The 72,089-nt window shown below is 38.1% G+C and overlaps 1 pseudogene; it reads left to right on the top strand.

Moving 5' to 3' along the window:
- The first annotated feature begins 33,267 nt into the window (after positions 1-33,267).
- On the top strand, positions 33,268-34,156 carry LOC116592506 (annotated as a pseudogene).
- The last annotated feature ends 37,933 nt before the right edge of the window (positions 34,157-72,089 follow it).

Raw genomic sequence — 72,089 nt, forward strand, 5'->3', positions numbered from 1 at the left:
TTTCAGAACAAATTATTATTATAAGACTCAAACAGTCCATACTTGCTCCAGCCTTCCCTACCAAGATGACTGAGATTTTGGGGGACCTGCATCATAACTCAACTTCTTCCTTTAGTTCATCTTGTTTTTCACACCCCTGACTCTTGGCTTCCTCTCAGAGACATTAATCCTTAAAAAATATTTTGCATCCTCAATTCTGTCTCAATGTCTGCTTCTGGAAAAGCCAATCAATAATGCTCCTTTTCAGATTCTGGGAGCCCAAGAGACAAGCCAGATAGTAGAGTTTTTCTTCATCCATGGGGTCACAGTTACTGGAAAGCCAAGCATTCTATAGAAAACATTATACTTAATCCTTACCCTGGAACTCTCTGAAAAAACTCTCTCATGGAGAAGTGACAGGCTTCCATCAATTTCCTTTATGGGGATTACTACAGAGCCTGATCTGTTCTGTGAAGACCTGCTGGGTTGTCAGGAGAAGGGAATGTGCTGAAATTAAAAGTGGAGGGAGACTCTGGGAAACAAACTGAGGGTTACAGAAGGGAGAGAGATGAGGTAACTGGGTAATGGGTATTAAAGAGGTCATGTGTTGTGATGAGCACTGGGTGTCATACACAATTAATGAACTGTTGAACACTACATCAAAACTAATGGTGTACTATATATTGGCTAACTAAACATAATAATAACAACAACAACTACAACAGCAAAAGTGGAGAGGAGATGGGATGCATTCAGACTGAAATATTCCCAGCACCGCCTCCTAACTTCTTAGGTTACTTTAAATTATTTTTCTCATTTCTTGGGTAGATTTTTAGTACACTTTGAATTAATTTTTAAAGCATAATGTATACAAAAAGCACACACCATTATCAAATGGTAGATAGAACTTTCAATGTAATGTTAACATCAAATACACAAGTACACAAGTCCCATTGTTCAATTCTATGAATTTCACAGAATGAATACACTCAAATAATTATCATTCAGATCAAGAAGAGACCAGCACAAACATCCCAGAAGCCCCATTTGTACATTCATTCAGGTACCATTCTCCATTGGGAACCAACATCTGAATATCTAACAATATATTTTGCTTCCTTTAGAAATGCATCTAAATGAATCATGAAGTATGTAATCTTTGATATCTGGATTTTTTTGTTTTATATATTGTTTTGTGAGATCCAACTATAGTATTGTTGATTGTAGTTGTGGTTCTTTCCTTCTCTTTGCTGTAGAGTGTTCTTCTATCTGAATATGTCATGTTTTATTGATTTATTTTAGTGTTGGTGATTTTCAAGTTGGGGCTTTTATAAGTGGTGCCATTATGATAATTTTGTACATGTATTTTGATATATTAGTTATACTCCCCCAACAGAGATCTGTTTCCTTTGTATATGCCCCAACACTTGGCAGTGTCAGGTGTTTTTCATTTTAGCTGCTCTGGTTAGGTCCGTAGTTGTATTGCATATGGATTTAATTTGCATTTCCCTCAATGATGCTCATTGGCTATTTGAGTAGTCTTTTGTGAAGTGCTTGTCTGAGTCTTTTGTCCATTGTTCTCTCATAAGTTATGTGTCTTTTCTTTCTTGAATTAGAGGAATCCTTTTTGTGTTCTGGATATGAGTCCTTTATAGATATGTGAATTATAAGTATCTTTTCCCATTCTGAGGGATGCCTTTCCATTCTCTTAATAGAATCAGTCAATGGACAGATTGTGGAAATTTATGTTTATTTCTTTTCAAGTTAGTGGTGTGCATGTCCTATTTAAGAAACAACTTACTACAATATCATGAAAATGCTCTCTTTTTTTTAACTGAAAACTTTATTGTTTTACTTTTTAAAAAAAAAAAAACCTGTACTAAGGCAAAATACAGTAAAATTCTTCCCTTTCTAGTGGATAGTTCTGCAAGTGTTTACAAAAGCATATAGTTGTATAACCCTCACTAAAATCAAGATACAGAACTGTTTCACCACAACAAAAATGGCCCTTGGTAATTAACTTCTCTTTTGCCATGCCTTCTGTTTTCTGTCTCTATGGTTTTATCTTTCCCAGAACGTCATGGAAGTAGATTCATACAAAATACAACTTTGTGAGTCTTACTTCTTTTCATGTGGCATGATACATTTGTGATTCACCCATATATATTAGCATGTGTAATTAGTTGTTCCTTTTTGTTGCTGCATAATATTTCATTGTATGGTAGTACTATGGCTTGTTTATTCATTAGTCATTTGAAGGGTATTTGGATTCTTTCCATTGGGGATAGTTACATGTGAAGCCACTATAAACAGTCATGCACAGGCTTTTGTGTGAATAGTAAATTTTCTTTTCATTTGAGAAATATCTAGAAGTGAGATCTTTAGGTCCTGTGGTTTGTTTATGTTTATAAGAAACTCAAATGTGGTGCCATTTTGCCTTTGATTTCTAGTTATTTTTCATTCTTGTCAACATGTGTCATTGTCAAGTTTTTTTTTTTAATTTTAGCCACTCTTATCAGTGTGTATTAATACCTCATCATGGTTTGCATTTCTCTGACTAATGATGTCAAATCTGTCTTCATGTACTCATTTTCCATCTGTAAATTTGTATCTTCTTTGGGGAAATGGCTATCCAAATCTTTTTGTCCCTTTTTAATTTTTTTAATTGAGTTACCAGATTTCTTTATGTATCTTGGATACAAGTTTATTATTGGATATATGATGTGCAATTATTTTCTAGAAATCATTGTTTTTCAATCTTTAACAGTGTCTTCTGAAGAACTAAAGTTTTTAATTTTTATGAGATCCAACTTAGCACTTTGTACTATTTTTTTTTAAAGACTTTATTTATTTGAGAAAGGGAGAGAGAGAGGGCATGAACAGGTGGAGGGGCAGAGGGAGAGAGACAAGCAGACTCCCTGATGAGGAGGGAGCCCAATGAGGGACTCCAGCAGGACCCCAAGATTATGACCTGATCCAAAGGCAGATGCTTAACTGACAGAGCCACCCAGGCATCCCAGCAGACTGTTTTGTTATTTTTTTTTAATTTAATTTTTTAAATTTAATTTTCAGCATAACAGTATTCCTTGTTTTTGCACCACACCCAGTGCTCCATGCAATCTGTGCCCTCTCTAATACCCACCACCTGGATCCCCCAACCTCCCACCCACCCCCCTTCCCTTCAAAACCCTCAGATTGTTTTTCAGAGTCCATAGTCTCTCATGGTTCACCTCCCCTTCCAATTTCCCCCAACTCCCGTCTCCTCTCTAATTCCCCTTGTCCTCCATATTATTTGTTATCCTCCACAAATAAGTGTTTTGTTATTTGTTGTACTTTTGGTGTCATGTATAAGAACTCCTTGTATGGTTAAGATAACGAAGATTTTTGTCTAATTTCCTTCTTGCCAATGTTAGTGGTGAAATGTCTGCTGTCAATATGATTCTATTTCCTTTGAGTGTCATCTATTTTCCTGCTATGACGGCTAAGTGAGGATTTATGTTTTTGCTAAATTCTGGACATTTCTCATCTGTTGACATTATGACTTTACTGCTTATCTTCTGTTCTCTCATTTAATATTTCTACAAATTCTATTAGAGGGATATCTCTTATGTTTATTTTTATATTCTTCATCTTTGTTATCTCCCTATCTACTGTACTTGGGGAGAATTATCTATTTGTCTCCCAGGTCAAGAATATTTTTTCTAAGGTGTTCATTTTGCCCTTCAAGTACTATTTTGAGGGGTTTTCCATTTCAACAAGGAAAATTTTTATATGGTCTATGGTTTTTTATTTTTTTATTTTTATTTTTTTTAAGATTTTATTTATTTATTTGTCAGAGAGAGAGGAAAAGCAGGCAAAGTGGCAGGTAGAAGCAGAGAGAGAAGCAGGCTCCCCCTGAGCAAGGACCCCGATGCAGGACTCGATCCCAGGACTCTGGGATCATGAGAGTCCTGGGACTCTCAGCGGCTTAACCGACTGAGCCACCCAGGTGTTCCTGGTCTATGGTTTTTCAAATTAATTAAATATCCTTTAATGTCTCTTTGAATATCCTACTTTTAGTTATTTTAGTTATATCTTGTATATCTTCTTGAAGTGTTTCCTTGGTATAAAGTGTTTAATTTGCTGTGTTTATTGTTTCTCTCTCATTTATTTTCTTCAGAAGTTTTGTCTTTCATGATGCTGCAATAATTTTTCATGTTAAAGTCTTTTAGATACCCTAGAGTTACTATCTGTGAACCTGACTTTAGGATATGAATGTGATTATCCTGCCATTTGCCCTTGGATTTCTCTTTGTGCTAAATTTGAAGCATTCTTGGAACTACCACTCATATGTTTCAGTAGTAATATATATGGTATTAAGTATACATTTTGGGTATTGATTTCCTTATTTAATTTTATTCTTTAGGTTATCTCTCCCCAAGAATGAAACTAGGTCTATTGAGTTTCCACTTAATTTGAGCGCCATTATAGATTTTTAAAAAATAATTTCCTTATCATTCTGAAAGTCTTGATGCCAAAGGGAAGATTCTATAGTGTCTATTTAGTTCCCCATCTTCAAATAAAGGTCAGCAACATTTTTCTGCTATTGAAAATAATACAGAAACTTCCCAGTGAAAAACAAGGAGATAATTCTTGCATTTTGGCATGAATATTTTATTTTATTTTTATTTATTTATTTTTAATTTGGCATGAATATTTTATATCCTAATTCCCTCATGGTCAATCACTGCCTTATTCTGGGGATTTGTGTCAATAACAATAATGGTAAGCTATTGTTTCTTTGTGTTCTTAGCTCAAACCACTTTTCCCCTTTATCCTACCATATATTTTAAGATAGTCTCTGGTATATTTATTTCTTTACAATCGTAAGTTTCAAAGACCTTGAAGACTGTTTCAATTATAGATGTTTGGTGAAGTTCCTCAATAGACTAAGAAGAAGAAACAAGAACCCTGTTTATGGCTTTTTTTTTTTCATTTTTCTCAGGAGATAGAGAAAATTTATAGAAAACTATTAAATATAGGGCTAAGTGACAAACTTACTAGATCTCTTTCTACAGTAGGCTGACTCCAGGAAATATTCTTTCGATGTTATGTCAATGGGATTGTTATCTTAATTTTGTTATTAGACTTTTTCAATATTGATGTATAGAAACTCAACAGATTTTTAAAAACATTTTTATTTAAATTCTAACTAGTTAACAGTGTAATATTAGTTTTGGGTGTACAATATAGAGACTCAACTCATCTGACACCACCTGGTGTCCATTCACAGCAAGTGCCCTCCTTAATTCCCATCACCTATTTCCCCCATCCTCCCCTCCCCTCTGGTAACCATCAGTTTTTTCTCTATAGTTAAGAATCTGTTTCTTGGTTTGCCTCTCTCTCTTTTTCTCCCCTTTTCTCATTTGTTTTGTTTCTTAAATTCCACATGTCGCTAAAATCATATGGTATTTGTCTCTCTCTGACTGACTTAACTATCTCAGCATAATATTCTCTAGCTCCACCCATGTTAACTGCAAATGGCAGGGTTTTATTTTTTTATGGCTGAGTAATATTCTATTCTATATATACGACAAGTTCTTTATCCATTCATCAGTCAGTGGACATTTAGGCTTTTAGTGTAGATAATGCTGCTATAAACATCGGGATGCATGTGTCCCTTCAAATCAATATTTTTATATCCTTTGGGTAAATACCTAGTAGTGCAATTGCTGGATCATAGCGTAGCTCTATTTTCAACTTTTTTGTGGAACCTCCATACTGTTTTCCAAAGTGACTGCACCAGTTTGCATTCTTACCAACACTGCAAGAGGGTTCCCCTTTCTCCCCGTCCTTGTCAACACCTGTTGTTTCTTGTGTTCCTTATTTTAGCCATTCTGACAAGTGTGAGGTATCTCATTGTAATTTTGATTTGTGTTTCCCTGATAATCAGTAATGTTAAGTATCTGTTCAGATGTGGGTTGGCCATCTGTATGTCTAATTTTAGTGTGCTGATTTTGTATCCAGCAACATTGTAAATTTGTTTCTTAGCTCAAATTGAGGTGTTCCCCCCACCCCGTGTATTATGATTTTCTACATATAAAATCATGTTATCTAGAAATAGAGATAGTTTTACTTTTTCATTTCTGAATTATATGCCTTTATTTCTTTTTTTATCGAATAATTGCTCTGGCTAGAAATTCCAGCAAAATGTTGACTAGAAGTTGTGAATGCAGACATCTTTGGCTTGTTTCTGATTTTACGGGGAAATCTTTCATTCTTTCACCACTGAGTATAATGTTAGCTCTGGCATTTTTATAAATACACACTGTCAGGTGAGGACATTATCTTCTATTCATATTTGATTGTTTTTATCATGAAAGTGTGGCAAATCTTATCAAATTCTTTTTCTGCATTTGTTGACACAATCATAGATGTAATCTATCAATGGAATACATCATATAGTGTTGTGATGTATTACATTAATTTACTTTCTTGTTTTGAACCACACTTACATTCCTGGAATAAATACCACTTGGCCATAATGTATAATACTTTTAATATGCTATTAGATTCAATCTGCTAGTATTTTACAAAAGTTTTTTACATTTATATTCATAAAAGTCTTACATGTTAGTCTGCAGATCGTGTTAATTCTTCTTTAAGTGTTTGATGGGCTTCACCAGTGATGTCATCTGGTCTTGGCTGTTTATTTATTGAGAAGTTTTGGTTATTGATTAAATCTCTTATTTTTTATAAATCTATTCAGATTTTCTATTTTTTTTAGTCAGTTTTGTTAGTTTGTGTGTTTCTAGGATTTTGTCTATTTCATCTGGGCTATATAATTTGGTCCAGTACAGTTGTTCATAACATTCTATTTTAATTAGTTTTATTCCTATCAGATCTTAGTGATAATATTTTTACTTTCATTTCTAATTTTAGTAATTTGAGTCTTCTTTCTTTTCTTTAGTCTAGTTAAAACTTTGTTAATTTTGTTGATATTCTCAAGGAACCAAATTTTTGTTCTATTAACTTTATCTATTGCTTTTCTTTTTAAAAGCAATTTTATTGAAGTATAACTGACATACAAAAAGTTGTACATATTTACTGTATACAACTTAATGAGTTTGGAAATAAGTCCTTATCCATAAAAGCACTGCACCATATGTCCATAAAATTACTACAATTTATGCTGTAAATATATCCATTCCCTCCAAAAGTTTTACTTGGCCTTCTTTATTTATTATTATTCTTATTTTCTTGTGATAAGAACACTTAACATTTACCCTCAGCAAACTTTTAAGTATATAACATAATATCATTTACTATAGAATTTCCTTTATTTAGACTGAATAATATTCCACTCTATGAATATACCACATTTTCTTTATCCGTTCATCTGTCAATGGATATTTAGGTTGCTTCATTTCTTTTGGGTGGATTTCCAGAAGTGAGAATAATGGATCATATGGTAATTCTATTCTCAATTTTTTGAGAAAACTTTATATTGTTTTCCACGGTGGCTGCACCAATTTATATTCCCACCAACAGTGCACAACTGTTTCCCTTCCTCCATATCAACACTTTTTATCTTTTGTTTTTTGGTAATAGCCACTCTAACAGGTATGAATTGATCATTGTGGTTTTCTCATTTGCATTTTTCTGATGATAAGTAATGTTGAGAAACTTTTCATTTATCTCTCAGCCACTTTTATGTCCTCTTTGGAAAAATGTCTATTCAGTTCTTTTGTCTATTTTAAATCTCTTGAGTTGTAGGACTTCCTTATATATTTTGGATATAACTTTTTATCAGATATATGCCTTGCAAATGTTTTCTCCCACTCGGTAGGTTCCTTTTTCATTTTGTGCAGAAGCTTTTTAGTTTGATATAATTCCACTTGTCCATTTTTGCTTTTGTTGTCTATTTTTGGTCATATTGCCAAGGCCAAAGTCAGGAAGATTTTTTCCTCTACTTTTTCCAGGAGTTTTTATGGTTTGGCCTTATGTTTAAAATCTTTAATTCATTTTGAGTTAAATTTTTAAAAAAGATTTTATTTATTTATTTATTTGGCAGAGCTTGGGCAGGAGAGGAGGGGCAGAGGGAGATGGAGAGGTAGGTTCCCCACTGAGCAGGGAGCCCAATATGGGGCTCCATCCCAGGAGCTCGAACTCATGACCTGAGCCAAGGCAGACACTTAACTGACTGAGCCACTCATGTGCCCCATTTTGAGTAAGTTTTTGAAAGTGGTGTAATATAAGGGTCCAATCTCATTCTTTTGCATGTGGCTGTCTAGTTTTCCTAACACCATTAGTTGAAGAGGCTATCCTTTTTCCATATGTATTCTTGGCATCCTTGTCAAAGATCTGTTCACTGTAAATCTGTTGATTTATTATTGTGCTCTTTATTCTGTTCTATTGCTGTATTTTTATGCCAGTGTCATACCATTTTGATTATTGTATATTTAACATATTTTGAAACCAGGAAGAATGATGCCTTCAGCTTTGTTCTTCTTTTTCAATATTGGTTGGCTATTTGGAGTATTTTTGGTTCTAAATGAGCTTTAGGATTTTGTTAACATTTTTATAAAAATTCCATTGGAATTTTGATAGTGGTTACACTGACTCTGTAGATAACTTTAGGTAGTATGGACGTTTTAATGGTGCTAGTTCTAATTCATGAACACAGGATATCTTTCCATATATTTGTACCTTTTTTTTACATGAAACATTGTTTCTGCCTATTTTCATTTTTTACATTAAGATGTAAACATCCCATTATCCAAAATAGTGGTGAAGAAAAACAAAACAAAGCAAAAAACAAATTAAGCCTTTAAAGACAGCTGGTGAGTTTTAAAGTGTCCTTCCTGCATGCTCCAAACACCAAACACTGTAATTCAATAATTTGATAGTAAGAAGAACCATACTGAACCAAACTGGTTAAGAGAGCCATAAAGTATCAATATATAACAAACTCACAGAATGCTCCATTTTCTTGGTTAACTATCTATTTATAAGAGAACTTTTCTTGTTTTAACCACCAGTTCAGAAAAATCTTTCTAAACCAAACCACTTCAATTTCTTGGCTCAGTAAAAAAGTACAAAATGCCAAACATAAATCAACTTTATTTTGCTGATTTAGGATCATGTGGTATATTTTGGGGTAGCTCTCAGAATACACATAATTTCTGTGCAGTTTTGTTAGAGGCAGAAAACTGAAGTGGAATATTCTGTTTTAAATAAGTCTCTGATATTACAAGCTTATTGTCTTCCTTTTGCCTCTTTATCCTAAAAGAGTGCAGCAAAAAGTTTCTAGTTAACGAAGATTTTTAAAAAAAAACAGAATAGAGAGCCCAGAAATAGATCCTCAACTCTACAGTCAACTAATCTTCGACAAAGCAGGAAAAAATGTCCAATGGAAAAAAGACAGCCTCTTCAATAAATGGTGCTGGGAAAATTGGACAGCCACATGCAGAAAAATGAAATTGGACCATTTCCTTACACCACACACAAAAATAGACTCAAAATGGATAAAGGACCTCAATGTGCGAAAGGAATCCATCAAAATCCTTGAAGAGAACACAGGCAGCAACCTCTTCGACCTCAGCCGCAGCAATATCTTCCTAGGAACAACGCCAAAGGCAAGGGAAGCAAGGGCAAAAATGAACTATTGGGATTTCATCAAGATCAAAAGCTTTTGCACAGCAAAGGAAACAGTTAACAAAACCAAAAGACAACTGACAGAATGGGAGAAGATATTTGCAAACGACATATCAGATAAAGGACTAGTGTCCAGAATCTATAAAGAACTTAGCAAACTCAACACCCAAAGAACAAATAATCCAATCAAGAAATGGGCAGAAGACATGAACAGACATTTCTGCAAAGAAGACATCCAGATGGCCAACAGACACATGAAAAAGTGCTCCATATCACTCGGCATCAGGGAAATACAAATCAAAACCACAATGAGATATCACCTCACACCAGTCAGAATGGCTAAAATAAACAAGTCAGGAAATGACAGATGCTGGCGAGGATGCGGAGAAAGGGGAACTCTCCTACACTGTTGGTGGGAATGCAAGCTGGTGCAGCCACTCTGGAAAACAGCATGGAGGTTCCTCAAAATGTTGAAAATAGAACTGCCCTATGACCCAGCAATTGCACTATTGGGTATTTACCCTAAAGATACAAATGTAGTGATCCAAAGGGGCACGTGCACCCGAATGTTTATAGCAACAATGTCCACAATAGCCAAACTATGGAAAGAACCTAGATGTCCATCAACAGATGAATGGATCAAGAAGATGTGGTATATATACACAATGGAATACTATGCAGCCATCAAAAGAAATGAAATCTTGCCATTTGCGACAACATGGATGGAACTAGAGCGTATCATGCTTAGCGAAATAAGTCAAGCAGAGAAAGACAACTATGATATGATCTCCCTGATGAGGAAGTGGTGATGCAACATGGGGGCTTAAGTGGGCAGGAGAAGAATCAATGAAACAAGATGGGATTGGGAGGGAGACAAACCATAAGTGACTCTTAATCTCACAAAACAAACTGAGGGTTGGTGGGGGGAGGGGGTTTGGGAGAAGGGGGTGGGATTATGGACACTGGGGAGGGTATGTGCTTTGGTGAGTGCTGTGAAGTGTGTAAACCTGGTGATTCACAGACCTGTACCCCTGGGGATAAAAACATATGTTTATAAAAAATAAAAAATTAAAAAAAAATAAGTAATATATTTTTTTATTTTTTAGAGTTTGTTTATTTTTTAAATTAACACATAATGCATTATTAGCCCCAGAGGTATAGGTCTGTGAATCATCAGGCTTACACACTTCATGGCACTCACCATAGCACATACCCTCCCCAATGTCCATAACCCAACCTCCCTCTCCATTACCCTCCACCCCCCCAACCCTCAGTTTGTTTTGTGAGATTAAGAGACTCTTATTGTTTGTCTCCCTCCTGATCCCAACTTGTTTCATTTTTTCCTTCCCTACCCCCAAACCCCCCACTTTGCCTCTCAAATTCCTCATATCAGGGAGATCATATGATAATTGTCTTTCTCTGATTGACTTATTTCACTCAGCTTAACCCTCTAGTTCCATCCAGGACATTGCAAATGACAAGACTTCATTTCTTTTGATGGCTGCATACTATTCCAATGTATACATATACCACCTCATCTTTATCCATTCATCTGTTGATGGCCATCTGAGTTCTTTCCATAGTTTGGCTATTGTGGGCATTGCTGCTATACACATTCGGATGCACGTGCCCCTTTGGATTACTACATTTGTAACTTTAGGGTAGATACCCAATAGTGTGATTGCTGGGTCATAGGGTAGCTCTATTTTCAACTTTTGAGGAACCTCCATGCTGTTTTCCAGAGTGGCTGTACCAGTTTGCATTCCCACCAACAGTGTAGGAGGGTTCCCCTTTCTCCATATCCTCGCCAGCATCTGTCATTTCCTGACTTGTTAACTTTAGCCATTCTGACTGGTGTGAGGTGGTATCTCATTGTGGTTTGGACTTGCATTTCCCTGATGCCAGTGATGTGGAGCACTTTTTCATGTGTCTGTTGGCCATCTGGATATCTTCTTTGCAGAAATGTCTGTTCATGTCCTCTGCCCATTTCTTGATTGGATTATTTGTTCTTCAGGTGTTGAGTTTGATAAGTTCTTTATAGATTTTGGATACTAGCTCTTTATCTGATATGTTGTTTGCAAATATCTTCTCCCATTCTGTCAGTTGTCTTTCGGTTTTGTGGACTGTTTCCTTTGCTGTGCAAAAGTTTTTGATCATGATGAAGTCCCAATAGCTCATTTTTGCCCTTGTTTCCTTTGACTTTGGTGATGTTTCTAGGAAGAAGTTTCTGTGGCTGAGGTCAAAGTAGTTGTTGCCTGTGTTCTCCTCAAGGATTTTCCTGTCTCACATTGAGGTCTTTCATCCATTTTGGGTCTATTTTTGTGTGTGGTATAAGGATATGATACAGTTTCATTTTTCTGCATGTGGCTGTCCAATTTTCCCAACACCATTTGTTGAATAGGCTGTCTTTTTTCCATTGGACATTCTTTCCTGCTTTCAAAGATTAGTTGATCATAGAGTTGAGGGTCTATTTCTGGGCTCTCTATTCTGTTCCATTGATCTATGTGTCTGTGTTTTTTTTTTTATTAATTTCTTTTCAGCATAACAAAATTCATTGTTTATGCACCACACCTAGTGCTCCCTGCCCTCCATAATACCTACCACCCAGCTTCCCCAACCTCCCACCCCCCAACCCCTTCAAAACCCTCAGATTGTTTTTCAGAGTCCATAGTCTCTCATGGTTCACCTCCCCTTCCAATTTCCCCCAACTCCCTTCTCTCCATCTCCCCTTGTCCTCCATGTAATTTGTTATGCTCCACAAATAAGTGAAACCATATGATAATTGACTCTCTCTGCTTGACTGATTTCACTCAGCATAATCTCTTCCAGTCCCATCCATGTTGCTACAAAAGTTGGGTATTCATCCTTTCTGATGGAAGCATAATACTCTATAGTGTATATGGACCACATCTTCCTTATCCATTCGTCCGTTGAAGGGCATCTTGGTTCTTTCCATAGTTTGGCGACCGTGGCCATTGCTGCTATAAACACTGGGGTACAGATGGCCCTTCTTTTCACTTTTCATCTGTATCTTTGGGGTAAATGCCCAGTAGTGCAATTTCAGGGTCCTAGAGAAGCTCTATTTTTAATTTCTTAAGGAATCTCTACACTGTTCTCCAAAATGGCTGCACCAACTTGCATTCCCAACAACAGTGGAAGAGAGTTCCCCTTTCTCCACATCTTCTCCAACACATGTTGTTTCCTGTCTTGCTAATTTTGGCCATTCTAACTGGTGTAAGGTGATATCTCAATGTGGTTTTGATTTGAATCTCCCTGATGGCTAGTGATGATGAACATTTTTTCATGTGTCTGATTGCCATTTGTATGTCTTTACTGGGGAAGTGTCTGTTCATGTCTTCTGCCCATTTTTTGACATGATTATCTGTTTTGTGTGTGTTGAGTTTGAGAAGTTCTTTATAGGTCCTGGATATCAACCTTTTGTCTGTACTGTCATTTGCACATATCTTCTCCCATTCCGTGGGCTGCCTCTTTGTTTTGTTGACTGTTTCCTTTGCTGTGCAGAAGCTTTTGATCTTGATGAAGTCCCAAAAGTTCATCTTCGCTTTTGTTTCCTTTGCCTTTGGAGACATATCTTGAAAGAAGTTGCTGTGGCTGATATTGAAAAGGTTACTGCCTATGTTCTCCTCTAGGATTCTGATGGATTCCTGTCTCATGTTGAGATCTTTTATCCATTTCGAGTTTATCTTTGTGAATGGTGTAAGATGGTGTAAGAGAATGGTCGAGTTTCATTCTTCTACATATAGCTGTCCAATTTTCCCAGCACCATTTATGGAAGAGACTGTCTTTTTTCGAGCCAGTACCAAACTGTCTTGAAGATGACAGGTTTGTAATAGAGCTTGAAGTCTGGTATTGTGATACAACCAACTTTGGCTTTCTTTTTAAACATTCCTCTGGCTATTCTAGGTCTTTTCTTGTTCCATATAAATTTTAGGATTATTTGTTCCATTTCTTTGAAAAAAGTGGATGGTAATTTGCTAGGGATTGCATTAAATGTTTAGATTGCTTTAGGTAGCATAGACATTTTCACAATATTTGTTCTTCCAATCCATGAGCATGGAACGTTTTTCCATTTCATTTTGTCTTCTTCAATTTCTTCCATGAGTACTTTATAGTTTTCTGAGTACAGATTCTTTGCCTCTTTGGTTAGGTTTATTCCTAGCTATATTATGGTTTTGAGTGCAGTTGTACATGGGATTGACTCCTTTATTTTTCTTTCTTTTCTCTTGTTGTTGCTGTATAAAAATGCAAATGATTTTTGTGCATTGATTTTATATCCTGACACTTTCATGAATTCCTTTATAAGTTCTGGCAGATTTGGAGTAGAGTCTTCTGGGTTTTCCACATAAAGTATCATATCATCTGCAAAGAGTGATAGTTTAACTTCTTCATTGCTGATTGGAATGCCTTTAATTTCTTTCTGTTGTCTGATTGCTGAGGCTAGGACTTCTAGTATCATGCTGAATAGCAGTGGTGATAGTGGATAGCCCTGTTGTGCTCCTGACCTTAGCAGAAGAGCTCTCAGTCTCTATCCATTGAGAATGATATTCACTGTGGGTTTTTCATAAATGGCTTTAATGTATCCCTACACTTTGAAGAATTTTGATCAAGAAAGGATGCTGTACTATGCCAAATGCTTTTTCAGCATCTATTGAGAGTATCATTTGGTTCTTATCCTTTCTTTTATTAATGTATTGTATCACATTGATTGATTTGCGGATGTTGAACCAACCTTAGAGCCCAGGAATAAATCTCACTTGGTCGTGGTGGGTAATTCTTTTAATGTATCATTGGGTCCTATTGGCTAGTATTTTGGTAAGAATTTTTGCACCTGTGTTCATCAAGGATATTGGTCTGTAATTCTCCTTTTGATGGGGTCTTTGTCTGGATTTGGGATTAAGGTAATGCTGGCCTCATAAAATGAGTTTGGAAGTTTTCCTTCCATTTCTATTTTTTGGAACAGTTTCAGGAGAATATGTATTAATTCTTCTTTAAATGTTTGGTAGAATTCCCCTGGGAAGCCGTCTGGCCCTGGGCTCTTGTTTGTTGGGAGAGTTTTTGATGACTGCTTCAATCTCCTTACTGGTTATGGGTCTGTTCAGGTTTTCTCTTTCTTCCTGGTTCAGTTTTGGTAGTTTATACATCTCTAGGAATGCATCCATTTCTTCCAGGTTGTCAAATTTGCTGATGTATAGTTGCTCATAATATGTTCTTATAATTGTTTGTATTTCTTTGGTGTTGGTTGTGATCTCTCCTCTTTCATTCATAATTTTATTTATTTGGGTCCTTTCTCTTTTCTTTTTGATAAGTCTGGCCAGGGGCTTATCAATCTTACTAATCCCTTCCAAGGACCAGCTCCTAGTTTCATTGATTTGTCTTACTGTTTTTTTGGTTTCTATTTCATTGATTTCTGCTCTGATCTTTATTATTTCTCTTCTCCTGCCGGGTTTAGGCTTTCTTTGCTGTTCTTTCTCCAGTTCCTTTAGGTTTAGGGTACGGTCGTGTACTTAAGACCTTTCTTGTTTCTTTTTTTTTTTTTTTTAATCCATAAGGTAAAAATATTTATTAAAGTGATTAATTAATTTATATTAAAATTAAATATTTCCTTGCAATTAAGTACAGTGTGGAGAAAAAGTTAGTAGACAACTGACATAGGAATGAACAATACTTAAAATATTTAAAACTGACAAGGAATTATTAGATTTAGACTCCATGATGATCTCTATGTATGCGCATATAAAACACCTTAAAATACTTTGTAGGAATGTGCTACAGGAAATTAAAGAGACAGGGAGATAAAGGGGGAAAGAATAGCTCAACTTGAAATGACTAGTTAGTTGCCACTGTGGTTTTTTTTTTTTTTTTTATTTCCAGCATAACAGTATTCATTATTTTTGCACCACACCCCGTGCTCCATGCAATCCGTGCCCTCTATAATACCCACCACCTGGTACCCCAACCTCCCACCCCCCGTCCCTTCAAAACCCTCAGATTGTTTTTCAGAGTCCATAGTCTCTCATGGTTCACCTCCCCTTCCAATTTCCCCCAACTCCCTTCTCCACTCTAAGTCCCCATGTCCTCCATGCTATTTGTTATGCTCCACAAATAAGTGAAACCATATGATAATTGACTCTCTCTGCTTGACTTATTTCACTCAGCATAATCTCTTCCAGTCCCGTCCATGTTGCTACAAAAGTTGGGTATTCATCCTTTCTGATGGAGGCATAATACTCTATCCCCAGGGGTACAGGTCTGTGAATCACCAGGTTTACACACTTCACTGCACTCACCAAAGCACATACCCTCCCCAATGTCCATAATCCCACCCCCTTCTCCCAAACCCCCTCCCCCCAGCAACCCTCAGTTTGTTTTGTGAGATTAAAAGTCACTTATGGTTTGTCTCCCTCCCAATCCCATCTTGTTTCATTGATTCTTCTCCTACCCACTTAAGCCCCCATGTTGCATCACCACTTCCTCATATCAGGGAGATCATATGATAGTTGTCTTTCTCTGCTTGACTTATTTCGCTAAGCATGATACGCTCTAGTTCCATCCATGTTGTCGCAAATGGCAAGATTTCATTTCTTTTGATGGCTGCATAGTATTCCATTGTGTATATATACCACATCTTCTTGATCCATTCATCTGTTGATGGACATCTAGGTTCTTTCCATAGTTTGGCTATTGTGGACATTGCTGCTATAAACATTCGGGTGCATGTGCCCCTTTGGATCACTACGTTTGTATCCTTAGGGTAAATACCCAATAGTGCAATTGCTGGGTCATAGGGCAGTTCTATTTTCAACATTTTGAGGAACCTCCATGCTGTTTTCCAGAGTGGCTGCACCAGCTTGCATTCCCACCAACAGTGTAGGAGAGTTCCCCTTTCTCCGCATCCTCGCCAGCATCTGTCATTTCCTGACTTGTTTATTTTAGCCATTCTGACTGGTGTGAGGTGATATCTCATTGTGGTTTTGATTTGTATTTCCCTGATGCCGAGTGATATGGAGCACTTTTTCATGTGTCTGTTGGCCATCTGGATGTCTTCTTTGCAGAAATGTCTGTTCATGTCCTCTGCCCATTTCTTGATTGGATTATTTGTTCTTTGGGTGTTGAGTTTGCTAAGTTCTTTATAGATTCTGGACACTAGTCCTTTATCTGATATGTCGTTTGCAAATATCTTCTCCCATTCTGTCAGTTGTCTTTTGGTTTTGTTAACTGTTTCCTTTGCTGTGCAAAAGCTTTTGATCTTGATGAAATCCCAATAGTTCATTTTTGCCCTTGCTTCCCTTGCCTTTTGCGTTGTTCCTAGGAAGATGTTGCTGCGGTTGAGGTCAAAGAGGTTGCTGCCTGTGTTCTCCTCAAGGATTTTGATGGATTCCTTTCGCACATTGAGGTCCTTCATCCATTTTGAGTCTATTTTTGTGTGTGGTGTAAGGAAATGGTCCAATTTCATTTTTCTGCATGTGGCTGTCCAATTTTCCCAGCACCATTTATTGAAGAGGCTGTCTTTTTGCCATTGGACATTCTTTCCTGCTTTGTCGAAGATTAGTTGACCATAGAGTTGAGGGTCTATTTCTGGGCTCTCTATTCTGTTCCATTGATCTATGTGTCTGTTTTTGTGCCAGTACCATGCTGTCTTGATGACGACAGCTTTGTAATAGAGCTTGAAATCCGGAATTGTGATGCCACCAACGTTGGCTTTCTTTTTCAATATCCCTTTGGCTATTCGAGGTCTTTTCTGGTTCCATATAAATTTTAGCATTATTTGTTCCATTTCTTTGAAAAAGATGGATGGTACTTTGATAGGAATTGCATTAAATGTGTAGATTGCTTTAGGTAGCATAGACATTTTCACAATATTTATTCTTCCAATCCAGGAGCATGGAACATTTTTCCATTTCTTTGTGTCTTCCTCAATTTCTTTCATGAGTACTTTATAGTTTTCTGAGTATAGATTCTGTGTCTCTTTGGTTAGGTTTATTCCTAGGTATCTTATGGTTTGGGGTGCAATTGTAAATGGGATTGACTCCTTAATTTCTCTTTCTTCTCTCTTGCTGTTGGTGTAGAGAAATGCAACTGATTTCTGTGCATTGATTTTATATCCTGACACTTTACTGAATTCCTGTATAAGTTCTAGCAGTTTTGGAGTGGAGTCTTTTGGGTTTTCCACATATAGTATCATATCATCTGCGAAGAGTGATAATTTGACTTCTTCTTTGCCGATTTGGATGCCTTTAATTTCCTTTTGTTGTCTGATTGCTGAGGCTAGGACCTCTAGTACTATGTTGAATAGCAGTGGTGATAATGGACATCCCTGCCGTGTTCCTGACCTTAGCGGAAAAGCTTTCAGTTTTTCTCCATTGAGAATGATATTTGCGGTGGGTTTTTCATAGATGGCTTTGATGATATTGAGGTATGTGCCCTCTATCCCTACACTTTGAAGAGTTTTGATCAGGAAGGGATGCTGTACTTTGTCAAATGCTTTTTCAGCATCTATTGAGAGTATCATATGGTTCTTGTTCTTTCTTTTATTGATGTGTTGTATCACATTGACTGATTTGCGGATGTTGAACCAACCTTGCAGCCCTGGAATAAATCCCACTTGGTCGTGGTGAATAATCTTTTTAATGTACTGTTGAATCCTATTGGCTAGTATTTTGTTGAGTATTTTCGCATCTGTGTTCATCAAGGATATCGGTCTATAGCTCTCTTTTTTGGTGGGATCCTTGTCTGGTTTTAGGATCAAGGTGATGCTGGCCTCATAAAATGAGTTTGGAAGTTTTCCTTCCATTTCTATTTTTTGGACCAGTTTCAGGAGAATAGGAATTAGTTCTTCTTTAAATGTTTGGTAGAATTCCCCCGGGAAGCCGTCTGGCCCTGGGCTTTTGTTTGTTTGGAGATTTTTAATGACTGTTTCAATCTCCTTACTGGTTATGGGTCTGTTCAGGCTTTCTATTTCTTCCTGGTTCAGTTGTGGTAGTTTATATGTTTCTAGGAATGCATCCATTTCTTCCAGATTGTCAAATTTATTGGCGTAGAGTTGCTCATAGTATGTTCTTATAATAGTTTGTATTTCTTTGGTGTTAGTTGTGATCTCTCCTCTTTCATTCATGATTTTATTTATTTGGGTCCTTTCTCTTTTCTTTTTGATAAGTCGGGCCAGGGGTTTATCAATTTTATTAATTCTTTCAAAGAACCAGCTCCTAGCTTCGTTGATTTGTTCTATTGTTTTTTTGGTTTCTATTTCATTGATTTCTGCTCTGATCTTTATGATTTCTCTTCTCCTGCTGGGCTTAGGGTTTCTTTCTTGTTCTTTCTCCAGCTCCTTTAGGTGTAGGGTTAGGTTGTGTACCTGAGACCTTTCTTGTTTCTTGAGAAAGGCTTGTACCGCTATATATTTTTCTCTCAGGACTGCCTTTGTTGTGTCCCACAGATTTTGAACCGTTGTATTTTCATTATCATTTGTTTCCATGATTTTTTTCAATTCTTCTTTAATTTCCCGGTTGACCCATTCATTCTTTAGAAGGATGCTGTTTAGTCTCCATGTATTTGGGTTCTTTCCAAACTTCCTTTTGTGGTTGAGTTCTAGCTTTAGAGCATTGTGGTCTGAAAATATGCAGGGAATGATCCCAATCTTTTGATACCGGTTGAGTCCTGATTTAGGACCGAGGATGTGATCTATTCTGGAGAATGTTCCATGTGCACTAGAGAAGAATGTGTATTCTGTTGCTTTGGGATGAAATATTCTGAATATATCTGTGATGTCCATCTGGTCCAGTGTGTCGTTTAAGGCCTTTATTTCCTTGCTGATCTTTTGCTTGGATGATCTGTCCATTTCAGTGAGGGGAGTGTTAAAGTCCCCTACTATTATTGTATTATTGTTGATGTGTTTCTTTGATTTTGTTATTAATTGGTTTATATAGTTGGCTGCTCCCACGTTGGGGGCATAGATATTTAAAATTGTTAAATATTCTTGTTGGACAGACCCTTTGAGTATGATATAGTGTCCTTCCTCATCTCTTATTATAGTCTTTGGCTTAAAATCTAATTGATCTGATATAAGGATTGCCACTCCTGCTTTCTTCTGATGTCCATTAGCATGGTAAATTCTTTTCCACCCCCTCACTTTAAATCTGGAGGTGTCTTCGGGCTTAAAATGAGTTTCTTGGAGGCAACATATAGATGGGTTTTGTTTTTTGATCCATTCTGATACCCTGTGTCTTTTGACAGGGGCATTTAGCCCATTAACATTCAGGGTAACTATTGAGAGATATGAATTTAGTGCCATTGTATTGCCTGTTAGTTGACTGTTACTGTATATGGTCTCTGTTCCTTTCTGATCTACCTACCACTTGTAGGCTCTCTCTTTGCTTAGAGGACCCCTTTCAAGATTTCCTGTAGAGCTGGTTTGGTATTTGCAAATTCTTTCAGTTTTTGTTTGTCCTGGAAGCTTTTAATCTCTCCTTCTATTTTCAATGATAGCCTAGCTGGATATAGTATTCTTGGCTGCATGTTTTTCTCGTTTAGTGCTCTGAAAATATCATGCCAGCTCTTTCTGGCCTGCCAGGTCTCTGTGGATAAGTCAGCTGCCAATCTAATATTTTTACCATTGTATGTTACAGACTTCTTTTCCCGGGCTGCTTTCAGGATTTTCTCTTTGTCACTGAGACTTGTAAATTTTACTATTAGGTGACGGGGTGTGGGCCTATTCCTATTGATTTTGAGGGGCGTTCTCTGAACCTCCTGAATTTTGATGCTCGTTCCCTTTGCCATATTGGGGAAATTCTCCCCAATAATTCTCTCCAGTATACCTTCTGCTCCCCTCTCTCTTTCTTCTTCTTCTGGAATCCCAATTATTCTAATGTTGTTTCGTCTTATGGTGTCACTTATCTCTCGAATTCTCCCCTCATGGTCCAGTAGCTGTTTGTCCCTCTTTTGCTCAGCTTCTTTATTCTCTGTCATTTCGTCTTCTATATCACTAATTCTTTCTTCTGCCTCATTTATCCTAGCAGTGAGAGCCTCCATTTTTGATTGCACTTCATTAATAGCTTTTTTTATTTCATCTTGGTTAGATTTTAGTTCTTTTATTTCTCCAGAAAGGGCTTTTATATCTCTCGAGAGGGTTTCTCTAAGATCTTCCATGCCTTTTTCGAGCCCGGCTAGAACCTTGAGAATTGTCATTCAGAACTCTAGATCTGACATATTACCAATGTCTGTATTGATTAGGTCCCTAGCCTTCGGTACTGCCTCTTGTTCTTTTTTTTGTGTTGAATTTTTCCGTCTTGTCATTTTGTCGAGATAAGAGTATATGAAGGGGCAAGTAAAATACTAAAAGGGTGGCAACAACCCCAGGAAAAAATACTTTAACCAAATTAGAAGAGATCCAAAATCGTGAGCGGGGAGAAAGGGGATAAAAAGAGGTTCAAAAAGGAAGAAAGAAAAAAAAAAGAAAAAAGAAAAAAAAAAAGAAAAAAGAAAAAAGAAAATAAAAGAATTAAAAAAAAAGGAAAACACCTAAGAAAAATGTAAAAAAGAAAAAATATATATATTAAACTAGTAAAAAATCGTTAAAAAAGAAAAAGGTAACAGTTAAAAAAAAAAAATTTTACCCGAAGGCGAGAAAAAAAAAAAAAAAAAACAACAAAAAATGAAAAAGAAAAAAAATTAAATTAACTGCAAGACTAAAAAAAAATCACAGGGAAAAAGCCATGAGTTCCGTGCTTGGCTTTCTCCTCCTCTGGAATTCTGCTGCTCTCCTTGGTATTGAAACCGCACTCCTTGGCAGGTGAACTTGGTCTCGGCTGGATTTCTTGTTGATCTTCTGGGGGAGGGGCCTGTTGTAGTGATTCTCAAGTGTCTTTGCCCCAGGCGGAATTGCACCGCCCTTATCAGGGGCCGGGGTGAGTAATCCGCTAGGGTTTGCTTTCAGGAGCTTTTGTTCCCTGAGCGCTTTCCATAGAGTTCCGGAGGACAGGAATACAAATGGCGGCCTCCTGGTCTCCGGCCCGGAGGAGCCGAGAGCCCAGGGCCGCACTCCTCAGTGCGCCCTCAGAGAACAGCGCCCCGTTACTCCTGTCTGCCTGACCTCCGGCCGAGCTCCGAGCTCACCGAGCCTGCGACCAGTTCAAGGTAACACCAAGCTGTGAGCTTACTGTCGGCTCTGTCTCTGTAGCCGGCTTTCCCGTTCCAATACCCGCAAGCTCTGCCACACTCAGACACCCCTGATCCTTCTGTGACCCTGCGGGACCTGAGGCCACGCTGAACCCGCGTGGGCTTCGCCCCGGTTTAGCCTCTGGAGCGATGTCCCTCAGCGGAACAGACTTTTAAAAGTCCTGATTTTGTGCGCGGTTGCTCCGCCGCTTGCCGGGAGCCGGCCCCTCCCCCCGGGGTCTATCTTCCCGTCGCTTTGGATTCACTTCTCCGCCGGTCCTACCTTTCAGAAAGTGGTTGTTTTTCTGTTTCCAGAATTGCTGTTCTTCTTCTCTTCGATCTGCCGATGGATTTTCAGGTGTTTGCAATCTTTAGATAAGCTATCTAGCTGATCTCCGGCTAGCTGAAGCAGTCTCAGCCTGCTACTTCTCCGCCATCTTGACTCCTCCCCTTTCTTGTTTCTTGAGAAAGGCTTGTATCATTATATACTTTCCTCTCAGGACTGCCTTTGCTGTGTCCCACAGATTTTGAACATTTGTGTTTTCATTATCATTTGTTTCCATAATTTTTTTCACTTCTCCTTTAATTTCCTGGTTGACCCATTCATTCTTTAGAAGGATGCTGTTTAGTCTCCAAGTATTTGGGTTCTTTCCAACTTTCCTCTTGTGATTGAGTTCTAGCTTCAGAGCATTGTGGTCTGACAATATGCAAGGAATGATCCCAATTTTTTGATACTGGTTGAGACCTAATTTGTGACCCAGAGTGTAATCTATTCTGGAGAATGTTCCATGTGCACTAGAGAAGAATGTGTATTTTTTTGCTTTGGGATGGAATGTTCTGAAAATATCTGTGATGACCATCTGGTCCAGTGTGTCATTTAAGGCCTTTATTTCCTTGTTGATCTTTTGCTTGAATGACCTGTCCATTTAAGTGAGGGGAGTGTTAAAGTCCCCTACTATTATTGTATTATTGTTGATGTGTTTCTTTGATTTTGTTATTAATTGGTTTATATAGTTAGCTGCTCCCATGTTAGGGGCACATATTTAAAATTGTTAGATCTTCTTGTTGGACAGACCCTTCAAGTATGATATAGTGTTTTTCCTCATCTCTTATTATAGTCTTTGTCTTAAAATCTAGTTTATCTGATATAAGGGTTGCCACCTCAGCTTTCTTTTGCTGTCCATTAGCATGGTAAATTGTTTTCCACTCCTTCACTTTAAATCTGGAGGTACAGATGGCCCTTCTTTTCACTACATCTGTATTTTTGGGGTAAATACCCAGTAGTGCAATTGCAGGGTCTTTATCCCCCAAACTAGAGTCTGATAGACAGTTACAGAGAATCACAACTTACCAGAAGCAGTAGTCCAGAATCAAAAGCCAACAGTTGAAGCCAATATTAGCAGAAACACTTTAAACTGTTATTGATGAAATGCTCAAAGCTCAGTATGAACTAGTTTAAGAGTTAAAAAAAAGTCTGAGAATAGGGGGGACAAGATGGCGGGGAAGTAGGAGGAGGCACCTTTTCAACCTGTACCCTAAAGTGACCTGATTACCTACTAAAGAACTCCAATCACCCAGAAATCAGCCTGAGATCAGAATTATACATGTCTGGATCTCTACGGGGGCAGAAGACGCCAGTGGGCAGGTAAAGCAGAGTGGGAATGGTGGACTGATATCGGAAGATGAACAAAAGGGGGAGGGAGCCACCAGAGGTGACCGGTTGGAAAGTAATACCCCCAATACGAGCAAGAGTGCTCTGCGTCTGGGGATGAGCATTAACTTGGAGTATGATTGAAAGCACTCAAAAAGAGCAAAGGATCGCAGGGGGGGAAATTGTGGGAATCGGGATGGATAGGGACAGGGGCTTAAGTCCCTGGTCCCAGGACAGCCTCCCCTGGTGCTGAGCCAGAGAGAGCACGGCGGAGAAACCAGGTCTTGGTCCCTAAGTCGCCAGCGCGCCCAAGAATGCGTAGGGTCCAGCTCCTCTGAGGGGCTGGGAGCCTCGCCAGATGACAGAACGCACAAGCCCTGCTATAGAGCCTGAGATGCGCGCGCCCCTCATCCTCCCCTGAGAGAGGTACACAAAGGCCCAGCCGGCTCTTTGACCCGCGACATTGTTTCAGAGCCTAAGAGGCGTGCCCCAAACTCTCCCCTGAGGTGCTCAAAGGCCCAGCCTGGTGCTTTTGGACCTGCGCCCCATTCTCAGAGCCTGAAATGCATGCACGACCCACAGCCTCCCCTGAAAGAGGTGCACGCAAGGCGGGCGCTCTTTGACCCAGAAAGACCAGGCACTCCCAGCCCGGGCCAGAGGGAAAATCTCAGTGTGCAATGGCTGCTTGGAACCTCTCTGGGAGTCTGGAGCTGCCCAGACAGCTGCCGTTGCCGTGGCTTTGGGTACAAGCAAAAGATCCTGTGTCCCCAGGGACCGCGACTCGGAACCTGCTCTGCCAGCAGCCAAGGGGAACTTATTTGGGCTCTGTAGCCAGACTGAGGCTTCTCTCTGAGAGGGAGGTCAGGGTGCAGTTTGTTTTCCTCTAAAACTACAAAAACCATCAAAAGCGGTCAAGGTGAGAGAAAAAAAAGTGAACAAACATAAAAACCGCCAGAGAACAAAAGCCTGAAAAAAACCAGTTTCCCCAGAGCCCACTCCCTTGAGGTGGGTGGAAGGGCTTAACTCAGAAAACACCATTGACTGAAAACCCACGTGGCAGGCCCCTCCCCCAGAAAACAAACCAAGAAAGGAAAAAAAAAGACTACAAGAGAACAACCACCACTACTTCATAGGACAACTTTTATTTTTAACTTGCTCCCACCATTCTATATTTTTTAAAAATATAGATAATTTTTTAACCTATTTACCATCACAGTGAGCTGTCCAGTACATCAAATTCCATAATAACCTTCTAACCTGAACTTTTTGATACATACACCTGTGTTTTTCCTTTGCATTTCTATTTTTTGAATTTCTTTTTTTTAAATTTTAGTTTAGTCTAGTTTATTCCTTTTTATTTTTATTTTCTAATACTCATATAGAGTTAAACTTCAGAGTAATCCCCTTTCCCCAATCAATACTACCCCTCTAGGTAAACCAATTTTTAATCCCCCTTTATCTTAGGAAAGTTGAGTCCTTTAACAAAGATATCAAGATACATCCAGGAAGAATCAAAACAACCTTCCTCGCCCACACTGAGAATTTATAACCACTCTCCCATCTTTTTCTTCCACCAGTGTTTCTGTGTTTTTGTGTTTGTCCTGATAGCATATAAATCTTACACTTGGGGTTCTTTTTGACGAGGTTCTTCCTTTATTTGCATATTTATGTATTTTTTTTCTCTTGTGATATACTTTTATCAGTCTTTTTGTTTGTCTGTTTTTGTTTGTATACTTCATAAATCTTACCTTGGGGCCCATTTGGGCTGAACCTTCTCTTTCATCTTCCCTTTCTTTCCTGTCTCTCTCTCTTTCTCTCTCTTTTTTTCCTTTTTTCTTTTCTTTTGTCTCTCATTTGGGTGGGGAATCCTGATTACTCAGAAGTGTTCCACGGTGCACCTTGACTGCACCACGGTCAATACATCCAGCTACATCTGTTCAGTCATCTCTCACCGAAATGACTAGGAGGAGGAATGCCCAACAGAAGAAAAATACAGAGGATGGACCTTCTGCAACAGAGCTAATGGCTATCAACATAGACAATATGTCGGAAAGAGAATTCAGGGTAACAATTATCCAGGAAATAGCTAGGTTGGAGAAAGCCATGGGTGGCCAAACAGAATTTATTAGGGCTGAGCTGAAAGCGACGAGAGATGATGTTCACAATGTTAGAGCGGAGCTAAAAGCTACCAGGGGTGAGGTTCACAATGCTCTCAATGAGATCCAATCTAATCTAAATTCTCTCAAAGCTAGGGTAACTGAGACAGAAGATAGAATTAGTGATCTGGAGGACAAACAGATAGAGAGAAAGGATCAGGAGGAAGCCTGGAACAAACAGCTTAGAAACCACGAAAACAGAATCAGGGAAATAAATGATGCCATGAAATGTTCCAACATCAGAATTATTGGAATCCCTGAAGGGGAGGAGAAACAAAGAGGTCTAGAAGATATACTGGAACAAGTTATTTATGAAAATTTTCCCAATCTCGCGAATGGAACCAGTGTTCATGTACTAGAGGCCAAACGGTCTCCACCCAAGATTATACATTCCAAAATAAATCAAGGCACCTGATAGTCAAATTGAGGAATCATAATTGTAGGTATGATTTCTTGAAAGCCGCTAGGACAAAAAGGCTCCTTACTTACAAAGGAAAGCCCATCAGAATAATATCAGACCTGTCCACAGAGAATTGGCAAGCCAGAAAGGGCTGGCAAGACATACTCAGGGCATTAAATGAGAAGAACATGCAACCAAGAATACTTTATCCAGCAAGACTGACATTCAAAATGGATGGAGAGATAAAGAGTTTCCAAGACCGGCAAGGCTTAAAAGATTATGCAACCACCAAGCCAACACAGCCGGAAATATTAAGAGGGGTTCTATAAAAGAGGAAAAATTCTAAGAATAGCATTGAACAGAAATATAGAGACAATCTACAGAAAGAAAGACTTCAACGGTAACATGATGTCAATAAAAACATATCTATCAATAATCACTCTCAATGTGAATGGCTTAAATGCGCCCATAAAATGGCACAGGGTTGCAGATTGGATAAAACGACAGGACCATTCCATATGTTGTCTACAAGAGATCCATTTTGAACCTAAAGATAAACCCAGACTGAAAGTGAAGGGATGGAGAAGCATCTTTCATGCCAATGGGCCTCAAAAGAAGGCCGGGGTAGCGATTCTCATATCAGACAAATTAGATTTTAAACTAAAGACTGTAGTCAGAGATACAGAAGGACACTACATCATTCTTAAAGGGACTATCCACCAAGATGATCTAACAATTGTAAATATCTATGCCCCCAATATGGGAGCAACCAATTACATAAGAAAACTGTTAATCAAGATAAAGAGTCATATTGATAGGAATACACTAATCGTAGGAGATCTTAACACGCCTCTCTCAGAAACAGACAGATCATCGAAGCAGAAAATCAATAAAGAAACAAGAGCATTGAATGACACATTGGACCAGATGGACCTCATAGATATATACAGAACATTCCACCCTAAAACAACAGAATACTCATTCTTCTCAAGTGCACATGGAACCTTCTCCAGAATAGACCACATACTGGGTCACAAATCAGGACTCAACCAATAACAAAATACTGAGATTATTCCTTGCACATTCTCAGATCACAATGCTTTGAAACTGGAGCTCAATCACAAGGAAAAGATCAGAAGGAACTCAAACACCTGGAAGCTAAAGACCACCTTGCTTAAGAATGCTTGGATCAATCAGGAGATCAAAGAAGAACTGAAACAATTCATGGAAACCAATGAGAATGAAGACACTTTGGTCCAAAACCTATGGGATACAGCAAAGGCGGTCATAAGGGGGAAATACATAGCCATCCAAGCCTCTCTCAAAAAAACTGAAAAATCCAGAACACAGCAGCTGTCTCTACACCTTAAAGAACTGGAGAATCAACAACAAATCAAACCAACTCCACACATAAGAAGGGAAATAATCAAGATTAGAGCTGAGATAAATAAGGTAGAAACCAGAGATGCAGTAGAACGTATCAATGAAACTAGAAGATGGTTTTTTGAAAGAATCAATAAGATCGATAAACCACTGGCCACACTAATCCAAAAGAAAAGAGAGAAATCCCAAATTCATAAAATTATGAATGAAAAGGGAGAGAACACAACTAACACCAAGGAAGTAGAACAGTCACCAGAAGTTATTATCAACAGTTATATGCCAATAAGCTAAGCAACCTAGATAAAATGGATGCATTCGTAGAAAACTATAAACTCCCAAAATTGAACCAGGAAGAAATTGACAACTGAATAGAATGATATCTAGTAACAAGACTGAAACAGTGATCAAAAACCTCTCAAAAAACAAGAGCCCAGGACCTGATGGATTCCCTGGGGAATTCTACCAAAGTTTCAAAGAAGAAATAACACCTATTCTCCTGAAGCTGTTTCAAAAAATTGAAGCAGAAGAAAAACTTCCAGACTCTTTCTATGAAGCCAGCATTACCATGATCCCCAAACCAGGCAAAGACCCTACCAAAAAGGAGACCAATATCACCAATATCACTGATGAATATGGATGCTAAGATTCTCAACAAGATCCTAGCAAACAGGTCCAACAGCACATTAAAAAGATTATCCACCATGACCAGATGGGATTCATCCCTGGGCTACAAGGATGGTTCAACATTCGCAAATCAATCAATGTGATAGAACAAACTAATATGAGAAGAGAGAAGAACCACATGGTCTTCTCAATTGATGCAGAAAAAGCATTTGACAAAATCCAGCATTTGTTCCTGATTAAAACGCTTCAAAGTATAGGGATAGAGGGAACATTCCTGAACTTCATAAAATCTATTTATGAAAGACCCACAGCAAATATCATCCTGAATGGGAAAAAACTTGCAGCCTTCCCATTGAGATCAGGAACATGACAAGGATGTCCACTCTCACCACTCTTGTTCAACATAGTATTAGAAGTCCTAGCAACAGCAATCAGACAACAAAGAGAAATAAAGGGTATCCAAATTGGCAATGAAGAAGTCAAACGCTCTCTATTCACAGATGACATGATTCTTTATATGGAAAACCCAAAAGACTCCACCCCCAAACTACTAGAACTCATACAGCAATTCAGCAACGTGGCAGGATACAAAGTCAATGTACAGAAATCAGTGGCTTTCTTATACACTAACAATGAAAATATAGAAAGGGAAATTAAAGAATTGATTCCATTTACTATAGCACCAAGAACCATAAGATACCTGGGAATAAACCTAACCAAAGAGGCAAAGGATCTGTATTCGAGGAACTACAGAACACTCATGAAGGAAATTGAAGAAGACACAAAAAGATGGAAGACCTTCCATGCTCTTGGATCAGAAGAATAAACATTGTTAAAATGTCTATACTGCCTAGAGCAATCTACACTTTTAATGCCATTCCGATCAAAATTCCACCAGTATTCGTCAAAGAGCTGGAGCAAATAATCCTAAAATTTGTAGGAATCAGAAGAGACCCCAAATCGCTAAGGAAATGTTGAAAAACAAAAATAAAACTGGGGGCATCACACTACCTGATTTCAAGCTTCACTACAAAGCTGTGATCACCAAGACAGCATGGTACTGGCATAAAAAGACACATAGACCAGTGGAACAGAGTAGAGAGCCCAGATATGGACCCTCAGCTCTATGGGTCAATAATCTTTGACAAAACAGGAAAAAATATCCAGTGTAAAAAAGACAGTCTCTTCAATAAATAGTGCTGGGCAAACTGGGCAGCTATATGTAGAAGAATGAAACTCGACCATTCTCTTACTCCGTACACAAAGATAAACTCCAAAGACCTCAACGTGAGACAGGAATCCATCAGAATCCTAGAGGAGAACATAGGCAGTAATCTCTTCGATATCAGCCACAGCAACTTTTTTCAAGATATGTCTCCAAAGGCAAAGGAAACAAAAGCAAAGATGAACTTTTGGGACTTCATCAAAATCAAAAGCTTCTGCACAGCAAAGGAAACAGTCAAGAAAACAAAGAGGCAACCCACGGAATGGGAGAAGATATTTGCAAATGACACTACAGACAAAAGATTGATATCCAGGATCTATAAAGAACTTCTCAAACTCAACACACACAAAACAGATAATCATATCAAAAAATGGGCAGAAGACATGAACAGATACTTCCCCAATAAAGACATACAAATGGCTATCAGACACATGAAAAAATGTTCATCATCACTAGCCATCAGGGAGATTCAAATCAAAACCACATTGAGATATCACCTTACACCAGTTAGAATGGCCAAAATTAGCAAGACAGGAAACAACATGTGTTGGAGGGGATGTGGAGAAAGGGGAACCCTTTTTCACCTTTGATGGGAATGCAAGTTGGTACAGCCACTTTGGAGAACAGTGTGGAGATTCCTCAAGAAATTAAAAATAGAACTTCCCTATGACCCTGCCATTGCACTACTGGGTATTTACCCCAAAGATACAGATGTAGTGAAAAGAAGGGCCATCTATACCCCAATGTTTATAGCGGCAATGGCCACAGTCACCAAACTGTGGAAAGAACCAAGATGCCCTTCAACAGACGAATGGATAAGGAAGATGTGGTCCATATACACTATAGAGTATTATGCCTCCATCAGAAAGGATGAATACCCAACTTTTGTAGCAACATGGACGGGACTGGAAGAGATTATGCTGAGTGAAATAAGTCAAGCAGAAGGAGTCAATTATCATATGGTTTCACTTATTTGTGGAGCATAACAAATAACTTGGAGGACAAGGGAAGATGGAGAGGAGAAGGGAGTTGAGGGAAATTGGAAGGGGAGGTGAACCATGAGAGACTATGGACTCTGAAAAACAATCTGAGGGGTTTGAAGTGGCGGGGTGGGGTGGGGTGGGAGGTTGGGGTACCAGGTGGTGGGTATTAGAGAGGGCACGGATTGCATGGAGCACTGGCTGTGGTGCAAAAATAATGAATACTGTTATACTGCAAATAAATAAAAAATAAATAAATAATTTAAAAAGTCTGAGAATCACGTTTTATTATTTTTTAAAAGATTTTATTTATTTATTTGACAGAGAAATCACAAGTAGGCAGAGAAGCAGGCAAAGAGAGAGGAGGAAGCAGGCTCCCTGCTGAGCAGAGAGCCCAATGTGGGGCTGGATCCCAGGACCCTGGGATCCTGACCTGAACTGAAGGCAGAGGCTTTAAACCACTGAGCCACCCAGGCACCCTTGAGAATCATGTTTTAGAGGAGCTTTCTTGAATTTAAACTTAAGGACCCCTGTTGGAATCTTACCTTAAAGATCAAAGAAAAATCGTCTTGTGTTCATGACAAGGGGAGGGGAAAAGTAACCATTTTGAAATATGCACAGAACTCTCTATTGTCATTAAGAAAGCCTGCACTTTGAGGAGAACTATTTTAACTCAAGCCTAATCTACTAGAATTTTATTAAAGACCAAGTGGGTGGGGTGCCTGGGTGGCTCAGTGGGTTAAGCGTCTGCATTCGGCTCAGGTCATGATCTTAGGGTCCTGGGATCAAGCCCTGCATGGGACTCTCTGGTCAGCGGAGAGCCTGCTTTCCCCCCACAGCCTGCTGCCCTGCCTGCTTGTGATCTCTCTCTCTGTGTCAAATTAAAAAAAAAAAAGAAAGTAAGAAAGAAAGAAAGAAAGAAAGAAAGAAAGAAAGAAAGAAAGAAAGGGAGAAAAAGACCAAGTGGACTAAGTCAAAAGAAATATTCAACTCTAGCTCCCTCTGTCTTCGATGCTGGGAAAGGGAAATACCAACTCAAGCTCACTAAAACACTAAGACCTAGTCATAAGACTGTAGAATGCTCCCCTTCTCCCCACACCTCACCAGCACATCAATAGGGCTCCTGTAGAATAATTGGGGATTACTGCTGAAATAATTGCAACCCTCAGAAGCCCAGATGGCAAAAACAGTTAAGAGTCCAACTCTTAGTTTCAGCTCAGGTCATGATCTCAGGGTCATGAGATGGAGCCCCACATCAGGCTACATGCTCAGTGCAGAGTCTTCTTAAGACTCTTCCTTTCCCTTTGCCCCTCCCTACCACTATTTCACTAGAAACAAGGAAATATATCTTTAAAAAAAAACTGCAAGTCTCACACCCTAGTTTAGAAGTTTCTAAGAAAATCCAAAGGCAACAGGGAAGACAATGATAAGGACACTAGGGGAAATCTTAGCCTCTAACACTACAGCAAACACGACATAACACCTAGCCAGATAAATTTAAAGCTTCACTGTAAAGGTTTATGTACTTTTATGCAACACATCTTATCGAGCTTTCAACAACAACAAAAATTACAAGTCAATTTAAAAAGCAAAAAGTCTGAGAGACAAAGCCAGTTCTCCAGCCAGAGTCAGCTATGGCAGAAATTTCAGAATCATTAGACTGAGAATTAAAATAACTAGGAAAAAGATGCAAAGGCTGTAATGAAAAAGTGGACAACATCAAGAATGGATGTGTAATATAAGACAAAAAAAATAATGTAAGACACAAGATGGAAATTCTAACAAAAACTCAGAAGGGACTGTTAGAAATCAAAAACACTGTAACAGAAATGAAAAAACCCTTTGGCGGGTTCATCAGTACCAGATATGGCCAAGGAAATAATCATTGAGCTTGAAAATATGTCGGTAAGAACTTCCAAACTGAAAAAAAGAAAAACATGAAACAAAAATTTTAAAATATCTATAGTTCATGTTCATGGATAGGTAAACTCAATATTGTTAAGATATTGATTCTTCAAAAATTGATCTATAAATTCAATGCAGTCCCAAATATCATCCCAGCAAGTAACTTTGTGAATATTAACTAACTGATTCTACAGTGTATATGAAAACCAAAAGCTCCAGAATGGTCAGCACATAGTGAAGAAGAACAAAGTCAGAAATGTGCAACCTACCAAGACTGTGTTAAGAAGAAATAGACAATTTGAAAGACCGATAACAAAGATTGACTCAGTAATCAAAAACCTCCCAATAACAACAAAGGCCAAGGACAAAAAGCAAAAACTCCACAGGTGAATTTGACCACATATTTAAAGAATTAATACAACTATGTCATAAAGCATTCAAGCTTCCAAATTCATTTTATAAGGCCAGCATCACCCTAATACAGACAAAGACACTATAACAAAAAAAGACCACAGGGCAATATTTATAATGAACATATGTAAAAGCTCTCAACAAAATGCTAGCAAACAAATTCGACAGCACACTGAAAGGATCATGACCTTGTAGAATTTATCCATAGGATGCAAAGTTGTTTCAATATATGCAGATCAGTCAATGTGTTACACCAAATAACAGAATAAAGGATAAATATCACACAATCATCCTCCCAGATGCCAAAAAGGCTTTTGACAAAATTTAACACCCTTTTGTGATAAAAAAAACTACCAGAAAATTGATACAAAAAGTACTTACCTAAAACAATAAAGGCCATATAGAAAAAACCTATATCTAACATCATAGTCAATGGTGAAAAGCTAAAAGCTATTGAAATCTGGAGTAAAACAAGGATAACCATTCTCACCACTTCAACACACAAAAATCAGTAGTTTTTTATTCACTGACAATGAACTGTCTGAAAAGAAATTTAAAAATCCAATTTACATTAACATCAAAAAGAACAAAATGCTTAGGAATAAACTTAACAAAGTTGGTGAAAGACATGTACACCCAGAACCATAAAACTTGGATGAAAACAATTTAAACAGGTACAAATAGACTGCGGCTCACATCTCTTGGAGCAGTGGGTCCCCGCTGGACAGGTCTCCTCACTGGTTGAAATGTGTATAATTTGATCTGCGTCAGTCATTCGTGATGGGCTGCCACTTTCTGCAGGAGTGCAGAAAACATTTTAAAACACTTTCAAAGAAACTTGCTCAGCTTCCTAATGGATGTACCCTGAAAACTGGACATTATAATATTATTTTATTAGCTCTCTGGGAATGAGTTACATGATGTTGTGCCCTGAAAATTACCCAAATGCTCTGGTCTTCTCTTTCCTGGATGAGCTTCAGAAGGAGTTCACTACTACTTATAACATGATGAAGACAAACCCTGCTGTCAGACCATACTGTTTCATTGAGCTTGGTAACTTCATTCAGAGGACCAAGCAACAATATAATCATCCTGGTTCTCTTTCAACAGAGATAAATCTATCAGACATGCAGATGGAAATCAAGCTGAGGCCCCCTTATCAAATTCTGTGTGTGAACTGGCGTTGGCCCAGGCGTCACATCTGCATTTTCTTTTGACTCTAAAGGTGCTGGTAAGATTTCTTCTGCTCACCTGCGACTGGAACCAGCGGCTCTGTCAGAGACTGTGGCATTTATCCTCAGTCTTATATGCAGCTCTGAATTTAATTTGAGGTTTTCATGCCATAGAAAAGTCTTTTGCAGAGTGATGGTGAAGATTTTAATTACATCATTGCATTTTTTTTTTCCTTGGAACAGCAGCCTGTCTTTCCCAGTGTTATTTACTTGCCTATTACCCTGGCTGGCCGAATGTCAAATCTTTTTTGACTTTTGGTTTAATCTGTCTGTGCAACATGTATCTCTATGAATTGCTCAACCTGTGGCAGCTTTTCTTTCATGTGACTGTGGGAGCGTTTGTTCCGCACTGCAGATCTGACTAAGGCAAGCCCAGAACAAGGCTCCTAATTACGATGTCTGACTCCATCCTTCAGACACACTGCCCTGGCATCCGGGGAAAAAGGAGGGAGCATATCCTAACTGCCACTGTGATGAAGAAACCGCTCTCCACAATCGAGAAGCTCTGCTTTCTTTCTCTCCAATTATCCTTTTAATTTTAAATCAGCATGTCATGCCTGGGAGTGTGCAGTTCCTGCTAGGCAAGCTCCTCACATTAGTCTTGAAAGTTTACCTATCCATGAACATGAACTATAGATATTTTAAATTTTTTGTTTCATGTTTTTCTATTTTTCAGTTTGGAAAGTATTCAGAGGAGGAGGAGAAGTCTCGCTCCTGGGCCATGACCATCGAAGAACAATCAGAAGCCATTTGGAGACTTGGACAGTGGTCCTGAGTCCTTCTGAAGAGTTCAATCAAAAAACGTGTGTGGTACATGCTCTGAGGACCAAGTGGGGACTCTATAGCCTGGATTCGACTTTGTGAGGCATAAGTATAGCCCAGACAAAAAGATGCCATGGAGTTTATGTTTAAAATAACTTGCTAGAGACATCCGGAAGATGGCGGAGAAGTAGCAGGCTGAGACTACTTCAGCTAGCCGGAGATCAGCTAGACAGCTTATCTAAAAATTGCAAACACCTGAAAATCCATCGGCAGATCGAAGAGAAGAAGAACAGCAATTCTGGAAACAGAAAAACAACCACTTTCTGAAAGGTAGGACCGGCGGAGAAGTGAATCCAAAGCGACGGGAAGATAGACCCCGGGGGGAGGGGCCAGCTCCCGGCAAGCGGCAGAGCAACGGCGCACAAAATCAGGACTTTTAAAAGTCTGTTCCGCTGAGGGACATCGCTCCAGAGGCTAAACCGGAGTGAAGCCCACGCGGGGTCAGGTGGCCTCAGGTCCCGCAGGGTCACAGAAGGATCGGGGGTGTCTGAGTGTCGCAGAGCTTGCGGGTATTGGAATGGGAAAGCCGGCTACAGAGACAGAGCCAACATTAAGCTCACAGCTCGGGGTTACCTTGAACCAGTCACAGGCTCGGTGAGCTCGGAGCGCGGCCGGAGGTCAGGCAGACGGGAGTAACTGGGCGCTGTTCTCTGAGGGCGCACTGAGGAGTGGGGCCCTGGGCTCTCGGCTCCTCTGGGCCGGAGACCAGGAGGCCGCCATTTGTATTCCCGTCCTCCGGAAATCTACGGAAAGCGCTCAGGGAACAAAAGCTCCTGAAAGCAAACCCGAGCGGATTACTCACCCCGGCCCCTGTTAAGGGTGGTGCAATTCCACCTGGGGCAAAGACACTTGAGAATCACTACAACAGGCCCCTCCCCCAGAAGACCAACAAGAAATCCAGCCGAGACCAAGTTCACCTACCAAGGAGTGCGGTTTCAATACCAAGGAGAGCAGCAGAATTCCAGAGGAGGAGAAAGCAAAGCATGGAACTCATGACTTTTTCCCTGTGATTTTTTTTAGTCTTGCAGTTAATTTGATTTTTTTCTTTTTCATTTTTTGTTTTTTTTCTCGCCTTCTGGTAATTTTTTTTTTAACTTTTACCTTTTTCTTTTTTAACGTTTTTTAACTAGTTTATCCAATATATTTTCTTTTTTATATTTTTCTTATTTGTTTTCTTTTTTTTAATTCTTTTCTTTTCCTTTTTTTTCTTTCTTCCTTTTTGAACCTCTTTTTATCCCCTTTCTCCCCCCTCACGATTTGGGATCTCTTCTAATTTGGTTAAAGCATATTTTCCTGGGGTTGTTGCCACCCTTTTAGTATTTTCCTTGCTCCTTCATATACTCTTATCTGGACAAAATGACAAGACGGAAAAATTCAACACAAAAAAAAAGAACAAGAGGCAGTACCGAAGGCTAGGGACCTAATCAATACAGACATTGGTAATATGTCAGATCTAGAGTTCAGAATGACAATTCTCAAGGTTCTAGCCGGGCTCGAAAAAGGCATGGAAGATATTAGAGAAACCCTCTCGAGAGATATAAAAGCCCTTTCTGGAGAAATAAAAGAACTAAAATCTAACCAAGTTGAAATAAAAAAAGCTATTAATGAGGTGCAATCAAAAATGGAGGCTCTCACTGCTAGGATAAATGAGGCAGAAGAAAGAATTAGTGATATAGAAGACCAAATGACAGAGAATAAAGAAGCTGAGCAAAAGAGGGACAAACAGCTACTGGACCACGAGGGGAGAATTCGAGAGATAAGTGACACCATAAGATGAAACAACATTAGAATAATTGGGATTCCAGAAGAAGAAGAAAGAGAGAGGGGAGCAGAAGGTATACTGGAGAGAATTATTGGGGAGAATTTCCCCAATATGGCAAAGGGAATGAGCATCAAAATTCAGGAGGTTCAGAGAACTCCCCTCAAAATCAATAAGAATAGGCCCACACCCCGTCACCTAATAGTAAAATTTACAAGTCTCAGTGACAAAGAGAAAATCCTGAAAGCAGCCCGGGAAAAGAAGTCTGTAACATACAATGGTAAAAATATTAGATTGGCAGCTGACTTATCCACAGAGACCTGGCAGGCCAGAAAGAGCTGGCATGATATTTTCAGAGCACTAAATGAGAAAAACATGCAGCCAAGAATACTATATCCAGCTAGGCTATCATTGAAAATAGAAGGAGAGATTAAAAGCTTCCAGGACAAACAAAAACTGAAAGAATTTGCAAACACCAAACCAGCTCTACAGGAAATCTTGAAAGGGGTCCTCTAAGCAAAGAGAGAGCCTACAAGTGGTAGATCAGAAAGGAACAGAGACAATATACAGTAACAGTCACCTTACAGGCAATACAATGGCACTAAATTCATATCTCTCAATAGTTACCCTGAATGTTAATGGGCTAAATGCCCCTGTCAAAAGACACAGGGTATCAGAATGGATAAAAAAACAAAACCCATCTATATGTTGCCTCCAAGAAACTCATTTTAAGCCCGAAGACACCTCCAGATTTAAAATGAGGGGGTGGAAAAGAATTTACCATGCTAATGGACATCAGAAGAAAGCAGGAGTGGCAATCCTTATATCAGATCAATTAGATTTTAAGCCAAAGACTATAATAAGAGATGAGGAAGGACACTATATCATACTCAAAGGGTCTGTCCAACAAGAATATTTAACAATTTTAAATATCTATGCCCCCAACGTGGGAGCAGCCAACTATATAAACCAATTAATAACAAAATCAAAGAAACACATCAACAATAATACAATAATAGTAGGGGACTTTAACACTCCCCTCACTGAAATGGACAGATCATCCAAGCAAAAGATCAGCAAGGAAATAAAGGCCTTAAACGACACACTGGACCAGATGGACATCACAGATATATTCAGAACATTTCATCCCAAAGCAACAGAATACACATTCTTCTCTAGTGCACATGGAACATTCTCCAGAATAGATCACATCCTCGGTCCTAAATCAGGACTCAACCGGTATCAAAAGATTGGGATCATTCCCTGCATATTTTCAGACCACAATGCTCTAAAGCTAGAACTCAACCACAAAAGGAAGTTTGGAAAGAACCCAAATACATGGAGACTAAACAGCATCCTTCTGAAGAATGAATGGGTCAACCGGGAAATTAAAGAAGAATTGAAAAAAATCATGGAAATAAATGATAATGAAAATACAACAGTTCAAAATCTGTGGGACACAGCAAAGGCAGTCCTGAGAGGAAAATATATAGCGGTACAAGCCTTTCTCAAGAAACAAGAAAGGTCTCAGGTACACAACCTAACCCTACACCTAAAGGAGCTGGAGAAAGAACAGGAAAGAAACCCTAAGCCCAGCAGGAGAAGAGAAATCATAAAGATCAGAGCAGAAATCAATGAAATAGAAACCAAAAAGACAATAGAGCAAATCAACGAAATTAGGAGCTGGTTCTTTGAAAGAATTAATAAAATTGATAAACCCCTGGCCCGACTTATCAAAAAGAAAAGAGAAAGGACCCAAATAAATAAAATCATGAATGAAAGAGGAGAGATCACAACTAACACCAAAGAAATACAAACTATTATAAGAACATACTATGAGCAACTCTACGCCAATAAATTTGACAATCTGGAAGAAATGGATGCATTCCTAGAAACATATAAACTACCACAACTGAACCAGGAAGAAATAGAAAGCCTGAACAGACCCATAACCAGTAAGGAGATTGAAACAGTCATTAAAAATCTCCAAACAAACAAAAGCCCAGGGCCAGACGGCTTCCCGGGGGAATTCTACCAAACATTTAAAGAAGAACTAATTCCTATTCTCCTGAAACTGTTCCAAAAAATAGAAATGGAAGGAAAACTTCCAAACTCATTTTATGAGGCCAGCATCACCTTGATCCCAAAACCAGACAAGGATCCCATCAAAAAAGAGAGCTATAGACCAATATCCTTGATGAACACAGATGCGAAAATACTCAACAAAATACTAGCCAATAGGATTCAACAGTACATTAAAAGGATTATTCACCACGACCAAGTGGGATTTATTTCAGGGCTGCAAGTTTGGTTCAACATCCGCAAATCAGTCAATGTGATACAACACATCAATAAAAGAAAGAATAAGAACCATATGATACTCTCAATAGATGCTGAAAAAGCATTTGACAAAGTACAGCATCCCTTCCTGATCAAAACTCTTCAAAGTGTAGGGATAGAGGGCACATACCTCAATATCATCAAAGCCATCTATGAAAAACCCACTGCAAATATCATTCTCAATGGAGAAAAACTGAAAGCTTTTCCGCTAAGGTCAGGAACACGGCAGGGATGTCCATTATCACCACTGCTATTCAACATAGTACTAGAGGTCCTAGCCTCAGCAATCAGACAACAAAAGGAAATTAAAGGCATCCAAATCGGCAAAGAAGAAGTCAAATTATCACTCTTCGCAGATGATATGATACTATATGTGGAAAACCCAAAAGACTCCACTCCAAAACTGCTAGAACTTATACAGGAATTCAGTAAAGTGTCAGGATATAAAACCAATTCACAGAAATCAGTTGCATTTCTCTACACCAACAGCAAGACAGAAGAAAGAGAAATTAAGGAGTCAATCCCATTTACAATTGCACCCCAAACCATAAGATACCTAGGAATAAACCTAACCAAAGAGGCACAGAATCTATACTCAGAAAACTATAAAGTACTCATGAAAAAAATTGAGGAAGACACAAAGAAATGGAAAAATGTTCCATGCTCCTGGATTGGAAGAATAAATATTGTGAAAATGTCTATGCTACCTAAAGCAATCTACACATTTAATGCAATTCCTATCAAAGTACCATCCATATTTTTCAAAGAAATAGAACAAATAATTCTAAAATTTATATGGAACCAGAAAAGACCTCGAATAGCCAAAGGGATATTGAAAAAGAAAGCCAACGGTGGTGGCATCACAATTCCTGACTTCAAGCTCTATTACAAAGCTGTCATCATCAAGACAGCATGGTACTGGCACAAAAACAGACACATAGATCAATGGAACAGAATAGAGAGCCCAGAAATAGACCCTCAACTCTACGGTCAACTAATCTTCGAAAAAGCAGGAAAGAATGTCCAGTGGAAAAAAGACAGCCTCTTCAATAAATGGTGCTGGGAAAATTGGACAGCCACATGCAGAAAAATGAAATTGGACCATTTCCTTACACCACACACGAAAATAGACTCAAAATGGATGAAGGACCTCAATGTGCGAAAGGAATCCATCAAAATCCTTGAGGAGAACACAGGCAGCAACCTCTTTGACCTCAACCGCAGCAACATCTTCCTAGGAACAACGCAAAAGGCAAGGGAAGCAAGGGCAAAAATGAACTATTGGGATTTCATCAAGATCAAAAGCTTTTGCACAGCAAAGGAAACAGTTAACAAAACCAAAAGACAACTGACAGAATGGGAGAAGATATTTGCAAACGACATATCAGATAAAGGACTAGTGTCCAGAATCTATAAAGAACTTAGCAAACTCAACACCCAAAGAACAAATAATCCAATCAAGAAATGGGCAGAGGACATGAACAGACATTTCTGCAAAGAAGACATCCAGATGGCCAACAGACACATGAAAAAGTGCTCCATATCACTCGGCATCAGGGAAATACAAATCAAAACCACAATGAGATATCACCTCACACCAGTCAGAATGGCTAAAATCAACAAGTCAGGAAATGACAGATGCTGGCGAGGATGCGGAGAAAGGGGAACTCTCCTACACTGTTGGTGGGAATGCAAGCTGGTGCAGCCACTCTGGAAAACAGCATGGAGGTTCCTCAAAATGTTGAAAATAGAACTGCCCTATGACCCAGCAATTGCACTATTGGGTATTTACCCTAAAGATACAAACATAGTGATCCAAAGGGGCACATGCACCCGAATGTTTATAGCAGCAATGTCCACAATAGCCAAATTATGGAAAGAACCATCAACAGATGAATGGATCACGAATGGAATACTATGCAGCCATCAAAAGAAATGAAATCTTGCCATTTGCGACAACATGGATGGAACTAGAGCATATCATGCTTAGCAAAATAAGTCAAGCAGAGAAAGACAACTATCATATGATCTCCCTGATATGAGGAAGTGGTGATGCAACATGGGGGCTTAAGTGGGTAGGAGAAGAATCAATGAAACAAGATGGGATTGGGAGGGAGACAAACCATAAGTGACTCTTAATCTCACAAAACAAACTGAGGGTTGCTGGGGGGAGGGGGTTTGGGAGAAGGGGGTGGGAGTATGGACATTGGGGAGGGTATGTGCTTTGGTGAGTGCTGTGAAGTGTGTAAACCTGGTGATTCACAGACCTGTACCCCTGGGGATAAAAATATATGTTTATAACAAATAAAAAATTAAAAAAACAAAACAAACAAAAAAAAATAAAAAAAAAAAAAAGAAATCTTGTCATTTGCAATGATGTGAGTGGAGCTAGAGAGTATAATGCTAAGTGAAATAAATCAATCGGAGAAAGACAAATACCATACCATTTCACTCATACATGGAATTTAAGAAACAAAACAAATGAACGTGTGTGGGGGTAAAGGGAGTAAAACCAAGAAACAGACTCTTAACTATAGAGAATGCATAGATGGTTCCCAGAAAGGAGGGGGCTGGGGGGATAGGTGAAACAGGTGATGGGGATTAAGGAGTGTGGTTGTCATGATGAGCAGGAGGTGATGTATGGAAGTGCTGAATCACTATATTGTACACCTGAAATTAATATTATACTGTATGTTAACTAACTGGAATTTAAATAAAAATTTTAAAAAGAAAAAAAAATAACTTGCTAAATATCAGATTACTTGCACTCTTATAGTATCATGAGTTTATGAAGTCCAGGATGGTGTAGAATTGGTTCTTTTTTCCTGTCATATCTTTTCTTGAATCTTAACTCTGGAAATCACTTGATCTAGGAGAAGGCTTTTTTGAGCTTATCTCTAGAACATTACAAGTATTGAGAACAAAGTAATGTGTTTCCTTTCTAGACCATGTTTGTAGTTTCTTTTGAAATGCTTTTTTAAAAAGATTTTATTTCTTTTATTTGACAGAAATCACAAGTAAGCAGAGAGGCAGGTAGAGAGAGAGAGGAGGAAGCCGGTTCCCCGAGGAGCAGAGAGACCAATGCGGGGCTCAATCCTAGGACCCTGAGATAATGACCTGAGCTTAAGGCAGAGGCTTTAACCCACTGAGCCTCCCAGGCACCCCTCAAAATCACTTTTTAGACATGTGATTTGTTAGATTATAGCCATTGTTCCCCAGACTTCAATCACTTGAGTATTAAATATACTATTATTTCTTGGTATTTACCTTTTAAAATTTAAAAACAAACTAGTAGTTTAAAAACAAACTAAGCTCTACTCCAAGAAGAAAACCAGCATCAATTTACCATGAGTAACTACAAAATGAAACAAAAAATGTTATTAAATTCTAACTAGATACTAATGCCCCCTGAGGCTCTGAACCCAAGAAGCCTGCTCTTTGTTGCAGTGAGAGAGATCTTAGCCAACAACAAAATGAGGCTCTCTCTGTGGAATTATCAGAAGGAAAAAATTGTAAAGGGAATGACATTTTCCCTGTGACTCTGTATTATTTATTTCTGTGTTGTATGCCACCCAAAGTCCCCTTGTGGGCCACCAGTGGTGTTAGTCCTGCCCTATGGAAACACTGACCTATACTAAGAGAACCAGGAGGTAAATTCTCCTGGAAGCTCATTCTATACTGGCTTTGAGGAGTTCAGCACTTAGTATCTTAGAGAAATTGTTTGCTTTTTGATAACATTATAACAAGCAGTTATGAATTAACAATATAGGAAGAACAGTGTGATACCACTAGCAAAGTCTGCAACTCTCCTGGTTTGAAAGTTACCTTCATTAATGATTCTCTTTTGTGTTTATTTGTTTATTTTTTTAAAGATTTTATTTATTTATTTGACACAGAGAGAGATCACAAGCAGGCAGAGAGACAGGCAGAGATATAGGGGGGAAGCAGGCTCCCCACCCAGCAGAGAGCCCAATGTGGGGCTTGATCCCAGGACCTGAGATCATGACCTGAGCTAAAGGCAGAGGCTTAACCCACTGAGCCATCCAGGCACCCCTTCTTTTGTTTTTTTAAAGAAAAGATTCCAAGCAAAGTATATATAAGGAACTAACATTTTATATCGAGAAAACAGTGGGCCCATTACATATAATTCATCTTACTGGGTGTATTTACTAAGCAGAATGGTCCAGAGGGGTAAAGTTGTTGAACTACCATGTTTACCAGAACCCATATATGTAGGTATGTCTGCAACTGTAAAATCTTGCTTAAGTAGGGGTGGGGGAATCAAGATGGCAGAGGAGTAGCAGAATGAGATGACATCAGGTTGCAAGAGTTCGGCTAGATAGTTATCAAACGATTCTGAACACCCACAAACCCAACAGGAAATTGAAGAGAAGAACTGAAGGCAGAGGCTTTAACCCACTGAGCCACCCAGGCGCCCCAGGACATTTAATTTTCACATATAATAGGAACTCTAGAAATGGACAAATCCAGAATTATTAAATGGTTCAGTAGGATGAGGACATTTAATTTGAATTCCTGCTATATTCTTGACCTTGCCCTCATGGTTGCAAGAGGATTACTTCTCCAAGGCTCATATATTATTTAAAGAGAATTCTCAAGGAAAGAACAGGGAAAATTGGGAGAGGGGGAATAATCCCTTTAAATCATATGTTTTCTTTCACACACAGAATCAAGTGGTTTAATTGCAATAAATATCCAGCTGAGGCTTGAGTGTCATTATTTCAGTATAATTAGTGTGTGTATTTCCTTACAATTTCATGAAACCTTCATGTCTCAACAATGGTATCAAATGTTCCAGTTTCTACACATTTAAATGCAAAAACGGAATCTGTTTTAAAATGTTCAAATAAGTGTACAAACAAAGCTATAGCCAAAGATGGTGGAAACAAGATGACTTGTACTTAGTGGGGAACAAAATAATGAAATACCTCAAACTCTTTGACTGACACATGAAAACCCAAATTTGACATAGGAATAAAAGAATATGATGTCTTTAAGTTAAGTATAGATAAAGTTAAGCCAAGTGATATACATTGTCCATCCAAATGCTAAATTAAAAAAATTTGCGACAACATGGATGGAACTAGAGCATATCATGCTTAGCGAAATAAGTCAAGCAGAGAAAGACAACTATCATATGATCTCCCTGATATGAGGAAGTGGTGATGCAACATGGGGGCTTAAGTGGGTAGGAGAAGAATCAATGAAACAAGATGGGATTGGGAGGGAGACAAACCATAAGTGACTCTTAATCTCACAAAAGAAACTGAGGATTGCTGGGGGGAGGGGAGTTGGTAGAAGGGGGGTGGGGTTATGGACATTGGGGAGGTTATGTGCTTTGGTGAGTGCTGTGAAGTGTGTAAACCTGGCGATTCACAGACCTGTACCCATGGGGATAAAAATATATGTTTATAAAAAATAAAAAATTTAAAAAAAAGATATAAATGAAAAAAAAATGTATGTCAAAATACTGTGGTATATAGATACAGTGGAATATTATTCATCCACAAAAAGGAAGCTGTGATATGGATGAGCTTGAAATCATCATGCTAAGTGAAATAGGCCAAAAATAAATGAACAATATTGTATGATTTTACTTATATGAGGTACCTAGACTAGCCAAATTCACAGAGATAGAAAGCAGAATGGAAGTTACAAGTGACTTGGGCAGCAGGGTGCTGGGAGCCATGGCTCAAATAGGGCAGAGTTTCTGTTTGGAATGATGAAAAGTTTTTTGAAATAGAGATGATGGTTACATAACACTGTGAGACACTTAACTGAATTGTGCACTGAATTGTACCCTCTGTCAAATAAATAAATAAAATTCTTAAAAAAAAAAGTCATTAAAATGGGACGCCTCATGTTATATATATTTTGCCACAATAAAAAGAAAAAAGTTGAAAGAATCTAGGAAAAATATTAAAGGGGTTATTAGAAGTAGTAAAACCAACTAAACATGGGAATTAAGTCTGAAGAATTGCTTTAACTAGGGTTATGAAACTATGTGAATGTAATAAATAATCCTTGAAATAGAAATTGAAAAACCTAAAGAAAAATTAGCAATCGTAACAGCAATAACAATATGATCCTAAAATTTATATTTTAGACACCAAATATGCAACAAGATAAAGAAGAAAGTGAGGAAGCAAAATATTCAAATTTTTTAAATGGTTGGACTATTTTTTTCATAATCAATGTTGCAAAAGAGAAGTAACATTTTTCCTTTTTTATCATTTTGCCATAGAGCCTTAAACCCAATATGTACAGTGAGCATAAGACAAAATTGGGATGAGAATCAGTGGCCTGAAATGCTCATATTCAGCTCAGTCTCTCCCAACTCACTTTATGGCACACAACCAAAGCTACTCTTTCTTTTTTCCAGAAAAGATGTTATTTACTTATTTGTCAGAGAGAGAAAGGGAGCACAAGCAGGGGGAGAGACAGGCAGGGGGAGAAGCAGGCTCCTCACCAAGCAAGGATCCCTATGTGGCACTTGATCTCAGGACCCTAGGATCATGACCTGAGCAGAAGGCAGACGCTTAATCAACTAAGCCATTCAGGTGTCCCAAAACAAAGCTACACTTTGATGTTCATCTAATTTGTCTCAGTCAGTGTGGTAAGCACTTTATAATAATTGCCTCGTTTAACCTTAACACATTTCTATAAGGCAGAAATAATATGGAGGGACATCAATATGGGATAAGGCCAACTCACTGTCATCTCTCTCATTGAGACATGGATATGGAACAGTCTAAGGCTAGAGAGAGAGGAGAAAGGAAACGAGTTACACTTTCTGGTAAATCAAGTTTTTGTAGGTCTAGAAGAGTAAAGAAAGAAGTAAGCAAGCGGAATAAACTAATTCAAGATGTGTTATGAACTAACAGGAATCTGATCTATTTGAAAGAAAGAGATTGTGGGAAGTACATAAGAGGAAAGGATGCATCAAATGAGAACATAAAAGAATAAAAAGACCCTAAAAAAATAACAAGGAAATCCTACAGAGGAGAAAGGTAAGAAGCAACAGGGATTTGCTAAATAAGGATGTGTGAATTTCATTGATAGGAATCAAGAGATAAAGGTGCACACACGCACATGAACACGCACACACACAGAGACACACACAGAGTATTTAGACTACAATCCCAGTAAAATCTTACTTAACAGAAAGACCAAGCATGTGCTTAGGGTACCATCAAATTAATGCAATTGGGGGAAATTTTTCTAAATATAGAACAAATCATTGAAGTAGTAATTGTTGGGGAATAATCTAGCATCTTTCCAGGTTTCCTTATTCTCGTTCAAAATTTTACTTTGAACTATATATATGAAATAGCACCATAATGTCTTCAGAACTTAGAACAGCCTGAAGGTCTTACTCTTGGCTCTATATCCTGCACAACTCTCGCTACAATCCCTTTTCTTCCCACCATGTCTGGGTAAGGACCAGTAATGTTCAAGTCAGGTCAGTTGAATAGTGTTCTGCAACATAGTCTTAAGAGTGAAAACTGACATGGAAAATTAACAGTCCTTTAACCCAAAGTCATAGCTTTCCAAATCATAGGAGCCTTTATGAACACATTGTAACCCTCATTTTGATTGCTGTAATTCAGAGTTACCCACTTTTACTTCCTTTCCCTCTTTAGGAAGAGGTCATAGTCCTCACATTGACTACATTTCCTCATTCCTTCCAAATTTACTTCCTCTTCAGGCTTACTTTCTCCTTCCCTTGCTAACCCTAGAGACAGTAGCCAGGGAAGGAGGACTGTGGAAGGAAGAAGAGCATGGCAAGAGGTGAAAAATTCAACCACAAATTCTCCTAAGTAATAAACTCAGCATTTCCTCTCACGCTTAGTTTTGCTGATTCCAGAAGGACTTACCCAGTAGTCCTGCTGACACACATATTCTTCTGTCTCCCCTTGCTTTCCTCCTGTTCTGCTTTCCCATATCTTTCTTAATTAGTCACTTTTGTTGTTTATTTCTGAAATAATTTGGGGCATTGTGTGTGAGTATACATTTCTTAACGCATTAAATAACTAAAACATTCTGCTGTCATTGCACATGACAGATGAGTTGATTGAGTAGAATTATTGGGTCATAAATATTTTAACAGTATATTATTCTATATCCATTGTCACCTGTTTCAGAAAATAAGTCTGGGGTCAGTGTTGTTCTGTTCCTTTAGTGTATAGGTTACCTATCCTTCCCTTCATGGTTAAAACATGTTGCTGAAATAGTATGTGTGATTCTCTTTTTATTATTTACTTCCTAAAATACAGTGATCCATTTTAATCTACATATTTCATTATCTTTCTCTCCTTAAAAACATTTGTTACTCCAATCACATATTTGACACATATTTTCTTTTATCCTATTTATTATGGTTGATACTTAGAAAAGACCTCTATTTCCTAGATTGTAATTTCTACTCTCCATCCTCTATAGACCATTTTTGTCCATCTCCTCAGTCATCTACTAGAGTTTCTCAGATTTAGCTTCCTCTTATAAATTTATTTTTCTATGCTATCAATTATATTATTTACTTCCTGCCATATAGATTTTAATTACAATGTAAAATTTTTAAAGTTCTACAAGCCTCGCTACTCTCACCAAACGTCATTTCATCTCTTCCTATTATAATCTGATGCCATCATGCTCTCTTCCATGTTTGTTCATAGCTCATAAAGGCCGCAACATGTGGAAACCTACTGAGGATGACAAAATATCTAACTTCTCAGGATACTGTTCCTTCACGTTGATACTCCTTGTCTTACCCAATAATCCTTCATAACATAAGGCTGATTTTTTTTTGTTCATTCAATATAAAAGATACAAATATATGTCACTCTTGTTTACTTCTGCATATCTGTATGTTAATTCATATCCTGTGACTTTACTGAGTACATTTACTGGCTTTTTGGTGATTGAGGGTGTTCTCTATATACAGTAGTATGTCATCTCCAAATAGTTACATAGAAGTTTTACTTTTTCCTTTCCAATATGAATGCTTCTTGAGCTTTGGATCTTGACAAATATTTATATAAATAAAATCCTTTGGCCAGCATCTACTTTTTTCAAAAAGATTTTATTTATTTATTTGACAGAGAGAGAGAGAGATCATAAGTAGGCAGGGAGGCAGGCGGGTGGGGGGGTGGTGGGAATTAGGCTCCCTGATGAGCAGAGGGCCGAATGCAGGACTCAATCCTAGGACCCTGAGATCATGACCTGAGCTTAACCCACTGAGCCACCCAGGTACCCCCAGTATCTACATTTTTTTAAAGATTTTATTTATTTATTTGACAGAGAGAGATCACAAGTAGGCAGAGAGGCAGGCAGAGAGAGAGAGAGAGAGAGAGAGAGAGGGGAGGAAGCAGGCTCCCTGCTGAGCAGAGAGCCTGATGCGGGACTCGATCCCAGGACCCTGAGATCATGACCTGAGCCGAAGGCAGCGGCTTAACCCACTGAGCCACCCAGGCGCCCCCAGTATCTACATTTTTAAAAATTTCTTTTTTAATGCATAAATAATATTTATTCATTTATCTTACTTTGCTATTTATTTTATTTTAATTATGTTATGTTAGTCATCATAAAATACATCATTAGTTTTTGATATAGTGTTCCATGATTCATTATTTGTGCATAACACCCAGTGCTCCCTGTGATGCATGCTCCCAATTTTCAGTGTATTTCACCTCCCATCACCAGGATAAAAACGGAAACATTAAGAGAAAAAAAGAGCAGACTTATTATGTCATCCTTACACAAATCCATAGCTAAAATTTTCCAATCACTAATGGTTATAATTTAAAATTTTCAGTACCTAGAATGATTCTGACCATCTCCAAATAATTCATAATTCATCATTGTTAACTATGTGCCAGGTCAAATCCATTAGAGGCCCTTTGCTCCAATCTTGAAGGCTTCCAAACCATTCCTTTTAAAGTGTAAAATAGTTTAAGAAAATTTACTTTTTCCATAACAGAATTTAAATATCCTGTTACTGCATTTACTGATGTGAACTTTTTTGCTACTGTAACAAACCCAAATGACTTGTTAACCAGAGGTTGGCAAATATTGTGCTATGCCAAATTTCCTGAAGTTTATATTTCATAAAATGTTAGAAATAAAAAGGACCTTATATAAGATTAAGTACAGTAGTTTTTAGACTTGAGTACCTGGATCTTTGGTGATATTTCCAAAGGTTGTGCTGACAAAGATAGCATAAAGGGAATCATTGTCTAGATCCAATTTCATACGTAACTGGCTAAAATTTCCCTTTTCCAAACTCCCCTATCATAATTACTTTTCTCTGTAAAAGAAAGATATATGTCTTTTTTTCTCTTTATTGATAAGCACTTGCCTGGAGTGTTATAAACCCCAGTGTGTCAATTAACATAAAATGACATACTGATATATGTTTAGAAAGAAAATTACTCTACTTATAGATGACAAATACCTTTGAAAGTTAGAATAATTCCATTTCTTTGCTTTCAATAAATTGTTTTAGAAGATTCTATTCATTTACTTGACAGAGAGAGACACAGCGAAAAAGGAAACACAAGCAGAAGGAATGGGAGAGGAAGAATCAGGCTTCCCACCCAGCAGGAAGCCCAATGTGGGGTTCAATCCCAGGACCCTGGGATCATGACCTGAGCCAAAGGCAGACACTTAATGACCAAGCCACACAGGTGTCCCAATTTCAATAAAATTGAAGAGATATTAATAAGAGAGGTTAGCTTAGTCATCATTAATAAGAACTGATGCTAGTTCCTTGTATAATTTTGGGTACATAACTCAAAAAATTCAACAAATCAGATAGCATTGTATTAACAAAACTTTTTGTTTTCTATTCCTATTTCCATATTTATCTGAACAAGATTTCTTGGTACTTCAATCTATAAAAAATTATGAAAGAATTTATGCTGAATCTTATAGATTGCAGTAACTTATAACATTAATTATGAATACATGCTATAATTTTTTAAAGTCTAAACTTTTTAAATTTTTTGAAGTCTAAATTTTTTTTAAGTCATTAAGAGAAGATTTTTAATAAAATTGTATTTTTTGTTTAATAATTATACACCAATCATCCAATGTAATTACATTGTTTTGGTTATTTCTACACTAATAAAAATTGTAAGGAAAACTAAATTCACAAGAATTTTTGCCATCTAGATAAAAAAATTAAGATAAAATAGTAAATGGAAGTTTATAAAAATTACAGACTTTTCTCCTCTAGGCTGGAATCAACAATTTACCTAAAGTGCCCAGGTTCTTTTTGTGGAGGATGGTATTTAGAGACCAAGATCTCAACCCTCAGTGAGGTTATTGCTTCTAGGATGTCACTGCTTTTAAGCTGTCTAAGCACTCAGAGCTACTTACATGCACACAAACACACATACACAGACATGCTCCCCTATACCCATATCCTTTTTTTTCTCTTAAAAACTATGAATTTATACTGATCTTTCCATTTCTTTTTTTTTTCTTTTTTAGATTTTTTTAAATTTATTTTTTATTTTCAGCATAACAGTATTCATTATTTTTGCACCACACCCAGTACTCCATGCAATCCGTGCCCTCTATAATACCCACCACCTGGTACCCGGACCTCTCACCCCCCGCCCCTTCAAAACCCTCAGATTGTTTTTCAGAGTCCATAGTCTCTCATGGTTCACCTCCCCTTCCAATTTCCCCCAACTCCCTTATCCTCTCTAACTCCCCATGTCCTCCATGCTATTTATTTTATGAAATTTTTATTGTGTTATGTTAGTCACCATACAGTACATCATTCTTTTTTTTTTTTTTTGAAGATTTTTATTTATTTATTTGAGAGAGAGACAGTGAGAGAGAGCATGGGAGGTGAGAAGGTCAGAGGGAGAAGCAGACTCCCCATGGAGCTGGGAGCCTGATGCGGGACTCAATCCCTGGACTCCGGGACTGTGACCTGAGCCGAAGGCAGTTGCTTAACCAACTGAGCCACCCAGACACCCCACATCATTATTTTTTGATGTAGTGTTCCAAGATTCATTGTTTACATGTAACACTCAGTGTTCTAGGCAATACAGGATCTCTCCATTTCTAATCTAACAGCCGAGGATTCATTCTAACTTCTCTCATTCCATAGTTATAATTCTCTACTCTTATAGTGGAAAATCTGTCTCCCAGTACATTTGCTTGATTCCAGAATACAATACAACAAAATATCAGTGTTGACCCATGAATAGGGGAAAATTTACATTCCTCATCCAAGATACAATGCACTGAGGAGAATTTTTTTAAATGTCTAAATTTTATTCTTCCAAATTCATTGTTATTAGAGTTTTTATTAGTGCACAAACAACACAAAATAATCATAATAAAATCTTGGTAAATAATTATTAAACACAAATAGTACAATTTTATTGGAAAGAGCTTCTCCATTAAATGGATTGGACTTTAAAAACTATAGCATGTAACCTGTACCCCTGGGGATAAAAATATATGTTTATAAAAAATTAAAAAAAATAAAAAAAACTATAGCATGTATTCATAATTGGTTTTTAATTATTAAATATCAGAAAAACCTGAACTGTGAGGTCTTTTCTAAAATAACTGCCATGCACTTTTCAAAACTGTTAATAAATTCAAAGACAAAGAAATCTTGCTGGACTATTTCAAATCAAAGAAGACCAAAAAGACATGGTAACTATATAAAATAATACTGGATAGTAGACCAGTTGGTAGTCAGGGGCATGGTGGGGAGAAGACAATATTTACATATTCTCAAAGTATTTTTCTATAAATTACTTAAGCACAAAAGGAAAAAATCATAAATTTATACAATGGAGAAACCTGTAGGCATTACTTAACCAGATGACCAAAACAACACATGATCTGGGCTTTTCTCGTGCTGTAGAAGATATTATTGAGGAAGTTAGCAAAATATGATTAAGGTTTGTAGATTAAATATGAGTATTGTTCTCATGTTAATGTCTTGGCACTGTAAATTTCTCCCTATTTTCATAATTGTACTGTGGTTATGGAAGAGAATGTCATTATTTTTAGAAAATGCAAAGAAACAGGAAATACTTGTCTGTTTTAAGGAACTATTTAGGAGAAAATGAACATCATGTCTTAACTCTCAGGTGGCTGAGAAAATAAAATCTGTGTGAGAGACTATATATAATTGAAAACATGTAAATATACATTAATTCTCCAATCTTCTGATAAGGCCAACGTTACTCTTTTTTCAGTTGGTTTTACTGACTGACTGTAGTTGTGCCTCCTTATTCTTGAATAATCTTACATCTATAAAGCATTGTCTAAGATTACCAGTTTAATTTTTATTTATTTATTATTTCATTTATATTTATTCATTTAATTATATATTGTTATATGTTATTTATTATATATTATTATTTATAATATTATTATTTTATTTGTTTATTTATTTTAAATAGAGTCAGAGCTTGAACACATTTTTCAAGTAATTTGTATGTAGGAGCTGCCTAGATTTTTAGGATTTTTGCTAATCTTTTAAAATTCTTATTAGCAACTCACTTTCTCCAAATATTCCATCTTTATGGAAACAATTCTTCATTCAATTCACATTCTACCCATTAATGAAATAGTTATTTAACTACATCGAGGACAATTCCTATAAGAGTGCAGGGCCTAAAATATCTCAACTAATAATGGTTCTTTAGTAAATACTTTTGAAAGGAGGTCCCAAAGGATATAATTGATGTCACTAATTTCAAAATTAAATTGATGATGTCTAAAAAGTGGTTTAAGGTGCAGTGCTACATGGCTTTTCCTGTCACTCCCAACCAAATGTTAGTATTAATAAATAGCATTAGTTGTTCAATGAAGTGGGCAGACTGTAATGAATTATACTAATTACAATATCTGGCACTAACTGATTAATAAAAAGTCATACCTGACTCATATTAGTCCACTCAAAAATTATAATAAGTGGTTTATTAAGTACTTGGAATATATCAGAGAATGAATTCCCTATTCATATAGAGCAGATGTGGCTTGTTGGAAAGGGGAAAGACTGATATCCAGGAAAAAAGAAATTGCCAAATAAATAAATAATATTGTGTTGTAAGAAAGTACAAATTTTATAGACAAAAAGAAAAATAAATACAACAGTAGAGATATAAGAAGAAATTATTTTTTTGAATTATTAGGGGAAAGACTTACTAAGAAGGTCAGCTGAGATTTGAAGAAGGTGAAGGAATTTAATGTAGACAAAGGAAGCCACTAGGTGCAACTGGCCCAAGACAGGACTACACTTGGTGTGCTTGAGAGACAGCAGCATAGTCAGCATGGGAGGAGATTAAAAAGTAGGGAAAGGATCAAAGTCAATTCAGAGAGGTAAGGAGAGTGGTGGCAGTGGTGGGAGATGGCTAGCCTTCTATAGACTACTGTAAATGGTTCAGGTCTTACTCTGAGTGAGATAGGGAGCCCTTGGAGAATTTTGAATAAATGAATGTTATCATATGACTTAGAATTAAAAGATTTACCCTAGTCACCTAGTTGAGAATAGATACTTGGGACAGGTGAAGGGAATTAGGAGGCTAAGGCAGGATAGTCATGAGATGATGGGGACTCTGATCAGGATGATTGTTAACAGATGTATACCTACTTTTAAAGTGATACTAACAGGGGCTCCTGGATGTCTCTGTCAGTTAGACATCCAACTCTTGGTTTTGGCTCAGGTTGTTATCTCAAGATTTGTGGGATCAAGCTCCATGATGGCCTCTGTGCTCAGCTGAGAGTCTTCTTGAAGATTCCTGCCCTCTATCCCTCTCCTGCTCATGCTCTCTCTCTCTTTCTCTCTTTCTAAAATAAATAAATAAATCTTAGAAAAATAAAATGATGCAAATAGGATTTCCCAAAGAATTGGATATGCAATATGGGAGAAAAGGAGGAGTCAATAATGACCCCAAGAATTTTGACCAGAAGAACTGAAAAAGTGTGGTGTTGCCATCAACATGCCTGCCTTTCATGTGACAGTGAAAACTTAGGAGCCATATGCTAACCCATGGCTTTCTCCTATTTACATCCTGTAATGTCTAAATAGTACTTAGATTAGAAGAACTCCACTGAACGATCATAATGCCTATTTCAGATTGTTCTTTTAATTTCATATATGGAGTTAGCTATGCACAAAGAATTAGAACTAAGTTTGAATCTGAATCAGAACCAGCTCCAAGAAATACTCTATTCAGATTTACACAGCAATCCATTGGCACATTTCCTAAATGGCCATTCATCCTAGTTCTCTAACAAGTCTTTTCTAACATCTAAGTCAAATTCTTTATTTGGTAGTCCACATGATGGATGTCATTTATCTTGATCAGAAAAGCTGTCTTTTAATTACAATGTCGGATAATTACAATGATTTACTTTTGTTCAACATAAAGTCTCTTTAAGCTTTCTATTACTTTTTTTCCTTTTTAGAAGTTTTTATTTAAATTCCAGTTAGTTCACATACATTGTAATATTAGTTTCAAGTGTATAATATAGTCATTCCACACTTCCATAGAGCATCCAGTGCTCTTGACAATGAGTGCCCTCCTTCATCCCCATCACCTGCTTCAGCCATCCTCCCCACCACCTCCCCTCTGGTAACCATCAGTTTGTTTTCTGTAGGTAAGAGTCTGTTTCTTGGTTTGCTGCTCTCGCACACTCTTTTTTCCTTTGCTTATTTGCTTTGTTTCTTAAATGCCACATATGAATGAAATCATATGGTATTGACATATCTTCTAATGACATATCAATCACATATTTGCTTTTTATTGATATTTTTCCCTAAGAGAGAGAGAGAAGGAGCATGTGAGGTGGGGGAGGGGGAGAGGAAGAGAGAGAGAATCCCAAGCAGGCTCCTTTATCTTCCTGACTACTATTGATGCAGTTTCAGATTTAGCAGAGGACAGAGTTTTCTTGACCCCATTGATGTTAAGGGATGCTTAACAGTGCGCTTTAAGTACCCTTCTACACTGGCCATCCAAATCTAAGCCACACTCTGTTATAGTTGTTGATTTTCTTTTCTTTTTTTTTTTTAAAGATTTTATTTATTTATTTGACAGAGAGAAATCACAAGTAGACGGAGAGGCAGCCAGAGAGAGAGAGAGAGGGGAGCAGGCTCCCTGCTGTGCAGAGAGCCCAATGCGGGACTCGATCCCAGGACCCTGAGATCATGACCTGAGCCGAAGGCAGCGGCTTAACCCACTGAGCCACCCAGGCGCCCTGTTGATTTTCTTTTTATGGCACTTTTTTCATCTATGAATTCATACCATTTATCTCAGAGACTAGCCTCTATGGGATGATCAGTAAATATTTCCTAAGTAAGTGACTGAAGAGATAAATAAATTAGGGAGCCACATACTATTTTTAAAAGATACTCTTTTACTTTTAATATACAAATAAAATATATATCAGTTATAAATAAAGTACAGTTCAACTTTTGTTTGATTACTTTAGAACTTTTAGTATGTGCATGGATGTGTCTGTGCAAATATTTTCAGACATTTGTAAAATGTAATCATACTATAATGTTCTGTATCCTGATTTTCTCACTTATAAAATGGCATGGTTACAAGTTCGTACATAAAAATGTGTCATATTTTTTTTAAGATTTTATTTATTTGACAGAGAAAGAGCACAAGCAAGGTGAGTGGGAGAGGGAGAAGCAGGCTTCCTGCCGAACAGGGAGCCCATTATGGGGCTCGATCATGACCTTAGCCGAAGGCAGCTGCCTAATGACTGAGCCACCTAGGTGCCGCCAAAAAATGCCATATTATTCTTAACAACTGCATGGTATTCCACTGAATTTTTTTTTTTTTTAAGAGAGTGTGAGTGGGGACGGGCAGAGGGAGGAGAGAGAATCTCAAGCAGGCTCGATACTCAGCACAGAGCCCAACACAGGGCTCAATTCCACAACCCTGAAATCATGACCTGAGCCAAAATCAAGTCAGATGCTTAACTGACTAAGCCATTCAGGCATCCTTAGATGTCCTAAATTTTGCTGACAACTTTCTTCTCTTACTGGAAACATGCTTGTTTCAAAATCACGCTATGCTAAATAATTTTGAGTAAATTTATTGGTATTCTTGTCCACTTGCTTCCCTAAAATCTAAGTCTGTGGGTAAAATCTTAAATTTTGTGGACGTAAGATTTAATAGTAAACGCATGTGGGGGGGGGAATCTGTGTTGTGTACATTTTGTACTCAATTCTTATTATGGAATAAAAGAGTGAGGTTTTCAGCAAATAACTGGATGTGATGTTCCTGGTTTTCACAAACAGCTGCTTTCAAAAAGGGAAGAACATTACACTCCTAAAAAAATCAGTGTATGAAAACATTCAACTCTATGCTGACAAAATATAAGGCAATTAATTGTACAAGGATGAAGCTAGAGCCCACATACCACTGTTGGAACTCAATAGGAAGACTAAGTGTGGTTCTCACCTAATTTATTGCTTTTTTTTTTCTAGAGAGAATTAGAGAAAAGATTCATTTTACCAAAAATAAGTAACAACACCTTAATACCAAGATTATTAACAATAAGAAAAATCACAAATACCTCAGAAAGCCACAAAGTTATAATTTGCCCATTTGTACTGGCACTTTTCTCAGGATTTAAGTTTTGCTAGGGGTGTAGATTTTCCCTTCTTTCCACTCTTTCAGCCTAAATGAGTTTCCAGTCTTGGGAAATGTGGTCTTCAAAATGGAAAGCCATTGTGCAATTTTCTTTCTCCTTGCTCTAAGGATTGGGAATCTTTTAAATTTTTAAAATATTTTTAATTTTAATTTTTTTAAAATATTTTTTAAAAATATTTTATTTATTTATTTATTTGACACAGAGAGAGAGACAGTGAGAGAGGGAACACAGGCAGGGGGAGTGGGAGACGCAGGCTTCCCGCTGAGCAGGGAGCCAGATGCAGGACTCGATCCCAGGAACTTAAAAAGATCCCAGGTGCCCCTAAAAAGATATTTAACTATTTATTTGATGGAGAGATATAGAGAGAACACAAGTAGCAGAGTGGCAGGCAGAGGGAGAGAGAGAAGAGGTCAGGGAGCCCGACTTGGGGCTCCATTCCAGGACCCTGGGATTATGACCTGAGCTGAAGGCAGACACTTAACCAACTGAGCCACCCAGGCGCCCCTGGGGATCTTTATTATAGAGTTCCAAAGGTATTTTAAATCTGAGGAGAATATATTTAAATGGAAAGGAAAATGGGCTTGAAGTCAAAATGTCAGTTTCAATCCTTATTCTTCTACATAATAAGCAAGTTGGGCAAGCCATTTAGTTTATAAACCTTGGTATTCTTATCTGCAAGATGAAGAAATTACTGTTTCACAAGGTAGTTGGCAAGATTAAATGAGGCAACCTGCCTGAAACTGAACAACAGATCACCTGAGTAAGAACGGGTCATCTGCAATTGTTAGTAGACAAGATTGGCTTGATTTTCACTAAACCTTAGTTTCCTTCTCTTTGTTCATTACACGTCAGAATTCAGGATTTGCTATTCCCATTTGTCCCTGGGAATGTTTTGTTTCCTCATGTTCAATATCTGATTTTTTAAAAGATTTATTTGCTTATTTTAGAGAGAGACAGAGAGACAGAGAGACAGAGAGACAGAGCACAAGCAGGAGGGGCAAAAGGAGAGGGAGAGAGAATCTTGAGCAGACTCCCAGCTGAGCATGAAGCCCCACATGGGGATGGATCTCATGACCCTGAGATCACGACCTGAGCAGAAACCAAGAGTTGGTGGCTTAACCAACCACACCACTCAGGAGACCCTCAATATCTGATTTTTGAAGTGACTTTTTCTTAATTTTAATAGAAAAGGTCTCATTCTTTCCAATTTTAATATCCATTTTCCAGACCTTATCATTTTGCAGGAAGTATAAAGACTTCTGCAATGTCTTTTTTCTCTTCTGTATATCCTATTCTGTAACCCACTCACTGGCACTCCTGCTTTCTCACATGTGTATAACATCAGTGTATTCTAATGAACCAAGAGAAGTGCCCTCATTCCTGCAGTCTTGCCTGACGGACAGCTACAACTGGTTTCCGCCCCGCCTCAGATTCTGTTTCGGGTATTAGCACTCAAAGGAACGCTTGCTCGGCCCTACATCCAAGGCAGTCTCTCTTACTTGGTCAGACTGCCCTTTTCCCCCCCCCACTTACTTATTCCTGCTCTTTCACTATTTACTGGACCTAATTTTGAAATGACTTACTTTAGATCCTGCTTTTTTTTTTTCTTTTAACTTTAAATCATTGAGAATTAACTTATTAATGTGTGCAAGGGTGGCCATGAAATAATGAGGCCGAAAAGCCAAAGCATCTAGCTCCAAAGACATATTTGGAAATGCAGTGAAACTCCACCATTTGGGACGGTCTCCAGGGGCAACTTCTAATGTAATAATATGCTCAGCTTAAATATTTTTTAGTTTTCTTTCATTTTATTACTTATTTACTCATATCATTATTTAAGGTGGGGTCATCTCACATTATTGAACCAGAATTTGTTTTGAAGACTTAAGTAATAAGAACAGAGTTAATAGACTCTCTTTTTAAAAAACATGCTCTCATATGATTTGTATATAAACCTAATGACATTGTGGAGTGTCTGAGTGACTTGGTCAGTGAGCAGCCAACTTTTGATTTGGGCTCTGGTTGTGAGGTCAGGGGTATCAACTGAGGCCTGAGTTGGCCTCCACACTCTGCAGGAGGTCTATTTGAGATTTTCCCCCTTGTCCCCCAACCATGCACTCCCTCTCTCTCCCTCTCTCTAAAATAAATAAATCTTTAAAAAAGGAAAATAAATCTTGGACCCTTAGTGGCACAGGTGTTAAGCATCTGCCTTCGGCTCAGGTCATGATCCCAGGGTCTTGGGATCCAGCCCTACATGGGGTTTCCCGCTCAGAGAAAAGCCTGCTTCTCCCTCTCTCACTGCCCCCTGCTTGTGTTTCCTCTCTTGCTGTGTCTCTCTCTGTCAAATAAATAAATAAAAATCTTAAAAAAATAAAAATAAATAAATAAATCTTAGGACATTGTAATTGACTAAGCTCTAGATTAGATTGTGAATTCTTTGAAGGTAAGGATTATGCTTATTTTATTCCTTGCACTCACCAGAGCTGCTGGCATACACCAAGCTGCATGAACTAAATTACAGAATGAATGTATTAACAGATCCATTAAGTGAAAAGTTTCTCCATGGCATACTCAGACATTATCTTAGAATAAGACTCAAATGAGGTATATTATAAAAAAATGTTGAACAAGATACTTTGAAACTAAAATATATTATTTTATTAATTTATTATTTATTATTTATTAATTTATTAAATATTAAACACATTTTCATTTAGTGCTTAATATTATGTGCCAGGCTCAAACAAATTAGTGACATATGAGTGGCTCTTAACTCTATCCTATGACCAGTTTTGTAGAACTAAAATTTTTTTTTAAAAGATTTATTTATTTGAGAGAGAAAAAGAGCACACACGCATGTACATGCACGCACGCACGGACACACACGGGTGCACAGTGGGGAGGGAGAGAGAGAATCTCAAGCGGACTCACTTCTGAGCATGGAGCCAGATTTAGGGCTGGATCTCACAACTCAGATCATAACCTGGGCTGAAACCCAGAGTTTAACTGACTGAGCCACCCAGGTGCCCCTAAATTTTGTTTTAGATAATTTTGTTCTGGGGTTTACATTCTACATGTCTATTGCTATTTTCTATCTCTTGCAATTTTCCTTACAGCTCTTGATGACACAGTTCTACCATCCTCTATATTTTATTCCAAGATCTTAACTTCTTAGAACTGAGCTTTTCTTTACCTCCCCTGAGTTTCACTTGCTGTTAGCTACTTATTTGGTAAAGAAATTTCTGTTAGATTAGTAGTAGATACCAATGAGTTTATATGTTATTACTTTGTGACATAATATTTACATTTTTATCTCAGAATCAGCTCATTATATTTTCCCCCATAATATTCCCTGATTCAGATAGTTCTTCCCCAAGTAAAATTGCTTTGTACACATCTTAGCCTTGTGTATGAAAAGGTAAAATTTGACATGTATTTCAAAAATTGTTTTATCCAGATAGTTTAATGTTATAAATATCTTGTCACCCAAAGGTGAAGTTTTTACTATCTGAAAATATCCTCGTAAAAACTATTGACTTTTAAAAAAAAGTTTATATTATTTTATTTTTTCCTTAACAAAACAAGCCCCCAAGGACTTTTTTAAAAATTTAAATTCAATTAATTAACATTTTATTGTATTATTACACTATGGTTTCAGAGATAAATTCAGCGATTCATCACTGCATATAACATCCAGTCCTCATTACATCAAGTGCCCTCCCTAATGCCCATCACCCAGTTACATCTTCCCTCTACCTACCTCCACTCCAGCAACCCTATAGTTTGTTTCCCATTATTATGAGTCTCTCTCTCTCTCTCTCTCTCTCTCTTTTTAAGATTTTTATCTATTTATTGGATAGAGAGAGAGATCACAAGTAGGCAGAGAGGCTGGCAGAGAGATGGGGGAAAACAGGCTCCATGCTGAGCAGGGAGCCTGATGCCAGGCTCTATCCCAGGACACTGAGATCATGACCCGAGCCGAAGACAGATGCTTAGCCATCTGAAGCACTCAGGTGTCCCTGATTGAGAGTTTCTTATGATTTGTCTCCATCTCTGATTTCACGTTGTTTTATTTTTCCCTCCCTTCCCCTATGCTTCTCTGTTTTGTTTCTTAAATTCCACATATGAGTGAGATCATATGATAATTGTCTTTCTCTGATTGACTTATTTTGCTTAGCATAATACCCTCTAGTTCCATCCAACTTTTTAAAAAATATAGACATAAAGTAAGTTGTAGGAAACTTTTTTTTTAATTTTTTATTTTTTATAAACATATGTTTTTATCCCCAGGGGTACAGGTCTGTGAATCACCAGGTTTACACACTTCACAGCACTCACCAAAGCACATACCCTCCCCAATGTCCATAATCCCACCCCCTTCTCCCAACCTCCCTCCCTCCAGCAACCCTCAGTTTGTTTTGTGAGATTAAGAGTCACTTATGCTTTGTCTCCCTCCCAATTCCATCTTGTTTCATTGATTCTTCTTCTACCCACTTAAGCCCCCATGTTGCATCACCACTTGTAGGAAACTTTTGGCCAAAAAATAACTAGAAGGTAAAAGTCATGTTTGATTGGACAACTTTTGAAAGGGGGTCAAAGAAGAGAAAAAGAAAATTTAAAAATCTGTGGAACTATTTTTCTGAATTAAAAATAGTAGACAGGCAAAAGACTATTTTCTTTTTAATTTTTTCAATTTATTTATTTTCAGAAAAACAGTATTTATTATTTTTTCACCACACCCAGTGCTCCAGGCAAAAGATTCTAAAATATAATGTTTCTGTACAAATATAATGTTCTGTAAGCTATAGAGTATCATAGCACTAAGTATAAACCTCAGATACACATGCAGATTTTAAAGGTGTCTTTTTAGGAAGCAAGTGGCTTGAATGATCTTTCAGAGCTCTGGCAAATAATAGAACTCGAGCTTCTCCCTCCTCCTCTTACCAGTTCAACCTAGCAGACCAAGAATTCAAACTCCTGTTCATGGTGATTCCATTTACATCTCAGCACTGGTTACATCTATAAACACTTTCTCCTTTCTGCAAGATCCCATTGGAGTTCCACACATGCTATAGTGTTAGGACTCAAATCAGCGCAACTACGTGGGGCCTTTCATCCACTCCAGGTGGTGGTTTTTCTCCTCACTCAACTGATGAGAAGTTAAAAATTATCTTCCTGTAACTGAGACCACACAAGTTGAACTCTTGGACATTCCTTCAAGACACACTATATTCCCATTACTGAAACCACTAACCCTTGAGTTTCCTTTCAACCACACTGTGCATGTTGCTGGAAATTGCAGTGGCCAGTTGAGATTGAGATGAGAACTTGTCATCTCTAGCGTTTCTTTAGAATGTCTCACAGGAGCTAGAAATTATTTATGCAATAGGCTGTTTAAAAAAAAATAGTGGGATGGAAAGAATGGGAAGTAGCCTTTTCTTGGTAAAATTGCAGTGTTACTGCTTCTGGAATTAGTAATGACGAATTGTTACACAATGATGGGGAAGTGACCCAGAGAGATACTGAGTCTAGATTTTATTCTGCCCCCATTGCTCTTCTTGTTTACCTCCCCTGGCTGTGATCACTGCTGGAAAAAAAAAAAATGAGCAGGTAGAATCACTTTAAATAATAATATCAATCCTCCTCTGGGCCTTCTGTTTGGTTATGGCCTCACTATCCCACAATCTGTGCTATGTCATGTGTTCATACTTCACACACAAAAATAAAATTACTGGGCACCTGGGTGGCTCAATGGGTTAAGCCTCTGCCTTCGGCTCAGGTCATGATCTCAGGGATCAAGTCCCACATCGGGCTCTCTACTCAGCAGGGAGCCTGTTCTCACCCCCCACGCCCCCACCTGCCTCTCTGCCTACTTGTGATCTCTGTCAAATAAACAAATAAAATCTTTAAAATAAAATAAAATGAAATTTCTTCGCTGACATTCTACACCAATTCATTATTGACCTCTACATCACAAATCCAAAAAATTCTTTAGAGTCCTCATCTCATTCAATATGTCAAATCATTTGACACATGGATTGTTTTGTTTTTGTTCCTAATATTTTCTTTTTTTGACTATACAGCCTCACTCTCCAAGATTTTTCTCAAGGCATCCGAGCGTTCCTTCTCTGTTTCTCTGGAAAAACTGTTTCTTCTCTGTCCCATCATTCCATGTTGGAGTTTCTTGGACATTCATCACTACCCATGCTCTCAGGGCAAGTGATCTCATTAATTTTTACATCTTTAATTGATAGCTAAACACTTTAAAACTTACATCTCCAGTCTCATCTGCTCCTTTGCAATTTTTTAAAAAATTTTAATTTAGTTTTATTTCTTTCCAGTGTTCCAAAATTCATTGTTTATCCACCACACCCAGTGCTCCATGCAATATGTGCCCTCCTTAATACCCACTACCAGGCTCATCCAACCCCCCAACTCCCTCCCCTCCAAAAACCTCAATTTGTTTCTCAGAGTCCAGTCTCTCATGGTTTGTCTCCCCCTCCAATTTTCCCCAACTTACTTCTCTCCATCTCCCGATGTCTTCTGTGTTATTCCTTGTGCTCCACAAGTAAGTGAAACCATATGATAATTGACTCTCTGCTTGACTTATTTCGCTCAAGGTAATCTTTTGTGATTCTTTTTTTAAATTTTTTGCAATTTAATTTTATTATTTATTTGATAGAGATCACAAGTAGGCAGAGAGAGGAAAGCAGACTCCCTACTGAGTGGAGAGCCCAATGTAGGGCTCAATCCCAGGACCCTGACATCATGACCTGAGCCGAAGGCAGAGGCTTAACCCACTGAGCCACCCAGGCACCCCAATCCTTTGCAATTCTTAATTGCATGTATATAACTTTCTCATTGTTTCCTCCTGGATGTTTGAAAGAAACTTCAACTGTCGCATGCCCACTTCTAACCCACTGCCTTTTGTTCCAGTCTTCCTCCAGGATTCCTTACCATAGTTAATGACAAACTGATCTGTTCAATCCTTCAAACTTTAAATCCTCTCACCCCTCATCATCAACCATCAAAGTTTATCTTTTAGACTACCAGTGTGCATTTTGCCCACATCCACTTGTTTTCTTCTTCCTCATTTCTTGGATTTCAGGTAGATACAGTCAAATCAGTGATAATCCTTGAGCTATGGCACATTGTCATTATTGGTACCCATACACATCTTATTTATTCAGTCATTAAAAAAAGATTTTATTTATTTATTTGACAGAGAGGGAGCATAAGTAGGCAGAGCAGTAGGCAGAGGGAGAGTGAGAAGCAGGCTGCTCAACTTAAAGGACGCTGTTTTTGGGTGTCATACAAATCCTTTAAAATTGTTTGCAGGATTATAAGTCCCCTTGCTATGCTCCTGCCCTCTATCTTACATAGAATACTTTATTAGTATTATGTCTCTGCCCACCATTCCTCCTAGACTAAATGCTCAATGAGATCAGAAGTCTTGAAGGAATTAATTTCTAATGCATTCCAAGAAACTAACAGAGTACTTGACACAAATATCACTTAAATGTATTTTTTTAATAATTTTTTATTTTTTATAAACATATATTTTTATCCCCAGGGGTACAGGTCTGTGAATCACCAGGTTTACACACTTCACAGCACTCACCAAAGCACATACCCTCCCCAATGTCCATAATCCCACCCCCTTCTCCCAAACCCCCTCCCCCCAGCAACCCTCAGTTTGTTTTGTGAGATTAGGAGTCACTTATGGTTTGTCTCCCTCCCAATCCCATCTTGTTTCATTTATTCTTCTCCTACCCACTTAAGCCCCCATGTTGCATCACCACTTTATTAAATGCAAAAACATAAAATAGGGAGTAGAAACCATATTGAACTGAGTTCAGTTGGATGAAAGGAAAGCAAATTATGAGTATGAATTGCTTATTTACAAATAAATTATAAAAGGGGAAAGCTTGAGTTGCAAGTCTATGCTGAGGAACACTGGGAAATTCAAATATCAAATTCTGAAAGTATTGGGTGCAACATGAAATCTAAGCTCCCAGGGATAAAATCAGAGACCAGATGGAGAGCAAAAAGTTTCTATTCCAGGAGATGTGGAGAAAGAGCAAGAAAAGATTTTGAACAAGGAGAAAGGTCAGTATGGGATTATCCATCACACGTAATTCAAAAGCTGTTCCGTACATAGGGTGCAGTAGTGTTTGACTAGCTTAAAGAACAAAATAAAAGCTAAGAAAATAATAATTTTCAGGAAGCCATAAATGCATAGCAGCATTTATAATGTTACTTTGTAGAGAAAAACAATTTAGACTCAATATGGGATTAATACATTCTATTTATAAACCATAAAACTGTGATATTAGGTTAGCTTAGCGATGGCAACTGCTGGAGTAAAGAGAAAGATATCCAGCCTCTGTCTGGTAGTAAAACAGCATGAAGACAGTATCTTGTTTCTGTTTCCTACATATTGCTTGAGGCACTCCTTGATCTGGAGAGGTAATCAAGATAGTAAGTGAAGCATAAATAGACATCTGAAATAAATTACTGGAATTACTTTGGTACATGACAAAGGCTGTTGCAAGGCTGGAGCAAAGCAGAAGTCCAATTACTAGAATTGGGGAAAAAATACCAGAGTATGATGGAATCACAGCCAGCTATTAGGCAATAAGCAGCCTGTGATGTATTACTCATATGCAACACGCACATTTTTTATGTTCAATGTAAATGAAGAGTTTGTGTAGTTTAAATTTGTTCTCAGTGTGGTAGAGTGTTAAACAAAAATAATCTGAGAACAAGGGCAATATTGACTGAGGGTCAAGAGCACAGAGGAGTCAGAAGACATTGAACTTTGGGGTTTTGAGGGGGAAAAATAAAATCAGATATAAGGGGTGAAGAACTTTCCAGAAAGGCTAAAAAAAAAAAAATGATAATTGAAGAACCTGGGACCAAAGGAGTTTTCGCATTCTGTCACAAAGGATAATCAGGTATAAGTGACTATTCTCCATTAACTGCAACAAAGACTAGACAATTAATGTAACTGCTTATTCAGTGAATGGCAGAACCTAAAGAAAGGAAGTTGAACTTGAGCTTGCTCAGCTCTATGGAGACTGTATCTTAGACACATTAGGAAGAGAACCCAGATAGTCTCTATGGGTGGGTGATGGAAGACAAAGGAAAAAGCATGAATTTGTTCCTGACTTGTATAATCATGCTATCAATCTTCAATTTATATGTAGAGATTTTAAGCACAATAATAAAGTTTATTTCATTATAAACCATTAGGTGAAGCTAATGACTTTATTTATAGAAGGGACACAATGAGAATATGGTCACAGTGGCTTTACTAATAAGCCCCAAATCTGTTTAAAAATTCAAAAGAAGGGGGTGCCTGGGTGGCTCAGTGGGCTAAGCCTCTGTCTTCAGCCTTGGTCATGATCTCAGGGCCCTGGGATCGAGCCCTACCATCAGGCTCTCTGCTCAGCAAGGAGCCTGCTTCCCCCTCTCTCCTTATTTATTTATTTATTTATTTTTAGCATAACAGTATCATTATTTTTTGACCATACCCAGTTCTCCATGCCATCCGTGCCCTCTATAATACCCACCACCTGGTACCCCGACCTCCCCACCCCCTGCCACTTCAAACCCCTCAGATTGTTTTTCAGAGTCCATAGTCTCTCATGATTCACCTCCCCTTCCAATTTACCCCACCCCCCTTCTCTCTAACTCCCTATGTCCTCCATGCTATTTGTTATGCTCCACAAATAAGTGAAACTATATAATTGACTCTCTCTGCTTGACTTATTTCACTCAGCATAATCTCTTCCAGTCCCGTCCATGTTGCTACAAAGGTTGGGTATTCGTCCTTTCTGATGGAGGCATAATACTCCATAGTGTATATGGACCACATCTTCCTTATCCATTCATCCGTTGAAGGGCATCTTGGTTCTTTCCATAGTCTGGCGACCATGGCCATTGCTGCTATAAACATTGGGGTACAGATGGCCCTTCTTTTCACTACATCTGTATCTTTGGGGTAAATACCCAGGAGTGCAATGGCAGGGTTATAGGGAAGTTCTATTTTTAATTTCTTGAGGAATCTCCACACTGTTCTCCAAAGTGGCTGTACCAACTTGCATTCCCACCAACAGTGTAAGAGGGTTCCCCTTTCTCCACATTCCCTCCAACACATGTTGTTTCCTGTCTTGCTAATTTTGGCCATTCTAACTGGTGTAAGGTGATATCTCAATGTAGTTTTAATTTGAATCTCCCTGATGGCTAGTGATGATGAACATTTTTTCATGTGTCTGATAGCCATTTGTATGTCTTTATTGGAGAAGTGTCTGTCCATATCTTCTGCTGGTCCTCTCAATTGATGCAGAAAAAGCATTTGACAAAATCCAGCATCCGTTCCTGATTAAAACGCTTTAGAGTATAGGGATAGAGGGAACATTCCTGAACTTCATCAAATCTATCTATGAAAAACCCACAGCAAATATCATCCTCAATGGGAAAAAGCTTGCATCCTTCCCGTTGAGATCAGGAACACGACAAGGATGCCCACTCTCACCACTCTTGTTCAACATAGTATTAGAAGTCCTAGCAACAGCAATCAGACAACAAAGGGAAATAAAAGGTATCCAAATTGGTAATGAAGAAGTCAAACTCTCTCTCTTTGCAGATGACATGATTCTTTATATGGAAAACCCAAAAGACTTCACCCCCAAACTACTAGAACTTATACAGCAATTCAGCAACGTGGCAGGATACAAAGTCAATGTACAGAAATCAGTGGATTTCTTATACACTAACAATGAAAGTACAGAAAGGGAAATTAGAGAATCGATTCCATTTACTATAGCACCAAGAACCATAAGATACCTGGGAATAGACCTAACCAAAGAGGTAAAGGAACTACAGAACACTCATGAAAGATATTGAAGAAGACACAAGAAGATGAAGACCATTCCATGCTCTTGGATCAGAAGAATAAACATTTTTAAAATGTCTATACTGCCTAGAGCAATCTATACTTTTAATGCTGTTCCAATAAAAATTCCACCAGTATTCTTCAAAGAGCTGGAGCAAATAATCCTAAAATTTGTATGGAATCAGAAGAGACCCTGAATCACTAAGGAAATGTTGAAAAACAGAAATAAAACTGGGGGCATCACGTTACCTGATTTCAAGCTTTACTACAAAGCTGTGATCACCAAGACAGCATGGTTCTGGCATAAAAACAGACACATGGACCAGTGGAACAGAGTAGAGAGCCCAGATATGGACCCTCAACTCTATGGTCAAATAATCTTCGACAAAACAGGAAAAAATATTCAGTGGAAAAAAGACAGTCTCTTCAATAAATGGTGCTGGGAAAACTGGGCAGCTATATGTAGAAGAATGAAACTTGACCATTCTCTTACACCGTACACAAAGATAAACTCAAAATGGATAAAAGACCTCAATGTGAGACAGGAATCCATCCGAATCCTAGAAGAGAACATAGGCAGTAATCTCTTCAATATCAGCCACAGCAACTTCTTTCAAGATATGTCTCCAAAGGCAAAGGAAACAAAAGCGAAGATGAACTTTTGGGACTTCATCAAAATCAAAAGCTTCTGCACAGCAAAGGAAACAGTCAAGAAAACAAAGAGGCAACCCACGGAATGGGAGAAGATATTTGCAAATGACAGTATAAACAAAAGGTTGATATCCAGGATCTATAATGAACTCCTCAAACTCAACACACACAAAACAGACAATCATATCAAAAAATTGGCAGAAGATATGAGCAGACACTTCCCCCTCTCTCTTTGTCTGCCTCTCTGCTTACTTGTGATCTCTCTCTCTGTCAAATAAATAAATTAAATCTTAAAAAAATAAAAAATTAAAATTCAAAGAAGTTCCAAAATCTGGTACCACCCTCCTTCTTTATTTCTCTTCCTTCTTCCATATGCCATGCACACACTGATATAAATATGTCACAGATTTCCTACCAAATTATGTTCTAATTTCCAGATCCTCCTACATTTTTGTACATATCTAGTTCCCCCAAACATGACTCTCACTGCAGGGTTTGCCCTGCCCCATAATATGTTGTAAAGATGGGGCTGACTTCTCCCTTTCTTTTACCTTCCACTAATAATTGCTCACTGAAATTTTCCAAACAGCTGTATAAGGGTATAAATGATAGACACCAAGCTGTACATGCTTATAGGATTCAATTTTTTTACTTTTGGTATAGGTGTACACCTAAAGCCATCAACACAATGAAGACAATGAGCATATCATTTGCTCTAAAAAGTTTCATCATAATTACCTCCTATTGTAATCCCTCCTTCCCACCCTTCCCAATCCATGTCTAAATGACCACTGCTTCCAGTCACAAGAGATTGCTTTGCATTTTCCATAATTCTTTAGAAATAGAATCACAAAGTAGGATTCATTCCTGCTGTAGCTTGTGTCAATAGTTCATTCCCCTGCTTGCTCACCCATTCACTGGTTGAAAGACCTTTGGTTTGTTTCTAGTTTTTGTCTATTACAAATAAAACTGGCATAAATATTCATGCACAAGTCATTAAAGGGACATATGTTACCATTTGCCTTAAGTAAAAACTGAAGAGTTTGCTTAAACTTTTTTTTAAAAACTGTCAAACTGTTTTTTAAAACTGGTTGCATCATTTAAATGCTCTTTAAGACTATATGACAGTTCCAGTTCCTCAGCACTCTCGACACGTGGTATAGTCAATCTTTGTAGTTTTAGATGTTTTAAAAGGTATACAAGTTATATTTCATTGTGATTCCTCACTTGCATTTCCTTAAGGACTAATGATGTTGAGAATCACTCCATGTGATTATTTGCCATCTTACACATTCCTTGGTGAGTGGTCTGTACAAAATTCTTGTATTATTTTTTTAATAAGGCTGGTTGTTTTCATACTATTGAGTTTTGAGAATTCTTTATAAATTTTGAATATAAGTCCTTTATCAAATACATGATTTGTAAGTCTTTTCTCTCTTAGTCTGTGGCTTGCCTTTCATCCTTTTGTGACTTTGAAGAGCAGAGTTTTAAAATTTTGATGCTATCCAATTAATCAAATTACCATTTTATGACTCATGATTTTGGTATTAGAACATTTTATAGAACTTAAGGTCACAGAGATTTTTCTCCTCTCTTTTCTTTTAAAAGCTTTCCAGTTTTAGGTCTTCAGTTTATGTTTCTGATCCATTTTGAGTTAATTTTTGTATCATATGAGGTAAGGATTGAAATTCATCTTACATGACTAATTGGGAGTTGGAATCAACCAATGATAAAGCAAAGCAAAACCAGAAATAAAGCAAAGGGCCCACATTTGGCTAGTAAGAAGGTATAGGGAAAGAAATGATGGGGTAAAGAAAAAAAATAAATTCACAAGAAAAAATCTTTTATCTGTAAGTCAGACACTGAACAACCCTTCTCATCCCCTTAAAATTCCTAAATCTCAATGCTCTAAAAACCCAAAGAACAATAATTACTGAAAATCTAACATCTTTCCCTGAAAACTCTTCTGAAAAAGCAGTAGGCCACCCATGGAATGGGAGAAGATATTTGCAAATGACAGTACAGACAAAAGGTTGATATCCAGGATCTATAAAGAACTCCTCAAGCTCAACACACACAAAACAGACAAACATATCAAAAAATGGGCAGGAGATATGAACAGACACTTCTCCAGTGAAGACATACAAATGGCTATCAGACACATGAAAAAATGTTCATCATCACTAGCCATCAGGGAAATTCAAATTAAAACCACATTGAGATATCACCTTACACCAGTTAGAATGGCCAAAATTAGCAAGACAGGAAACAACATGTGTTGGAGAGGATGTGGAGAAAGGGGAACCCTCTTCCACCATTGGTGGGAATGCAAGTTGGTGCAGCCACTTTGGAGAACAGTGTGGAGATTCCTCAAGAAATTAAAAATAGAGCTTCCCGGGGGGAGGAGTCAAGATGGCGGAGAAGTAGCAGGCTGAGACTACTTCAGCTAGCAGGAGATCAGCTAGATAGCTTATCTAAAGATTGCAAACACCTGAAAATCCATCGGCAGATCGAAGAGAAGAAGAACAGCAATTCTGGAAACAGAAAAAGAACCACTTTCTGAAAGGTAGGACCGGCGGAGAAGTGAATCCAAAGCGACGGGAAGATAGACCCCGGGGGGAGGGGCCGGCTCCCAGCAAGCGGCGGAGCAAAGGAGCACAAAATCAGGACTTTTAAAAGTCTGTTCCGCTGAGGGACATCGCTCCAGAGGCTAAACCGGAGTGAAGCCCACGCAGGGTCAGCATGGCCTCAGGTCCCGCAGGGTCACAGAAGGATCGGGGGTGTCTGAGTGTCGCAGAGCTTGCGGGTATTGGAACGGGAAAGCCGGCTACAGAGACAGAGCCGACAGTAAGCTCACAGCTCGGGGTTACCTTGAACCGGTCACAGGCTCGGTGAGCTCGGAGCGCGGCCGGAGGTCAGGCAGACGGGAGTAACTGGGCGCTGTTCTCTGAGGGCGCACTGAGGAGTGGGGCCCTGGGCTCTCGGCTCCTCCGGGCCGGAGACCAGGAGGCCGTCATTTGTATTCCCTGTCCTCCGGAACTCTACGGAAAGTGCTCAGGGAACAAAAGCTCCTGAAAGCAAACCCAAGCGGATTACTCACACCGGCCCTTGATAAGGGCGGTGCAATTCCGCCTGGGGAAAAGCCACTTGAGAATCACTACAACAGGCCCCACCCCCAGAAGATCAACAAGAAATCCAGCCAAGACCAAGTTCACCTACCAAGGAGTGAGGTTTCAATACCAAGGAGAGCAGCAGAATTCCAGAGGAGGAGGAAGCAAAGCACGGATCTCATGGCTTTTTCCCTGTGATTTTTTTTTTAGTCTTGCAGTTAATTTAATTTTTTTCTTTTTCATTTATTGTTTTTTTTCCTCGCCTTTTGGTTAAAAATTTTTTTTTAACTTTTACCTTTTTCTTTTTTAACGTTTTTTAACTAGTTTATCTAATATATATATATATTTTCTTTTTTATATTTTTCTTATTTGTTTTCTTTTTTAAATTCTTTTCTTTTCTTTTTTTTTTCTTTTTTCTTTCTTCCTTTTTGAACCTCTTTTTATCCCCTTCCCCCCTCACGATTTGGGATCTCTTCTAATTTGGTTAAAGCATATTTTCCTGGGGTTGTAGCCACCCTTTTAGTATTTTACTTTCTCCTTCATATACTCTTATCTGGACAAAATGACAAGACGGAAAAATTCAACACACAAAAAAGAACAAGAGGCAGTACTGAAGGCTAGGGACCTAATCAATACAGACATTGGTAATATGTCAGATCTAGAGTTCAGAATGACAATTCTCAAGGTTCTAGCTGAGCTCGAAAAAGGCATGGAAGATATTAGAGAAACCCTCTCGAGAAATATAAAAGCCCTTTCTGGAGAAATAAAAGAACTAAAATCTAACCAAGTTGAAATCAAAAAAGCTATTAATGAGGTGCAATCAAAAATGGAGGCTCTCACTGCTAGGATAAATGAGGCAGAAGAAAGAATTAGTGATATAGAAGACCAAATGACAGAGAATAAAGAAGCTGAGCAAAAGAGGGACAAACAGCTACTGGACCACGAGGGGAGAATTCGAGAGATAAGTGACACCATAAGATGAAACAACATTAGAATAATTGGGATTCCAGAAGAAGAAGAAAGAGAGAGGGGAGCAGAAGGTATACTGGAGAGAATTATTGGGGAGAATTTCCCCAATATG

This window comes from Mustela erminea, chromosome 6 (genome assembly GCF_009829155.1).
Source record: "Mustela erminea isolate mMusErm1 chromosome 6, mMusErm1.Pri, whole genome shotgun sequence".
NCBI lineage: Eukaryota > Metazoa > Chordata > Mammalia > Carnivora > Mustelidae > Mustela > Mustela erminea.